Below are 72,089 nucleotides of genomic sequence, written 5' to 3' on the forward strand. Positions count from 1 at the left end.
GTTACAATTTGTTCACTCTCTCGTTCTGTGATATAAAATTGAAAGAGCTTGGTCGAAAAGTGAAACCGAAAAGAAGAGCATAGTTTTGATTTGGAGTCATATTTTTGCATTTGTTATTTGTGCATTCTAGAACCGTTGGTCTTACATGAAAGTAGTAGTGTGCTTGTTTATTTGTTCTAGCTCCCACATGTGAGTAAAAGTGCAATTGTTTATCTATGTCTCTTGAAAGTTTACTGGTTCCACATGTGTGTTGGGTGTATTTTTTATTGATGAAGATTGTTGGTTCCACATGTGAACTCACCGCCAACTCCAACCTTTATTAGTAGAAAGATTGTATTTTTTGAAAAATCAGTAAAAAATGAAACACAAACATGTTTTTATAATCCTGAACAGTTTTTAAAACGCGGAGTGTTTTCTGAATTTGTGATTTTTTTAAACAGTAATAACTATTTGAAATTCCAAACAATATTTGAATATAAAAAATAAAGGAAAATATACTTGAAAACAAAAATAAAATAAAAAGTAACATAAAAAGAGGAAGAAAAGGCTAAAAATCTATTGAAAAAACCGGTTCAGAAACCTTCTGAATGTTCAAAAACCTCATCTTTTTGCACATGTAGGGATCTCATGTGGGCCGGGCCATTTACCTGGTCGCTCGTTGTGCTGTGTACATTTCTCGGCATTCTGCTATCGCAGAGAGAATCAAGTAGGGACTTCCCGCGCGCTCGACATTTGCGTACTTCAACTTCATCTGCAGATCAGATTCTTTACCCATAGGGCATCAGCTAGAACCGACCTTTTCAATCGGGTATCAACCATACAAGAGGCTAACGTGCGCTTCGTCGCGCCGTTCTTCACTGGTGAAATTAACTTTTTATATCTATAGATTATTGTGATCGGTTGTTTTATTGTGATTTTATCTATGTTGGCTTTGTGTTTTTGTTTTTTATTGGTGGTGTTTTTTGTTCGTATATCGTGTTGGGTTGTTGTTGAAGTATATTTTTTTCAAGAGAAGAGAGGAGTTATTTTATGTACGGTTGTGAAGTCTTTGCACATTTTGACCTTAGTGTCAGTCCGGTGGTGATTATTTGAGCCTTTTGGGAGTTCTTATTTCACGCTAAACCCATGAAATTGCTACTGTGATGCTCACATGGGTCAGCACACGAAGCTCTTGCTCGCTCAACTTGGCTCCCTGCTACTCTCGCTTGTTTAGTTTTTTTCGCTCACCCCATTGCTACATCAGAAAAAATCGCCTATCTTTTGTTATTTGAAAAAGTTAGTTAAATTAAATGGTGTTTAAGGAACTTTAAAAATATTACGACTTTTAAAAACCATGAATTTTAGAAACATTCATGAATTTAAAATATATTCATGGTTTTAAAAATGTTCGCAAAATAAAAAGTTTTCAAATTTAAAAAATAACCACAACCTATGAATGACCGTGAACTTTAATAATATCCACAAATTTAATCAATATCAAAGAATTTGATTTTTTTTCTATATTATGTTTTTTAAAGTACACAAATGTTAATAAGTGCTCATGCGTTAAAACATGAAAAAATAAAAAATTAAGAAGAAATAAAACTAAACAACATACACTTACGCGTGGGGCCCTGGTGACCCCCCACAACCCTCGAAACACGAGAGCCTTCAATTCAAGACAAATTTAATCGATATTAACGAATGTGAACAATTTTAAAATATGTTTATGTTTTTTAAAGTACACAGATTTTCTGCTCATGAATCATGAAAAAAACAGAAGAAGTAAAGCTAAATAACACACACTTACGCGTGGGGCCCTAGTGACCCCTACAACCCTCGAAGCATCAGAACGCTCCAATTCGAGGGAGCTTAGTATCTCTATAGATATGCAACAGATAAGAACTGAGCCCAAAAATGCCATTGCAGGCAGCCCGAAATGCAATCCCGAACACCAATCTGCAAAAAAAAAACCCCAAATGGAAAATCTAATGTGTGCAAAACGTTCTACCATTTCGCGAATGAGTTTCTCCATTCGGCTCAAGAATAAAATAAACTGGTTCGTCTCTGGATGGGAGAGTGCCGAGCCCGAAAAATCTCTGGATGAGAGGGGCGTGGCTGCGTGGAGGGCCAGATTTTTTTTTAGAAAAGACGTGGAGGGCCAGATGAGATTGATTTTCTATGCCAACACGATTGTAATGACCATACATGATTATACAGTACAGTATAATCTTTTTCATGCCGATCATGAAAAGGACAGCTCCATATTGCATGATCCGGTTCACGGGTGCCACCAAGGAGTAGGAGTGTGCCGGAAGCGAATCCATTCACGGGATGCGACGCACAGTGGTACTCCTATACACAACTGCTACAGGAGTAGCATTTGCTCAAGATCCAGAGCCCGACCGAGCAAGGACGGCACAAATTCTATGATGCGTCAGAACAAAAGGAAAACATTCCCATCAAAAGAACAAAGAACACAAGGATAACAAGGCGGCCTGCAGGATTCATTCAAGGCCATCGTGACTTTGCCAGAACAGAGGTCTCTGCTTCTCCAGGTCCAGTCCAGGCCTTAGGAATATCAAGCTGATCAAGCAGATTCGAATTCCTGCTAAGGTGCGAATGTTCACATGACGACTAGCAAAGATGTCTCTTGCTACAGGAGAAGTCCGTGCCCATAGGAATATGGCCACTGACGATACTTGTCCAATCTGTAATGCGGCTGTCGACACATGGAGACATGCTCTTATTGAGTGCAATATGTCAAGAGCAGTCTGGGCTTTAGCCGACGATGAGGTGGTTGAGCACCTGATCATGAACCGGACTGATGATGCTCGGTTGTGGATTTTTTGGCTTTTTGACACAATGAAAGAAAACGAACTGGCTACGACACTTGTCACCCTTTGGGCGATTTGGTGGGCAAGAAGAAGAGCTATTCATGATGAAGAATTCCATAATCCTATTTCCACGTTTGGTTTTATCACAAAGTACTTAGAAGAAATTGAGGTGCCCATGAAACAGAAGAGAGCAATGAAACCTGATGCACATGAAGCGAGGCATAGCAGGTTGTGGAGTCCTCTGAAGCCTGGTTGGTGCAAGGTGAGTGTTGATGGAGGATTGTCCAGGGACGGTCGAAGAGGGGCAGCAGCAGCTATTTGTCGTGATGAGCGCGGACATTTTTTGGGTGCTTCCGCTGTTGTTTTGAATGGCCAGACAAATTCAGCATGTCTAGAAGCTATAGCATGCAATGAAGGTTTTGCTCTTGCCCAAGATCTCAATATTAGGAAGATAAAAGTTGCCTCAGACTGCCTGGAAGTTGTCACTAATTTTCAGAAGAAGGCGAAATGCTCATACTCGGTGATTTTGCGAGAAGTGGAGGATAGGGCTAAATTGTTTACTCTAGTGGAGGCGGTGCATGAGTATAGGGAGTTCGTAGTAGATGCTCATAGGTTAGCAAAGGCTGCGTCGTCCTTAGGCGCAGGCCGCTATATTTGGCTGGGTTCTTTACCAGATATCTATAACATACCTCTGAATGTTTCGATTGAGTAAAGAACCTTTTGTCCCTCAAAAAAAAATTTCAAGCTGATCTGTCGTTCTATAGGCATACCCTTCATTTCTGAATGGAAAGGCTGGACGGTGACGGCGCTCTGGTGTCGTAATCTTTCTGAAGGCGCCGCCTTGGAGCACACGGTTCGTCATATGCGGCTTCTTCTCTTCGCGTTGGCGTGTCCGCGGTTGAGGACTCCGGTTGCTCTTGTAGTACTAGGGGTAATGTTGCTGCGTTCAACGCCTATGTATCCAGCCTTGGGTGTGTGCGTGTGTTGTGATGGCGTGCGTTTGTATCTGAGCTGTGGTCGGTCATTGCTTTATATATAAAGCGGGGCGAAAGCCTTTTTCGTTAATGGAAAGGCCGGACTGAATCCTCTTTGTCGTGAAATATTTGTTCTTCGACGGTGTCAGCATCTCTGTGTCTCTCTCGTCACTTGTTCCTATCCTCGTTAAGCCCAGCCCTCTAGCTATCCCATGGTTGGATCCCATGACGGCGATGATTGAGCGTCGCTTCCTTCCTGAAGATATTGCCGTTGAAGAATCTCGCTATCGTGTAGTGTCATGAGATGGTCAGTGCGGGTATGATCATTGTTGTAGTTTGTCGATCACAGATCCGATCGCTTTGGGGTTCTTTTTCCTTTTTCATTGCCTATGAATAGCGTTGACTGAGCCCGGCCCCAGGATATTAGTGTCACGAAAAAAAAATCCTTCGCTCCGGTGCCGCTCCTGGGGGCACCGGGGCGTCAAACCTAGCCGCCAGAGGAGGGCTAGATCTGTGCTTGCCCTGCCACCGGCGTTAGTCGCGGCGGCGGCGGGCTCCTGCCTCAAAGGGGGAGGGGCGCCCATGCGTCGTTCTGGCGGCAGTGTTGGAAACTCGGGACAGCGGCCACGGGGACGGTCGCGAGTTCAGCGCGGTTGTGGGCGGCGGCGGTCCACTTCGGCTGCGTGGGCAGCGACGAGGACGTCGGCTGATGGGTGTACCTGCTGGTTGCTGCGGTGGCGTGAGATGTGCCTTGGCGTGCTCTTCGCCTCAGATTAGATCCGGCAGGGACAGCCTGATAGAGGACTCAGCGGCAGCGTGCTATACATCCGCATGGGATGGGCGGAGCGCCCTGGACTCGGCAGCGTGCTACTGATCTGATGGCCTACCTCTGGTCGGCTTCCTCCATTGTGGTGAGCACATGCGCGTCGGAGCACGTGTTGCTTGACGGCGTCGGCTGTGATGAGGCATCTATGTATCCTGATCTAGCGGTGGCTGGGTTCTGTGGGCGCGCCTCGATGATGCTGATCTGTCTTTTGAGCTCTACCTCCGACAATGTTGACCCAGGGCCAACGAGCATGAGTAGACCTCTTTCCGGCGAGGTGGTAGTCGGCAGTGTTGCGCTCCGCCATCGGTGTTGGTTCTTGATGACCACTCTAGCTTGCGGCGGCGGCCTTGCTGTGGATTATGGCCATCAAAAGGTCTTTGTGACTGTTTCTCTCTTCGGATCCAGTGGTTGACTTCGACGTTGAGATGCAAGCTATGGATGGTGGCTTGATGGAAAGGGTTGGTTGTGCAGCGGCGGCGGTCACACATCGTATGTAGCTGTTGGGATCGTGGAAAAATGGTGGCGACAACACATTTGTGGCTTCGATGGTGTTGTTACTCGAACACCCAGTCTCGAGCTCCGGGGTGAAAACCTAGGTCTTGACGCTAGTTGGTTATACCTGGCAATGGCGATGTTTGTACGTCGTTACCTTGTTGAAGTCATTGCTCAGATATGTTCAGACTGGTTTTAAGGGTGAAAACCTAGATTCTGACCGTGGGTGGTTGGATCCGGTAATGACAGCGCTTGAGTGTCACTCCCTTTCTGAAGGCCTTGCTGTTGAAAACATCGTGGTCTGTGTGATGTCATAAGATGGTCAGTGCGGACAGGTCATTGCTGTAGTTTGCCGATCACAGATCAGATCGCTTTGGGTTTTCTTTTTCCTCACCTACGCATAGCTTTGGTCTTATATGAGGCTTTGGTCTTATATGACTTTGCTATTTTCTTACGTGTTTTTGTGTGCGTGTGTAGATGTTGGTTGTGTTCATCCTAACTATGCAGAGGCCGGGTGTATACTTCTTCTAATTGTATTCTCTTGATGCGCCATTTTAAGGCAATAAAATCCACCCTTTGTCGAGAAAAAAAAGAATAACGTTCGTTTTACATGACTTTGCTATTCGTTGGCGTGTTTTATGTGTGTGCGCACGTGTTGGTGTTTCGGTGTTGGTTTTGTGCGTTCTAACTATGCAGAGCCGGGTGTGTGCTTATTGTGTTTATATGCTCTTGACTCTTCATTTTAAATCAATAAAATTCAGCATTTTTGAAAAAGGCCAAGACCTCTAGCAGCACAAATACTCCCAGTGCAGACACCAAAGGCAGAGCACGGGTAAAGCCAAGTGCCCATCTTGCTGGACGGCAGTCGATCAGGCAGAGCACCAAAACATGCTCGCCTGAGTAAAGCAGCAAGCTTCAGGCGAAGGAATAAGTAAGGAGCACGCGGCCGCGGCCGCCGCGCTGTAACCCGCCAAGGAAGCACGACAGGAATCAGGAACCCCGCTGCTTTATCATTGCAAGGTCAAAAAGCAGAGCGCCTGAGAGGAGAGAAGCGAGCACACGGACAGCATCAGAGCACGCGCCAGCTCCTCCCCTCTGCCATGGACTAAAGCTGAAGCAACGAACATACCAGCCCCACCCCGGAGGAGCAACAGAAAGGAGGAGGAGGTGGTCCCTGCTCTGCTCACCAGCCTAGGTGACAAGCTGGAGTTTGGTCCGGGCATTTGTATTGACCGTCCGGAAGTTATCAATGCCGGCCGCGTAGCTGCATCAGCACGAAACGTTTTCAATGGAAAAGGGAGAAGAAGAGATCCTCTCGTCTAGAGAGCCCTGATGAGTGCCAACAGCTGGACGGGATGGTGGAGCGAGTTGACAAACTTCCTCGTGAGCGAACGAGCGAACGGAAAGATGCCCGGCCAAGGCAGAAAGTGCGTGTAAACTGCCCGAATCAATCATGGATCTCAGCAACTATCTTAAGCACACACATCCATTAACCATGTACCCAGGAGAAAGAGAAACACAGTAAACAGCAGTTGCAAACCAACCTGCACTGCTGCCCTCAATCAAGACGCCAGACATCTCAACTGGCTGGAGTTAATGGAGATCTAACATTTCACATAAGACAGAATGCAGTATTACCAGCCTGTAGATTTACACAGACAGAATTCATAAATAAGTACTACCAGACGTTTTTGCAGTTCAAATTAGTTCAAATCAATTTGAACTGCAAAAATATCTTACATTTAGGAACAGAGGGTGTATAACTGTATATATCAGCACAACTGATCCAACTATCAACAGATAAATTACCCAAAACTAGGAAAGCGGTAGTAGTAGTAGTAACTCTTTGACAATGTTAGAACACGCCTCTCTGAACCTTTGTACAACGCTACAATCAAGAACACTCCCTTTTACACAAGCCACAACTAAAATCAAAAAGATAAATAGCTTTCTTTCTACTCTTATTATCAAGTAGCAACTTCGATTCTGAGGGTTTATCTCTCTGGCATACTGATCATCTTTGATCGCCTTTACACAGCCTCCTTTTGTTTCCCAAATGTACAGTTTATTTTTGACTATATTGTTTCATATCATTTGAATCTATAATTCCTCCGCTGCCCTCGGCAGTCTAGGACTCTAGGTACACCCTGCATTGGATCACCGTACCGCCGAGCCGGAAGCCCGGCACCACCGTGAACCCGACCTTCGGGCGCACCGTCTTCCCGACCTCTTTGCTCGCTGAGAATGCTTTCGGCCGAACAATGCTCTCCATGTACACCGATGAGTACTCTGTGCCCCGGCTAACCTGGAATATGCCGACTGCTGGGTCATACGCCCAGGCCAATCTGTGAAGTGTCCATATGGAGCTTGCCATCGTGATGAACAACTCGTAGAGTGGACCGGCTGTAGCCATCACCGGCAATGCCCTGCAGTCTGGATTCCCAAACAGTGAGGACTCAATGCCTGGATGGATGAGCTGTTTGTACTTCCGATCACAGAATTGCGAGAATTCGCAGTCTGGGCTTGAACTCATGAGCTCCATGGGGTCTGCATCAGAGTGCTCGATGAATTGCTGCAACGATTCATTCCTGCGAACTGCAAGCTCGATTCCTTCCAGGGCTGCGGCATCGCTTGTGCCACCGAACTGGTACGAGTCAAAGCCGTCGAACATGGATAGGCAGACACGGGAGAGGAGAGCGTAGCGGCAGTGGCCATGCTTGGAGTAGGCAATACCGGGGTAGGCAGCTGCCGCAGCGTCGGCCAGGTCCCATCCAGCGCACCGGAGGAGCTCGGCGAGGGCACGGGTGAAGCGGTGGGCGACGCGGAGAGCGTCGCGCAGGACGGAATCGAAGACGCTCGCGGACAGCATGGCGCCCAAGGCGTCGCCGCCGCCCGCACCCGGCTGTGGCGCGAGGGCACGGTCGAGGCGCCCGGCAAGGCGCGCGTTGCCGTCCGCCAGCGCCGCGAGCTCCCAGCGAAGAGAGGCCGCCGCGGCGTCCTTGGCATCGAGCGCGGCCTGGAGGCGGTTCACCACGGCGTCGAACGACCGCAGCAGCGCCTGGTTCTCCCGCACCTGGTCCTCGAGGTGGGCCGTGAGGGAGCCGTCTTCCGCCGCGTCCGACGCGAGCCGCTTTAGCTCCGACAGCCGCCGGAGGTGCGAGACCGCGAGGGCGTCCGCGGCGGCGGCCGCCTCCGGCAGGAACGGCGAGTGCGCCGCCTGCAGGTGCAGGTACGCCGCCTGGAACGACGACGTCGTCGCGAGTGCCGCGGCCACGGCGGCCTCCTCTCCGGACGCCGACCCGGTCCCCCCATCCCCGCCGACGGGGCTACTAGGGTTCTGCGGGTCGGGCTTCAGTACGAGCACCCGCTGGCCAGCGAGCACCCCGCCCTCCCCCGCCGCGGCATCCTCGTCCTCCTCCTCCTCGGCGAAGAACTCGATGGTCTTGGTCTTGAACGCGAGCGCGAACTTCTGGAGCATGGCTGCGCGATTCGCGGGCGCGCCGACCCCCGGACGTCTCCACCGCCGGCGAGGGCGGGGGGTTCACCGGTGCGAATTGCGGATTTGCGGGGCGGGGCAGAGGACGCGGAGCGCGGTGAGAAGAGGAGAGGGGGCGGTGATGGGGGCGGTGGAGTGGAATGGAGCGGAGTTGGGGAGGAGGTGGGGGATCTGGGAGAGGAAAAGCGGCAAGCTTGTCTCCGTCGAGAGGAAAGACTTGGAATTTCTTGGCTCGGCTCAAGGAGGGTGGGTGTTTGTTACAGAAGATGCTTCTACGCTCGTGATTTTGTACTACTTGTCTTTAAAAACCACGAGAAGAATAGTTATAGTTTGCTCCGGTACCTTGATGATTTTCTGTAAAAACTCGTTGACTGCCATGTTCTTGACATTTCCTAGGGCTCTGTAGAAAATAAACTGTTTCATGTGACATTTGTCTTTTAACATGTTTTTTGGGCAGTGCTTAAACATATTTTCTCGAAATAGGGCCCATAAACATGTTTAAAGTCTTCTAGTTGTGGAATTGCATTCTTGCGGAGTTATGCATCATCAATAGCTATTGGAAGTTGTTCTTGGGCCTGAATGGGCCCAATAGGGGGGAATAGCTTATTCAGTCCAACATCTGCTATTGGCGCTAATGACCCATTAGCAAAGGCAGACGTTTCTGCATTATTATTAGGAGGCCCGGTTGAATCGGTGATATTGCTATCAACATCTACCTGTTACAAATTGTCCTCAACCACTTGTACCGCATCTTCTCGAAGCCATCAGATCATTAAGAGCCAAAATTTTCCCATTATGCAATTCCTGATCAATTGGTTGGTTGTTCTGAGGCATATCCTAGTGACTGCATCCATGAAGGTCAACTCCATCTTCCTCATTCACAACTTCCATGTCAACATTCCTATTAGGTGCTAGTGCAAGTTGTAGGTCCAGATGAGGTTCAGGGCTTTGAGCAACTTGTTGATCTTCATGTTCATGATGTTGTAAGGGCCCCAAGAAATGATTATGCTGATTTTGGTGGAAGTAGCTTGATGGAGAATGGGATGAGGGTTCGCATGGGCAGGGATTGGATCTTGATCGGGTGCCTCAACCCCTAACATTTCTTCCTGTTGTATTACTACAAGAACAGTCTAAGATTTAGTCTGAGAATCACCACCTTCCCCAAATACAATACTAGCAAGAATATCCCTGAGTTCCTCTACTTTGACTTTGACCATGACAATGCTCTGGCACTTCTAACTTTGTCCCACATAACAAATTTGCCAAATTTGTTAACTGCATTGTTGATCTCATGAATGCTACGTCTATCAAATGGGAATCCACAGAGAAGGATTAACATGTCTCAAATGTATCTATAATTTTTGATTGTTCCATGCTATTATCATACCACATTTACATACTTTGGCAAAAAAAAATTATTTTTATTTGGACTAACCTATTAATCCAATGCCAAAGGTAAGTTCCTGTTTTCTATTACTTTTTCAGTTTTTAGGTCAAAAATTCATGGAGCCGAAAAGCCATGAAATTTTTGTGAAATCTTTATGGAAAATATTAGATTTTGGGTGAAGGAATCATCGTAAGGTAGTGCATGGAGGCGGCACAAGGCCTCGGGGCGTGGCCTAGGACCCACCTGCGCGAGGGGCTCGTGTGGGGGCTGTGGATGTCGGTTGTAGCTCTTCTTTTACCGCAAGAAAGTTAATTTATGGAGAAAAATTCCCTTACAATTTTAGCCCGATCGGAGGTACGAATCTCTAGATATTTAGGAAATGGTGCTCGGCCACAGAAATAGTACCAAAACAAAGAGGGAAACAGAGAGAAACAAGAGAAGATAGATCCAATCTCGGAGGAGCTACCGCCCTCCGGGAGCCATGGAGGCCAAGAACTAGAGGGGAAAACCTTCTCCCATCAAGGGGAAGGCCAAGAAGAAGAAGAAGGAGGAGGGGGCTCTCTCCCCCTCTCTTCCAGTGGCACCGGAGTACCGCCGAGGGAATCATTTGTCGCGACGATTGTCTCCATCAACTTCATCGTCGTCATCAACATATTTCTCCCTCTCTATGTAGGGGAGCACTCTCCCTCAAACTATTGCAATATCTACTTGAACATGGTGTTTGATGCTATATATTATTATCCAATGATGTGTTGCATCTCTATTATGTTTAAGTAATTTATTTTTGTCTATGGGTTAATTGTGAGATGCTATGGTTGATTTGAGTTGTATGTTATTATGATGTTGTCCTATGGTGTCCACCATTTTGCACACACATGTGGGATCCCCATTGTACGGTGTTGCAATATGTGACTAATTTTCTTATGACGGGTTGCTGGAGTGACTGAAACCAAAACCCCAGTTCATGTGTTGTTGCATATGGGATTAAAGGGGGCCTTAGAACTTAATGCTATGGTTGGGTTTTACCATAACGAATCTTTGGTGTTTGTGGATGCTTACTAGAGTTCCAATCATAAGTGCTTGTTTGTAGTCAATAAATTTTGCTACATGTTAGCATAGGCCTCTCCCGCATAAAATTGTAATAGATGATTATCACTATCGTTTCCTATCCAATTGCCTATGGGCAATCCTTCACTTTATTATTATTTTACAAACCTGCAACTAACTTTTATTTATACTTTCTTTATTATCTTGCAATGTTACCTTTTCATACCCGTCAAGTAGATTTATTTATTGTTTCAAGGAAAAGGAAATGTACGAAGTTCATAGAGTTGCATCAGTGGTTGATAGAACTTGAGAGATTACCAATCCTACCTTTAGCTCCTCGTTGGGTTCGACACTATTACTTGTCAAGAAGGCTACAATAGACCCCCTTGCAGGTTATCAAGGATCCATGCTTCTTTGTTGAGAGTAAGTCTCCTCCAATTCATACATTTATTATGCTTCTGAAAGATAACAACACATCAGTGAAGGGGTGTGGACTATTTCTTACTAGCTCATCTCTATAAAAAAACGTTGTCCAACTTCACATATGCTTGCCCAAAAGGACATTCGAAAATTCTAGAAACCCCGTGTGCTTAACTTCAGCGAGAAAATCAGATAGTACCTCACGAATCGTGTTGAACTGCACATGAAGGTTATGCATCATGATGATGGATGCTATCGCCCAGTCTTCATGAGTGGGTGTGCTACCTCTTGAGCATGCGTTGGTTTTCCCTTGAAGAGGAAAGGGTGATGCAGCAAAGTAGCGTAAGTATTTCCCTCAGTTTTGAGAACCAAGGTATCAATCCAGTAGGAGACAACGCTCAAGTCACCTAGTACCTGCACAAACAATCAAGAACTTGCAACCAACGCGATAAAGGGGTTGTCAATCCCTTCACGGCCACTCGCAAAAGTGAGATCTAATAAAGATAGTAAAGTATTGGTATTTTTGTTGTATAGATTGAAAAGTAAAGATTGCAAAATAAAGGAACGGCAACAGAAATTGGCAAGTTAACGGGAAACTAATATGATGTAAAATAGACCCGGGGGCCATAGGTTTCACTAGTGGCTTCTCTCGAGATAGCATGTATTACGGTGGGTGAACAAATTACTACCGAGCAATTGATAGAAAAGCGCATAGTTATGAGAATATCTAAGGCAATGATCATGAATATAGGCATCACGTCCGTGTCAAGTAGATCGAAACGATTCTGCATCTACTACTATTACTCCACACATCGACCGCTATCCAGCATGCATCTAGAGTATTAAGTTCATAAGAACAGAGTAACGCATTAAGCAAGATGACATGATGTAGAGGGATAAACTCAAGCAATATAACATAAACCCCATCTTTTTATCCTCGATGGCAACAATACCGATAATTCGAAGAGACTTGCAAAGATATCAAAATCATGCATATAAGAATTCAGAGAAGAACCAAATAAAATTCATAGGTAATCTTGTTCATAAATCCATAATTCATCGGATCTCGGCAAACACACCGCAAAAGAGTATTACATCGAATAGATCTCCAAGAACATCGAGGAGAACTGAGAATCAAAGAGAGAGAAGAAGCCATCTAGCTAATAACTATGGACCCGAAGGTCTGTGGTAAACTACTCACGCTCATCGGAGAGGCTATGGTGTTGATGTAGAAGCCCTCCGTGATCTATTCCCCCTCCGACAGATCGCCGGAAAAGGCCCCAAGACAGGATCTCACGGGTACAGAAGGTTGCGGCGGTGGAAAAGTGGTTTCATGACTCCCCCTAATGTTTTTAGGGTATAAGAGTATATATAGGCGAAAGAAGTACGTCGGTGGAGCTACGAGGGGCCCACGAGGGTGGGGGGCGCGCCTACCCCCTGGGCGCACCCTCCTGCCTCGTGGCCACCTCGTGGCGTTCCAGACTTCAACTCCAAGTCTTTTGGTTTGCTTTCGGTCTAAGAAAGATCATCGCGAAGGTTTCATTCCGTTTGGACTCCGTTTGGTATTCCTTTTCTGCGAAACTCTAAAATAGGCAAAAAAAACAGAAACTGGCACTGGGCCTCCGGTTAATAGGTTAGTCCCAAAAATAATATAAAAGAGCATATTAAAGCCCATTAAATATCCAAAACAGATAATATAATAGCATGGAACAATAAAAAATTATAGATACTTTGGAGACGTATCAGGGTGGTACTGCTCCCGCCAGAATACGAACTCTAGCTGCTTGGCCTTCAACGTTACGGCGCTGATGATTGGGGTGTGAATGGAGTCGGATTAAATGGGAATGCACCGTCATCGAGGTTAGTGGAGAGCTGGAGGTCAGTGGTGGGGTGGAGGTATGTGAGCTCGTGAGAGAAGTAGAGGATTGAAGATGTAGAGTTATGGAATTCGAAACGGTATAGTAATGGCGGATCCCAGGATACCAACTTGGGGTGGCATAGTCGAGGAGTTAACTCTATCGCCTTGGTTGGCAGCCGAAATGACGGGCTGATTAGTCACAATCACGGGAACAGTGGAGACTTGCCTACCATTGACGGGAGCCTGGGCGGGCTGAGTTGTGGGTTGGGTGGGTTGATTGGATGGATTGGGCCTCGAGGTGAAGAAGAAGTGAATTCACTCTGACTTGTCAAACAGGCGACGACGGCGTGTTGGTGTTATCCCCTTCTTGAAGGCGTCGTCACGATACTCATTGTTCGTCGCGTTGCTCTGGGGAAACCCATCTTTTCCAAGCCCAAAACTTGATACGATCAGTCCATGCAGGCTGCAAGTGGCCTCACGCCAAGCATCAGATACAAAATGGGCTTCTGTACTGCTGAGAGTTGTGTTGACCGATTTGGATGTCGAGGGCTCCCGCTCCATGATTGGAAACTATCGTGGACCCATGGAGGCGATCACGCACCGATAATGACACATGGTTTGAATTAGTAGCAAGAACAAACAAAGATCTATGAACTGCTTGATCTTGACCATTGTAGATACCAGGGGATTCAAGAGCTTGCAGATATGATTTCTTGGGTGTCTTTGGAAGATGTGGGTCCATTCATCCTCCTTTTCTTGTAGGTACTGGTCAAGTTACCAACAAGAATTTGGGCCACCAGATCCCCGAGTAGGAAATTGACATTGAGTTCAGAAATTGAAATGTTACCTCCATTGATGATAGAGAAACCACTTCTTTGGATGACACAGAAAATCCGATTGGCCAGTTCTGCAGCAATTTGACTTTGGGGATGCCCGTCCACCGAAGCATGATAGAAGAATGGTGGACACGAATTCTTCCGTAAGCCTGATCCTGGATCTTGTAAATTCAGTAACGAGGACGGATTCTTGGAGATCTTTACCTTCTTCAAAGTTGATCGACACTCCCCACCTCCTCCAAACTTCCTCAGCAAATGCTTGCCCTTTGTCCAAGTGGAGATCAGCGAGCGACATAGTGAGATGATCGCTGAGTACGGAATGGCGATGTGGTGGCCGTTGTTACCGGAGTGGTCAACGACGCAGAACGCCGCGGCCACGGTGGCCGGCAACGCCAAATCCGTAAACTCAATTCCCCTCATATGTAAACCAAGCCAAGACATCCATAGGAGTTGTTGAAACATCCCACCTTGGCTAGTTTGTCCAGTCTACTCTATGATAGTTGTTGAAACATACCTCCATGGCTCCATCACGAATTTGTCCAGTTTTTGACTTGAGTGGATAGTTTCTGTTATGTTCTGAATGTAAGTCCAACTGTCACGGGCGTGGCTGTTAGCCGATGATGACAGGGACACGCACCTTGGGTAGGCTCACAATTATGAGCTCCTCCGACGGTCTGACCATGTAGCCGCCCCACTTCACAGTAACACTAACTGCTGATCTCGGTTCTTCTCCTCCCTTTAATGAAGGCTTGTGTGCGTGTGCAAGATGACACTAGCTTGCTCACGGCTTAGGTGTCATATCATTTTCAGCCGCACTGAAGATCACTCTCACCCTTTGTCTTGGTCTGCAACTGCAAATATACTCCTCTTTCTATGTCCGATCCAGTTGCAAGAGGCCAACGAGGTACAGGTCAGTCCAGTTTTTGGAAGCTGAAACTGAAAGGATACCGGAGGCATGCATTATGCAGGGCTAGTGGTTGGCGCTTGGCACCACGCACGCGCCAGCTCCAGTGCTCCACACCTGTGAATCAATCATCATTTGGTGGTAGCAAGATCGGATATGCGGTGCTGCTACTGCTTTTCCCCTGTGTCCAGACGACTTTTGTTACTTGGTGGCGGTTGCTTTTGGATCAAACGTAGGTTATTTTAGTAGTCTCGGTGACAGCCATAATTAAAGATGCTGGGACAGGCCGTTGCATTGGGGGACTGGATAAAACCTAACCCTTTGACTTGGGACATCTCTCTTTAAGGCCGCCCTGCTCCTGCAGAACAAGTTTTTTTTTATGTGTCAAGCCAAACAGAAGAAGAAAAGTGAGCGCCCGTTAGCTAGCTCGGCAGTCCATTGAGATACCGGCAAATGTCCCGGGGCCGGTTTAGATGTGCATTAAACAAAGAGGCGCATCATCTGTAGAGTAATTATTGAACGCATGCAGCAAACTGATCATAACAACACAGGTGCACGCTCGTGTCGTATATGGTCATCTCTGCATCTCACCATATCTGATTCTACCTACGCATGGACACGAAAAAGCGAATAGATTTTCCGATAGTCAATTAAAACATGATATGAAGGCAAGAGCATCATAAGCACGTGTTACAGTTTGTTTGCAAAAAGACAAAAGTATTATAATTGTGTATAGTGAAAGAAAAAAATGTAAATCTCGGCAAGCGTCTTCTGCCGCCGTAGGCCTTGTTCGGTTTAGCCACCAATGGCCGGGAACCCGATGTAGTACAAAGCGTCTTACTCTCACATACACAAACATACATTTAGCTTTACAAAGACACGCATAGCATACACATCCTAGTCGATCAGAATATATTCTCTCATGAAACGAATATTGCCAAAAAGCAAAATGTCAGTGCCGGTGCAAAGTCTAAGACTTAGGGCATCTCCAAAGCGAACCCTCACGTCTCCAAACCACTTTTATCATTCAACAAGGACCCTTATATGTCTAGTACTCCCTCTGTAAACTAATATAAGAGCGTTTAAATCACTATTTTAGTATTCTAAACGCTCTTATATTAGTTTACGGAGGGAGTACCTCTCATCAAATGAAAATCGAGACACGTCCAACAACTTGCATTAAATGTGGAAGCATGTATCGACCATAGACCAACGCAGGTCTATAATTCCGAACCATCGAGCGCTCATTAAGCTGGACCAATAGCTCGTACCTCGTGAGCTTAATGAGCGCTCGATAGTTCAGCTCGTTAAGCTCACGGCTAGCTTCTTCATGAACAGAGACAATCATCGATTTTAGCTCGTTAAGTTTAACGAACGAGCTAATGAGTAGCTCGTTAAGATCACTAGTGGTTGGGGCGCCACCCGGTGGCGCCTCCTGAGAGAAAACTTGTGCGGTGCCAGATAGGCCGCGGCCCTTTCCATTGGATTGTAGCTATGATTGATAACACGCATGCATGTACAGCTGATGCATTACATATGATGGTTGTCCAAAAGTGAAATTCAGCAAATAAACAAGCAATCTTAACACTATGTATATCTACCAGATGTTTCTCTTCATCAAGTTGTCGTATTGCAGCGCCAAGACTTGTGTTGCATTCATCCACCTTCATGTCCACCCCGGCATCCCCATCACCCTCGGCGACCCCACCGAGCTGAAGTCATCATTACCTGCTCGAGCGCCGGGGGGGGGGGGGGGGGGGGGGGGAGGGCGCTTGTTGCTTTGTTCTGGGAAGACTAAGAACTTTTATTAGTTCTCGGTAAACTGGAACATGCCAAACCGTTAGACAGTTAACTTTACAAATCAGTTCTCCTATAGAAGTTAACTTTGCAAAGCAACGGACTTTTTTTGCAGGAGCCAAAGCAATGGACATTATGGGCTAGTAAATTCCAAAGAATCAAAAGTGAATATTTCTTTATAAGTCACCAAATTGGCATAACTAGTTAGTAACTAAAATATAAATACCCCGGCACCAGCTTAATGTAAGTAGACTGATGAACTAACAATAGTTTTACATTGGTGCACTTAAATATCCGACCCTGCAGTCACAATCAGGTTATGACTCAATGTTGTTTTTCAAAGCAAAGAAACCATGGAAATCCTATCAGAGAATTATGGACCAGAAAAAAAATCACATCTTTTGCGTACCAGACACAAATGATAACCGTACGTTATGTATGTAAATAAAAGATGACATTAGATATTGGTCGATGAATAGAAACCAAAGCATGACTCGACACTTAACATAAATCCACTCATAGCTTCTGATGCCAACAATAATGGTTACCATATAAACAACAAAGCATGAATCTCATGAATATAGCTAGCACATACCAAACTATCGACATGTTGCATTGGTAGTGGTTAAAAAAAGCGGAAAACATCAACATCCATATTTACCAAAAAAACGAAATAATAAACTTCTGAATCTCATGAACGAAGATAGCAAATAGTAAGAAGCAATGCCCTAGCTCCTTTCAGTCCGTCCTATTCACTTCAGTTCAAAGGTGGCAGTTCTGTTCAAATTTCAAAAGGTACAATAAAAAAGAAACAACTTGTAGCTAGATTTCAGGAAAATACCCCTCTCGTGAATTGGAAAACAATTACAAACCACACCGATCCAAAACCAAATAAATCACAACGTGTATGCATCAACTGACATTTTAGCGATCTCAATCACTATAATATAACATAAAATTTTGACGGCCCTAGCATCATATATTATTGCTGCCCTAGGTGGATTGAGATGTCAGACCATGATGACCTACCCTGCTAAAGCAATGATGGAAGGAACAGATCTATTACTTCCCAATGGCACAACACACAACACAGCAGAACACCTGCATAGGTGGAAAGTAATAAGAGTCTATACCCGATTAGTCTCAAGTGAAGGTATATAGTTGTTTCTGTTGTAGGGTGGAACCCTAGATGGAGATCTTTCATGAATTGGAGGGAAAATCCCCAAGAACAAAAAGAACACAATGGGGGAAAACAAGAGGAACACTCAAATTGACTTGATCCAATCATACATGTGTTAGATCCAATCACACCAAGAGAGATACAAAGGTCCAAATCCAACACAAGAAGATACAAGAGGTAGCTAGTTCATCCCAATCCTATGAGGAGAGAGGTCTTGATGATCCTATGATGGGGATCCTTCTCCAAGAGGGGGTCTTGATATCCACAAGAGGATCTTCTCCAAGAGGAGGCCTTGATCTCCAAGAGGAGCCTCTCGAAGAGGAGGTCTAGATCTCCAAGAGGAGAAAGATGAGCAAAGCTCTCTTTTGTCTATCCAATACTTTGCTATCCCCTCTAATGAGCTAGGGAAGGGCTATATATAGTCTAGGGACGAAATAGAGGGAGAGAGGGATACAAAGGTCCAAAATGACCCTGAAAACGCAGGCACTCTCGGAGGGGTCCGGGCACCCGGTGTGCGGAGGACCGGGCACCCGGTCCGGTCAGAGGGGCCGCGACCTGGTGGCAGAGGGGGGTGGGCACCCGGGGGTTGAGGGCCCGGGCACCCGGGGGGCAGGGGCAGCGCCCAGGTGGGAGGCCGGGCACCCGGGGTGTCCAGGGGCCACACACATGGGCCGGCCGAAGGCCCGGGCACCCGGGGGTGGAGAAGGCCGGGCACCCGGGGGTCCAGAACCTCCGTGGCTTTGTGCTTCTGGCGTCCTTCTTCCATCCCTTCCTTCCCCATGGTCACTTGTATCTCCGTCCTAGCATCTTCATGATCAACTCCTTGGTACCTAACAAGGCACAACGTTTCTATTTGAGGTAGGACCAGATTCTCATGTGAATTTGAATGGAGCTCGATGAGGAAGGAGTTCACCTCATTCTCGATGGCGCGTGCGCAAGCTCTGGTCGTAGGTCCTCTCCGTGCTTGCGGTGGCGGTGTGACGTCCATGGGGGTGGTCGAGGGATGCTCCGCATCATCTCCCCCTGGGAGAGATTCGTCCACGGATCATGATCTTCATCACCATGGTAAAGAGAGGGCGTCGCCGTGTACAACTGGACGACCACCAAGCACTCATCACGTTGAAGCTCGAAATGGGCACTCTCCAATGTCGCACCGTCTTGTGATTCCTTCGAAAGTAGCAAGTACAACAAACACTTGGAAAAACAAATGTGGTTAGCGTTAGTGCAAAACCAAGCATTCAAGAGGTGATTCACCAAACAAGTGTCGTCATCAAGCATAGCATATGGTGTGACAAGGGAGTGTGACATGTCATGTAAGCACATAAATGGAGCAAAATCAAGGACATCATGGAAACAAGCATGTAAATATGAGGTAGCAATGCAAATATGTGTGTCAAGAGAATAAGCATCTACCATAATGTCATAACAAGCATGCATAAGACTCTCAATGAACGGTCTATGGTAGGCATAAGAGTCATTCACAACACCAAATGAAATGAAATGGCTAAACACATGGGGCAAGTGCATGACAATCCAAGCATAATGTGCATATGGTGTAGTGAAAATCGTGTGGCACTCAACACAACAGAAAGAGCAATTGTTCATCATGTGTGAGGCAATCAAATCAATCATGTGAGAAGCAAAGGGACATTGCATATGTGAAGTAATGACATTGTTGCAACCAAACATATGATAGGAGCAAGTAATTCAAGAATTGGATGCAACATGAGAAAGCATAGAAATCAAGTCGTGCAAACTAGTGGAGCGAAGATGCAACACACTACAAGAAATCATGGCAATCATGTCATGTGAGCAAATAATAGATATAGGTAATGCACATGACATATCACAAGCACGACTACAAAGCAAGATCAATGTATCATCATAGAAATGGATCATAATTGAAACATGGCAAGAACAGGCAATATCTCCACCAAGCTTGCAAAGACACATACCCGTAGTAGAATCAATCATCATGTGTAATGCAAAGCATGGGTCACAAATGCATGGAAAAGGCATATGAATAAGCATGTCATGCAAAGTGAACATGGCAATATGGGCATATAATATGTAATGGACAATAACCCATAGCCAAGTGAGGGCCATGTAGAAGAAATGCGCGAAGTCTTTGCGCGAAGAGAGTGGTGGGAAAGACCATCCATGGGATCCCAAGTCGTCATTGCTCTCTAGAGCTCGTTTTGTCAACTCGTGGGATTGCGAGGTTGACAAGTATTCATGGGTACCTACACAAAACAAATACAAAGGAAAAATTATGTGTGCGTGATAGATGTACACATCATCCATTATGATGCACACGTGCATGTGTTGGTTAGCACGAAATATCCAATGCTCAGATAAATGAGATGCGTGATATAGAAACATGTCATCCATCATGATGGGTTTGTTGTTATGTATAGCATAATGGAGACTCAAATTGTTTAATGCATCACGAGAAATATGTAGAGCATTGTTATTCAGGGAATGCATATGGGGCACGCAATCATGGGAATCATGGAAAGTATGGAATGCATCAAAATCTCCTAGTATGTATGAGGAAACTATATGGGGGTCTCCGCATGAGAAATGGTGGAAACATCATATGGAGAAAATGGAGAACATCTAAAACAATGCATATCCGAAGCTAGGTGGTCACGGCATGGCTTATGAGATAAATGATGCAAAGCGAGCATATCAATATCATCACAAGAAAAACAAATGCCAATAACCATGGGCTTGTCATCTATGCCATATGTGCAAATTGGGTTTATGTTGATGGCATATGCATAGTCACCACGATGAGATTGCAAATATGACATATTGTTAATCTCATGCATAGCATATGACAAGTCAAGCGGATTGTCGAACAGGATGTGACCGAGAGAATTATCACAAGAAATCATATGTAACATGGTATCACAACTAATAGACTTCACATGGCAATCATCAAACTCATCACAAACGGGTAAATCATCGCATGGGGAAGTCGAACTAGCATGAAGCATGACAATAGGTGGATCAACATCATGCAAGCAACCAATGTCAAGAATGTCCACTAGTGGGACTAGATCATCACCTTCACCTATTTTACCATTCTCATTCCACTCATGTGGTGTAGGTGAGGTGGCAAAGACCAAATGGTGGTCATCATCATCAACTTGATGGAACCATGTGGGGGTGCATCATATTCCACCATGGCCATCATCTTTTCCAAAGGGAGGACGAAGTCGTCGCGAATCGGCTCGTCATCATATATGGGACCTATCACCAAATGAGAAGACACAATAGAGGTAGAGGTTAAGTTGTTAGAAATCGAAATGACCTTGCTCTCTCTATGTGGTGGTGGCTCACTCACTCCCTCAAGGTAGGTGCACTCAATGTCACATATGGTGGAGTCACTCAAATCACACAAGTGGTGGTGGTGGTGGCTCTCCTCACATGAGAATCGGGGCAACTCATCATATATGGGGCTAGTGGTGAAGGCACTCTCACTCTCAATATGGTGGCATAAGTCACTCAAGTCATCATACGTAGCCGTGGTCGAAGGGAAAATCCCATGCTCAACCATATCGTCGTTGTCGCCGTGGATGAAGGCCGAAGATGGCACATCATCACTCTCCTCCATGACCGAAGGGAAAATCCCATGCTCGATCATCTCGTCACCATCACCGTGGATAAAGGCCGATGTAGGCGTACTCGTCGGAGGTAGGCGAAGATGCCGTATGTCCGAAGGCGAAGATGCCTTGATAACACTTGGCGAAGATGCCAAAGTGGTGGTAGTAGTCATAGCTCCGTCTTGTTGGTGCTTGTCTCGCGGTCTTCTCTTGTGCTCATGAAGGTTTTCTTGACGGTGCCGCGTGGTACTTGCATCTTGTGGCCATTCCGAAGACTTGCGACTTGAGCGTCTCTGCCTTGAAGATGACGAAGAGGAAGAAGACTTGTAGTTGGCCCACACGTGTCGGATGTCATCCAATTGTGCATCCAACTTGGTGTCGATGTAGTCCCTTGTCTGTGCTTTGCTTTGGTGAATGTCGAGGGTGAGTCGCTCAATGCCTCGCATTGCTCGTTGTAGTTCGAAGATGGACGTTTTGGTGATGTAGTTGTTCGCGCCGTCATTGTCGTGGAAGACCGAAGATGAAATGCCTTGCCTATCCATCACAAGACTCGAGCAAATGTGAGTGGAAGAAAGGAAAGAACTAGACCAAATGTACCTTTCCGATGTTGAAGATGGATCAATGATCACTCAATAATGTATCAAGGAAATAGCACAATTGGTACCGGATCTTGTCAATTCTCACACCTACACAAGTAAGGCTTATGGTGGAGCTCGGTGAGCATAGTGGCACACAAATTTGATGCAAAATGTTAGCAAGAGTCAATAATGTTGGAAAAGATTCACAAATTCGCAAGTGAAACAAGTAGACCAATAGCAATGGGTGGCACACGGAAACACACTCAGATAGATAAATGGGGTCATGCAACCAAGGAATGAGCACAAAATGTGGAATCCACGGAAAACGCTCGTGTTGCACAACTCAAGAGAGACGCTAGCACGATTGCTCAATAGGCGGATACGACACTTGTGCACAACCTATAAGATGCAAACTGTATGAGCTTTATATCCCAAGTATGCTATGTGTATGATGTTCCCGGTGTTTCGCACACGATGATCCAAGATGATCAATATGGTAGTATGATATGCAATGTGGCGATGCTATGGCTATTTCTTACAAGCTTATTTGCTCTCTTTTTTCTTAAAAGCTTATTCTTTTTTCCTTTTTTTTGATATGACCACTTATACGAAATGCACAAACCAAGATAGCAATTGTGTATATCCGGGAACAACCTTGTGACACAAGGGATGATATGATGATACCAAGATGATACCAATATGATATGGTATGTATGCAATGGAAGGTACGATCACTAATGTGCACAAGTAACGTTACCGGCAATACTCAAATGGCTAGTCTCGATAGGCAAGTGACGCAAAATGGGCTAAGGGGCTAACAATGTAATGGCAAGAATGTACAATGATGGGATACCACGATACCAAGATGATACAGAGGTTACCGTTCTTGCTTACGGTTAGGGTGTCAAAATGGTGAAGTGGTCGATGACGAATCCTTGACGAAGGTGAGCGGCGGTGTTGTCGATGTCGAACCGTTCCTAGTTAGCCGAAACACCCTAGGAAACGGAAAAACCGCGAACTCAAAATCTCAAAGGAAAAGGTCAAATGGTGGTAGCGGAATGCCTTGGTGGTTCCGGAGTTATCAATGAGGAAGTGGTGGTGGTAGTTGATGAAGAAACAACTGTCCTTAAGTAGCCGAAACACCTTAGACTCAAGTCACCACTCAAGCGACCACAAATGCTAAATGGAGCAAAATGGGTGGATGCCTAGGCAAATATGCCAAATGCCAAAAAAATATGGAGTCAAATGGTGTTGGAACCTATCTAGATGGACGTGGGATGTCAACAGCTACTCAACAAGCTAAAGAGCGTCAAAATCGGACTCCGGGAGCAAAAGTTATGGCTGAAACGATTTTTGTTGGTGGGCTGATTCGGGGGGGTGCGGGTGCCCGGTGGTCGGGGGTGCGGGCACCCGAGGTGGTCCGTGGCAAACAGCCCGAGGGTGCGGGTGCCCGGGGGTTCGGGGTGCGGGCACCCGGGGTGGTCAACGGGGATGCACGGGGGGTCTGGGTGCCCGGGGTTTGAGATCCGGGTGCCCGGGGGTCACGGATTTGGGCGGGAATTCGTGGGAAGATGGAAGAAATTTGTGGGTTTCGTGGTGGGGAAGGTGGAGATGGATGATACGTCCATTTTGCATCATGCTTTTATATCGATATTTATTGCATTATGGGCTGTTATTACACATTATGTCACAATACTTATGCCTATTCTCTCTTATTTTACAAGGTTTACATAAGGAGGGAGAATGCCGGCAGCTGGAATTCTGGGCTGGAAAAGGAGCAAATATTAGAGACCTATTCTGCACAACTCCAAAAGTCCTGAAACTCCACGAAAGTTCTTTTTGGAAATAATAAAAAATACTGAGTGGAAGAAATACCAGAGGGGGCCCACACCCTGGCCACGAGGGTGGGGGCGCGCCCTACCCCCCTGGGCGCGCCCCTGCCTCGTGGGCCCCCTGTTGGTCCTCCGGTGCCCATCTTCTGCTATATGAAGTCTTTCGTCCGAAGAAAAATCATAAGCAAGCTTTCGGGACGAGACTCCGCCGCCACGAGGCGGAACCTTGGCGGAACCAATCTAGGGCTCCGGCAGAGCTATTCTGCCGGGGACACTTCCCTCCGGGAGGGGGAAATCATCGCCATCGTCATCACCAATGCTCCTCTCATCGGGAGAGGGCAATCTGCATCAACATCTTCACCAGCACCATCTCCTCTCAAACCCTAGTTCATCTCTTGTATCCAATTCTTGTCTCCAAGTCTGGGATTGGTACCTGTAGGTTGCTAGTAGTGTTGATTACTCCTTGTAGTTGATGCTAGTTGGTTTATTTGGTGGAAGATCATATGTTCAGATCCTTTATGCATATTAATAGTCCTCTAATTATGAACATGAATATGCTTTGTGAGTAGTTACGTTTGTTCCTGAGGACATGGGAGAAGTCTTGCTATTAGTAGTCATGTGAATTTGGTATTCGTTCGATATTTTGATGAGATGTATGTTGTCTCTCCTCTAGTGGTGTTATGTGAACGTCGACTACATGACACTTCACCATTATTTGGGCCTAGAGGAAGGCATTGGGAAGTAATAAGTAGATGATGGGTTGCTAGAGTGACAGAAGCTTAAACCCTAGTTTATGCGCTGATTTGGATCCATATGTTTCATGCTATGGTTAGGTTTACCTTAATACTTCTTTTGTAGTTGCAGATGCTTGCAATAGGGGTTAATAATAAGTGAGATGCTTGTCCAATTAAGGACAGCACCCAAGCACCGGTCCACCCACATATTAAATTATCAAAGTACCGAACGCGAATCATATGAACGTGATGAAAGCTAGCTTGACGATAATTCCCATGTGTCCTCGGGAGCGCTTTTCTTTATATAAGAGTTTGTCCAGGCTTGTCCTTTGCTACAAAAAGGATTGGGCCACCTTGCTGCACTTTATTTACTTTTTTTACTTGTTGCTCGTTTCAAATTATCTTATCACAAAACTATCTGTTACCTATAATTTCAGTGCTTGCAGAGAATACCTTGCTGAAAACCGCTTATCATTTCCTTCTGCTCCTCGTTGGGTTCGACACTCTTACTTATCGAAAGGACTACGATAGATCCCCTATACTTGTGGGTCATCAAGACTCTTTTCTGGCGCCGTTGCCGGGGAGTGAAGCGCCTTTGGGTAGGTGGAATTTGGTAAGGAAAAATTTATATAGTGTGCTGAAATTTATTGTCACTTGTTACTATGGAAAGTAATCCTCTGAGGGGCTTGTTCGGGGTATCTTCACCACGACCAGTAGAGCAAAGAGTTGCTCCTCAACCTATTGAACCTACTGAAAATGAAAATGTCTACTTTGAAATTCCTTCGGGTATGATAGAAAAACTGCTAGCTAATCCTTTTGCAGGAGACGGAACAATGCATCCTGATGAGCACCTAATATATGTGGATGAAGTTTGTGGATTATTTAAGCTTGCAGGTATGCCCGATGATGTTATTAAGTAGAAGGTCTTCCCTTTATCTTTGAAGGGAGATGCATTTACATGGTATAGGCTATGTGATGATATGGGATCATGGAACTACAAACGATTGAAATTGGAATTTCATCAGAAGTTTTATCCTATGCATCTTGTTCATCGTGATCGCAATTATATATATAATTTTTGGCCTCACGAAGGAGAAAGCATCGCTCAAGCTTGGGGGAGGCTTAAATCAATGTTATATTCATGCCCCAATCATGAGCTCCCAAGAGAAATAATTATTCAAAAATTTTATGCTCGGCTTTCTGATAACAATCGCACCATGCTCGATACTTCTTGTGTTGGCTCTTTCATGATGAAGACTATTGAATTGAAATGGGATTTATTGGAAAGAATTAAACGCAACTCTGAAGATTGGAACCTCGACGAAGGTAAGGAGTCAGGTATGACACCTAAGTTTGATTGTGTTAAATCTTTTATGGATACCGATGTTTTTCGTAAATTTAGCACTAAATATGGACTTGACTCTGAGATAGTAGCTCCTTTCTGTGAATGCTTTGCTACTCATGTTGATCTCCCTAAGGAAAAGTGGTTTAAATATCATCCTCCCATAGAAGTAAAAGTAGCTGCACCTATTAAAGTTGAAGAAATTACTATCACTTATAATGATCCTATTGTTCCCACTGCTTATGTTGAGAAACCACCTTTTCCTGTTAGGATAAAAGATCATGCTAAAGCTTCAACTGTGGTTCGTAAGAGCAATATTAGAACGTATACACCTCCTGAGCAAGTTAAGTTGAACCTAATAGTGCTATTGTTAAAGATCTCTTGTCTGATAATATTGATGGGCATGTCATTTATTTCTGTGATGAAACTGCTAGATTGCTAAACCTTGTGCTAAAGATAAACATAGACCTGTGGTAGGCATGCCTGTTATTTCTGTTAAAATAGGAGATCATTGTTATCATGGCTTATGTGATATGGGTGCTAGTGCTAGTGCAATACCTCATGACTTATACAAAGAAATTATGCATGATATTGAACCTGCTGAGTTAGAAGATATTGATGTCACAATTAAACTTGCTAATAGAGATACTATATCACCAATTGGAATAGTTAGAGATGTTGAAGTCTTGTGTGGGAAAACTAAGTATCCTGCTAATTTTCTTGTTCTTGGTTCCCCACAAGATAGCTTTTGCCCCATCATATTTGGTAGACCCTTCTTGAACACTGTTAATGCTAAGATAGACTACGAAAAGGATGTTGTTACTATTGGTTTGGGTGATATGTCTCATGAGTTTAATTTCTCTAAATTTCGTAGACAACACCATGAAGAGGAATTGCATAGTAAGGATGAAATTATTGGTCTTGCTTCTATTGCCGTACCTCCTAGTGATCCTTTAGAACAATATTTGCTAGACCATGAAAATGATATGTTTATGAATGAAAGAAGGGAAATAGATGAAGTAATCTTTAAACAGGAACCCATCCTGAAACACAATTTTCCTGTTGAAATCCTAGGGGATCCTCCTCCACCCAAGGGTGATCCCGTGTTTGAGCTTAAACCGTTACCTGACACTCTTAAATATGCTTATCTTGATGAGAAAAAGATATATCCTGTTATTATTAGTGCTAACCTTTCAGAGCATGAAGAAGAGAGATTATTAAAAACTCTGAAGAAGCACCGCGCTGCTATTGGATATACTCTTGATGATCTTAAGGGCATTAGTCCCATTCTATGCCAACACAAAATAAATTTGGAGAAAGATGCCAAACCAGTTCGTGATCACCAACGATGGCTGAATCCTAAGATGAAAGAAGTGGTAAGAAAGGAAATACTAAAGCTCCTTGAGGCAGGTATTATTTATCCCATTGCTGATAGTCAATGGGTAAGTCCTGTCTGAGGGAGTCCTGGATTAGGGGGTCCTCGGACAGCCGGACTGTTGGACTATGAAGATACAAGATTGAAGACTTCGTCCCGTGTCCGGATGGGACTCTCCTTGGCGTGGAAGGCAAGCTTGGCAATACAGATATGTAGATCTGCTCCCTTGTAACCGACTCTGTGCAACCCTAGCCCCCTCCGGTGTCTATATAAACCAGAGGGCTTAGTCCGTAGGACAACAACAATCATACCATAGGCTAGCTTCTAGGGTTTAGCCTCTACGATCTCGTGGTAGATCAACTCTTGTAATACTCATATCATCAAGATCAATCAAGCAGGAAGTAGGGTATTACCTCCATCGAGAGGGCCCAAACCTGGGTAAACATTGTGTCCCCCGCCTCCTGTTACCATCCGCCTTAGACGCACAGTTCGGGACCCCCTACCCAAGATCCGCCGGTTTTGACACCGACACTATCCATTGTGTCCCTAAAAAGGGAGGTATTACCGTCGTTCCTAATGATAAAGATGAATTGATTCTGCAAAGAATTATTATAGGATATAGGATGGTAATTGATTTCTGCAAATTAAATAAGGCTTCTAAAAAAGATCATTACCCCTTACCTTTTATCGGTCAAATGCTAGAAAGATTATCCAAACATACACATTTTTGCTTTCTAGATGGTTATTCTGGTTTCTCTCAAATACCTGTGTCAGCCGATGATCAATCAAAGACCACTTTTACTTGCCCTTTCGGTACATTTGCTTATAGACGTATGCCTTTCGGTTTATGTAATGCACCTGCTACCTTTCAAACATGCATGATGGCTATATTCTCTGACTTTTGTGAAAAGATTTGTGAGGTTTTCATGGACGATTTCTCCGTCTATGGATCCTCTTTTGATGATTGCTTGAGCAACCTTGATCGAGTTTTGCAGAGATGTGAAGAAACTAATCTTGTCTTGAACTGGGAGAAGTGCCACTTTATGGTTAATGAAGGTATTGTCTTGGGGCATAAAATTTCTGAAAGGGGCATTGAAGTTGACAAAGCTAAGGTTGATGCTATTGAAAAGATGCCATGTCCCAAGGACATCAAAGGTATAAGAAGTTTCCTTGGTCATGCCGGTTTTTATAGGAGGTTCATTAAGAACTTCTAAAAAATTTCTCGGCCTCTGACTAATTTATTACAAAAAGATATACCATTTGTCTTCGATGATGATTGTGTAGAAGCATTTGAAATACTTAAGAAAGCATTGATCTCTGCACCTATTGTTCAGCCACCTGATTGGAATTTACCCTTTGAAATTATGTGTGATGCTAGTGATTATGTTGTAGGTGCTGTTCTAGGGCAAAGAGTTGATAAGAAATTAAATGTTATTCAATATGCTAGTAAAACTCTAGACAATGCTCAGAGAAATTATGCTACTACTGAAAAAGAATTCTTAGCAGTTGTATTTGCTTGTGATAAGTTCTGACCTTATATTGTTGATTCTAAAGTAACTATTCACACTGATCATGCTGCTATTAAATACCTTATGGAAAACAAAGATGCTAAACCTAGACTTATTAGATGGGTTCTCCTGCTACAAGAATTTGATTTGCATATTATTGATAGAAAGGGAGCTGAGAACCCCGTTGCAGACAACTTGTCTAGGTTAGAAAATGTTCTTGATGACCCACTACCTATTGATGATAGCTTTCCTGATGAACAATTAAATGTCATAAATGCTTCTCGTACTACTCCATGGTATGCTGATTATGCTAATTACATTGTTGCTAAATTCATACCACCTAGTTTCACATACCAGCAGAAGAAAAAGTTTTTCTATGATTTGAGACATTACTTTTGGGATGACCCACATCTTTATAAAGAAGGAGTAGATGGTGTTATTAGACGTTGTGTACCTGAGCATGAACAGGAACAGATCCTACGCAAGTGTCACTCCGAGGCTTATGGAGGACACCACGCTGGAGATAGAACTGCATATAAGGTATTGCAATCCGGTTTTTATTGGCCTACTCTCTTCAAGGATGCCCGTAAGTTTGTCCTATCTTGTGATGAATGTCAAAGAATTGGTAATATTAGTAGACATCAAGAAATGCCTATGAATTATTCACTTGTTATTGAACCATTTGATGTTTGGGGCTTTGATTATATGGGACCGTTTCCTGCCTCTAATGGATATACACATATTTTAGTTGCTGTTGATTACGTTACTAAGTGGGTAGAAGCTATTCCAACTAGTAGTGCTGATCATAACACCTCTATTAAGATGCTTAAAGAAGTTATTTTTCCGAGGTTTGGAGTCCCTAGATATTTAATGACTGATGGTGGTTCACATTTTATTCATGGTGCTTTCCGTAAAATGCTTGCTAAGTATGATGTTAATCATAGAATTGCATCTCCTTATCACCCACAGTCTAGTGGTCAAGTAGAATTGAGTAATAGAGAACTCAAATTAATTTTGCAAAAGACTGTTAATAGATCTAGAAAGAATTGGTCCAAGAAACTTGATGATGCATTATGGGCCTATAGAACTGCATATAAAAATCCTATGGGAATGTCTCTGTATAAAATGGTTTATGGAAAAGCATGTCACTTACCTCTCGAACTAGAACATAAGGCTTATTGGGCTATTAAAGAGCTCAATTATGATTTCAAACTTGCCGGTGAGAAGAGGTTATTTGACATTAGCTCACTTGATGAATGGAGAGCCCAAGCCTATGAGAATTCCAAGTTGTTTAAAGAAAAAGTCAAAAGATGGCATGACAAAAGGATACAAAAGCGTGAGTTTAATGTAGGTGATTATGTATTGCTATACAACTCTCGTTTAAGATTTTTTGCAGGAAAACTTCTCTCTAAATGGGAAGGTCCTTACGTTATCGAGGAGGTCTATCGTTCCGGTGCCATAAAAATCAACAACTTCGAAGGCACAAATCCGAAGGTGGTGAACGGTCAAAGAATCAAACATTATATCTCAGGTAATCCCATAAATGTTGAAACCAATATTATTGAGACCGTAACCCTGGAGGAATACATAAGGGACACTTTCCAGAACGTTCCAGACTCCGAAAAGGAATAGGTATGTGGTACGGTAAGTAAACCGACTCCAAAACTGTTCTAATGGCAATTTTTCTCTGTTTTGGAATATTTAGAAAAATAGAAAAATAAGAAGCAGTCCGGGAAGGACACGAGGCCTCCACGAGGGTGGAGGGCGCGCCCTACCCCCCTTGGGTGCGGCCCCTGCCTCGTGGGCACCCCGTGCGCTCTCCGGGCTCCGTTTTCTTGCACGATACGTATTTTGGTCGTTAAAAATTCATTATATAATCTCCCGAAGGTTTTGACTCCTGTATCACGCAATTGTCCTCTGTTCTTGTTTTGAGTTGTTGCTGCTGCAGATTAGAGCAAGATGTCTTCTCAAGAGTCAGTCGGGGAGAGCCGGGTGTCTCATCCGGCATCGAGATCAAGGACAAACAGCGATGCTGACCACTTTGGGCCAGCAACGGAGGCAGAGATGGAGGCTGATTTGAAGAGGATATATGCCGTGGAGGAGGATCAAGAAGTCACTTCTCGCTTCCGAGCTGGATTCACGATGGGGGAACTATAGAGCTCGGCTATTCCAAACTCGGTTATCCCTTCCAATGTTAGATTTCTTTCTTATGAAAATATGAAGAAGAGTGTCACTTGTTCTCCCGCAGCTATGCAACACCCTTGGGTGCAAAGCTTTAGCCGTTACAGGAAAGCTTCATAAGGAAATAATGGACCTCAAGCAGCAAGTCAATCAGCTTGAGGAGGAGAATCGTACCCTGAGGGGCATCATCGCCAAGAATATCGCACAATCACCTCCGAAGAAGGAGATATAATCACATGGGTATGGGCACTCCCCTTGGCAAATGCCAAGCTTGGGGGAGGTGCCCCGGTATCGTATCACCACCACACTCCTATCTTTACCGTTTTTCTTAGTTCGATCCTTTTAGTAATATCTTGATCTAGTAGAATAAAGTTTTAGTATGGTCTAGTTTTGAGTTTTGCTTTATGATCCCTTTATGTAACCGAGTCTGTGAGCTATATAATAAAGATGAGTGTTGAGTCAAGGGCTTGATTATTTTTCCATGATCTTGAGGGAATAAAAGAAAAGAGAAAAGAATAAAAAGAAACAAAGAGATCATATTGATCTTATGGAGAGTAATGATTTCACATAGAAAGAGTATGATGATTAAAAATTGTTGAGAGTTGACAAACATAGCTTTGGTCATCGTTGCAATTAATAGGAAGTAATAAAGAAAGAGAGGTTTCACATATAAATATACTATCTTGGACATCTTTTATGATTGGGAGCACTCATTAAAATATGACATGCTAAAGAGTTGACGTTGGACAAGGAAGACAACGTAATGGGTTATGTTTTCTTATATCTGAGATAAAGTATATTGTCATGGATCATCCAACATGTTGAGCTTGCCTTTCCCCCTCATGCTAGCCAAATTCTTTGCACCAAGTAGAGATACTACTTGTGCTTCTAAATACCCTTAAACCAGTTTTGCCATGAGAGTCCAGCATATCTACCTATGGATTGAGTAAGATCCTTCAAGTAAATTGTCATCGGTGCAAGCAATAAAAATTGCTCTCTAAATATGTATAATTGATTGGTGTGGAGGAAATAAGCTTTATACGATCTTGTGATGTGGATGAAATAAAAGCGACGGACTGCATAATAAAGGTCCATATCACAAGTGGCAATATAAAGTGATGTTCTTTCGCATTAAGATTTTGTGCATCCAACCCTGAAAGCGCATGGCAACCTCTGCTTCCCTCTGCGAAGGGCCTATCTTTTACTTTTACCCTTTACCTTATGCAAGAGTCATGGTGATCTTCACCTTTCTTTTTTACATTTTATCCTTTGGCAAGCACAGGATGTTGGAAAGATTTTGATATATATATCTAATTGGATGTGGGTTAGCATGAACTATTATTGTTGACATTACCCTTGAGGTAAAAGGTTGGGAAGCGAAACTATCAGCCCCTATCTTTCTCTGTGTCTGATTAAAACTCCGTAACCACAAGTATTGCGTGAGTGTTAGCAATTATGAAAGACTAAATGATAGTTGAGTATGTGGACTTGCTGAAAAGCTCTAACATAGACTCTTTCTGATGTTATGATAAATTGCAATTGCTTCAATGACTGAGATTATAGTTTGCTGGTTCTCAATAAAGTTTTTGATTCATACTTTGCATTGTGAATAGGTTATTACTTAAGCATAAGAAATCATATGACATTATCCATATATGTTGCTGTTATGAGAATAATCATGATGCCCTCATGTCCGTATTTTATTTTATCGACACCTCTACCTCTAAACATGTGGACATATTTATCGTTATCGGCTTCCGCTTGAGGACAAGCGAGGTCTAAGCTTGGGGGACTTGATACGTCCATTTTGCATCATGCTTTTATAATGATATTTATTGCATTATGGGCTGTTATTACACATTATGTCACAATACTTATGCCTATTCTCTCTTATTTTACAAGGTTTACATAAGGAGGGAGAATGCCGGCAGCTAGAATTCTGGGCTGGAAAAGGAGCAAATATTAGAGACCTATTCTGCACAACTCCAAAAGTCCTGAAACTCCACGAAAGTTATTTTCGGAAATAATAAAAAATACTGAGCGGAAGAAATACCAGAGGGGGCCCACACCCTGGCCACAAGGGTGGGGGGTGCGCCCTACCCCCTGGGCGCGCCCCCTTCCTCGTGGGCCCCCTGTTGGCCCCCCGGTGCCCATCTTCTGCTATATGAAGTCTTTCGTCCGAAGAAAAATCATAAGCAAGCTTTCGGGACGAGACTCCGCCGCCACGAGGCGGAACCTTGGCGGAACCAATCTAGGGCTCCGGCAGAGCTGTTCTGCCGGGGACACTTCCCTCCGGGAGGGGGAAATCATCGCCATCGTCATCACCAATGCTCCTCTCATCGGGAGAGGGCAATCTGCATCAACATCTTCACCAGCACCATCTCCTCTCAAACCCTAGTTCATCTCTTGTATCCAATTCTTGTCTCCAAGTCTGGGATTGGTACCTGTAGGTTGCTAGTAGTGTTGATTACTCCTTGTAGTTGATGCTAGTTGGTTTATTTGGTGGAAGATCATATGTTCAGATCCTTTATGCATATTAATACTCCTCTGATTATGAACATGAATATGCTTTGTGAGTAGTTACGTTTGTTCCTGAGGACATGGGAGAAGTCTTGCTATTAGTAGTCATGTGAATTTGGTATTCGTTCGGTATTTTGATGAGATGTATGTTGTCTCTCCTCTAGTGGTGTTATGTGAACGTCGACAACATGACACTTCACCATTATTTGGGCCTAGAGGAAGGCATTGGGAAGTAATAAGTAGATGATGGGTTGCTAGAGTGACAGAAGCTTAAACCCTAGTTTATGCGTTGCTTCGTAAGGGGCTGATTTGGATCCATATGTTTCATGCTATGGTTAGGTTTACCTTAATACTTCTTTTGTAGTTGCGGATGCTTGCAATAGGGGTTAATCATAAGTGGGATGCTTGTCCAAGTAAGGACAGCACCCAAGCACCGGCCCACCCACATATCAAATTACCAAAGTACCAAACGCGAATCATATGAACGTGATGAAAGCTAGCTTGACGATAATTCTCATGTGTCCTCGGGAGCGCTTTTCTTTATATAAGAGTTTGTCCAGGCTTGTCCTTTGCTACAAAAAGGATTGGGCCACCTTGCTGCACTTTATTTACTTTTGTTACTTGTTGCTCGTTACAAATTATTTTATCACAAAACTATCTGTTACCTATAATTTCAGTGCTTGCAGAGAATACCTTGCTGAAAACCGCTTATCATTTCCTTTTGCTCCTCGTTGGGTTCGACACTCTTACTTATCGAAAGGACTACGATTGATCCCCTATACTTGTGGGTCATCAATGGAAGGGGGAAGGCTAGATCCACTTGAAACCAAGCAAATCCATGGATCAAATCCAACAAAACCTCATCAAACCAACAAATCACAAAAAAAATTGGGGCTATTTTTGGTGGGGAATTTTCAAAATTGGGGAAGAACACAACAAAATTAGGCTAGAGACCAAGAAGGGGGGCTCCAATTTCGTGAGAAACCATGGCTCATGATACCAAGATGTTGTAGGGTGGAACCCTAGATGGAGATCTTTCACGAATTGGAGGGGAAATCCCCAAGAACAAGAAGAACACAAAGGGGGAAAACAATAGGAACACTCAAATTGACTTGATCCAATCACACATGTGCTAGATCCAATCACACTAAGAGAGATACAAAGGTCCAAATCCAACACAAGAAGATACAAGAGGTAACTAGTTCATCCCAATCCTATGAGGAGAGAGGTCTTAATGATCCTATGATGGGGATCCTTCTCCAAGTGGGGTCTTGATATCCACAAGAGGAGGCCTTGATCTCCAAGAGGAGCCTCTCCAAGAGGAGGTCTAGATCTCCAAGAGGAGGAAGATGAGCAAAGCTCTCTCTTTGTCTATCCAATACTTTTCTATCCCCTCTAATGAGCTAGGGAAGGGGTATATATAGTCTAGGGACAGAATAGAGGGAGAGAGGGATACAAAGGTCCAAAATGACCCTGAAAACACAGACACTCTTGGAGGGGTCCGGGCACCTGGGGTGCGGAGGACCGAGCACCCGGTCCGGTCAGAGGGGCCGCGGCCTGGTGGCAGAGGGGGCCGGGCACCCGGGGGGCAGGGGCAGCGCCTAGGAAGGAGGCCGGGCACCCGGGGTGTCCAGGGGCCACGCCCATGGGCCGACCGAAGGCCCGGGCACCCGGGGGTCCAGAACCTCCGTGGCTTCGTGCTTCTGGCGTCCTTCTTCCATCCCTTCCTTCCCCATGGTCGCTTGTATCTCCTTCCTAGCATCTTCATGATCAACTCATTGGTATCTAACAAGGCACACCGTTTCTATTTGAGGTAGGACCCGACTCTCGTGTGAATTTGAATGGAGCTCGAAGAGGAAGGAGTTCACCTCATTCTCGATGGCTCGTGCGCGAGCTCTCGTCGTAGGTCTTCTCCGTGCTTGCGGTGGCAGTGTGACGTCCATGGGGGTGGTCGAGGGATGCTCCGCATCATCTTCTCTGCTAGAACAAATGCTTTCATCCATGTAAATCAATTCTACAAAGAACACAAACAAATTGAAGTAAGCAATAGATAGAAGAATGGATAAACAAAAAAATAGCAGAAGCATGTTGTAACGTCCCGGATGTAACATTCCATAATTGTACCTCCAACTCTTGCCATTTTCGGCATTGCTATATTAAATCATCCGTGGTTGGGTTTTCTCGTTTTGCATTTTTTTTCATATCATGCATTTCATCTCATGTCATCTTGCATTCCATCCTCATCATGTGCATGGTGTGTTTTCATACATGTTATGTTGTTGCATGTTTCATGCATGAATCTTGCATCATCACCCCTCCCTTCCTCCTTCCTTTTTATTTGCATGTGCCACTTTTCCCTCTCCATTAATGTTCATCCCCCCCCAATGTTCTAGCACCATGGCCTAAGCCTCTTTGGCAAATTTCAGCTCATTTACAGTTGTTTTGGTTAGGTTAAAAAATGCCTAAATTTTAGCTCACTTGTTTTATTTTTCTACCTCAAAAATTGTCCAAACCAATTTATTAAAATAGGGCATATATCCAGGATCATGTCGATATTTTTATATTTCTCTAACTCCTCTCCTAGCCCCCTGGCCTTTTCCTTTTCTCCAGTTGTTTATTTAATTAAACAGAATTAGAAAGAAAAGAGAAGGAACTTACCTGGGCCGGCCTCCCAGCGCAGCAGCCCAGCTAGCGTGGCCCAGCCAGGCGCCCCGCAGACCACCTGGCGCCCGAGAGAGCTCCTGTCTCTCCTTTTCTCACCCGCACACTCACTCGCCCCCGCTGCTGCACCGCCTCGTGGCCAAGGCAGGCCCACTTGTCAGCGACCCTGTCTACACCCCTCACCCACCTTCTTCCTCCTCGCCCCCCTCGAGAGCACGCACAAGGCGTGGCCGAGCGCGATGGTGTGCTCTACCTGCTCACCCTAGCCCCTTTTAAACCCCCTCACCTTGTCCTCTGCCTCCTCTAGGGTTTTCCCTTCCCTCTCGCCGCCGTCGCTAGGCAAATCAGGCACCAGATCCGCCACCTGCAGCCATCCCGAGCGCATCCGAGAGCACGGCCTTGTCGCCGTCGTGCTCACCATCGTCCTCCGCCTCGCCGACCGTGTCCCTCTTCTTCCTCGACGTCCACTACTTCCACGAAGTCGACTATGGGAGCTGAAACCCGTCGCTGCATCGTCTTCTTCCTCGTCTTTGACTCCGGCTGCCGAAGCTGTTCGATCGCTATCTCCGTCGACTCCGTCCACCTCCCAGCCAGCCGAGCGCATCCACGTGCTCGTGGTGAGCACCTGATCCTCCCCGTGCTCTTTCCCCCCTCATTTGCATGCCCTATCATTGCCATGTTCGCCGAGCCCGCTACCGTCGGACCTCGTCTACGGCGAGTGCTCCGGCCTTCATAGCTCCGCTGCGTGTGTCCGTTGCGTTCACCGCGTCTCGTAGGCCAGATCCGCGAGCTCAGCCGGTAGGTTAGGCCACCGCTGCGTCACGTTCCTATCCGCCATCGCCGCCTCTATCCCTTCGTCGCCGGCGTCACGTTCGTCGTCGTTCGGGAGCGAGCGTGCCATGCGAGTGTGCGGGATCTTCCCGCGGTTGTGTTGCGCCCCTCCGCCGCTCCATTAGGCACCGGAGGCAACTCCGGCGAGCCTTGCTGCCGTGCCGCGTCGCCGCCGTCAGCTCCCTTGCTTCCCCTATTTTGGAGGCCGCCGTGAGTTGCTGCCATGTGGGCCACAGCAGGACCCACTCGTCAGCCACACAGGGGACTAGGTCCCACATGTCAGCCTATCCCTCTCTTTTCTTTTATTCCAATTCTAGGGAATATTCCATTTCGGGCGATGGAATCTTTCCATTTCGGGCCAATCCAGATCTGGACATTTCCCTTTTAGGAAGTTTCCAATTCTGTCATATCCATTTAGGGCAGTATTTCACTTAATACATTTGTGACCATTTTCCTACAGTAACCCCTACATATTATATGTGTTTTTGGGCTACAAAAATCCACTCATTCCATTGGTGGCATCCATGTCTTCATTTGAGCAAGTTTGCACACATGCCATTTTTACATTACATTGCTGTTTTGTCATCGATGTGGCTAATTATGCAAAAGTTATATGTGATAACTTTGTTCATGAACATGCTCTTTTACATGCAATCTTCATGCTAGATTTTACTCCATGCCATAAAGTGCACTGTAATGAGTGCCACAAGCTTGCTAACATGAGTACATGAATATGTTTCTGCCATGTCATGCTTATTTTTGCCAAGTCTAAAATTGTTATATTATGATGCCATGTTTACTTGATGCTACCATCAAATCTATGTGTTGGGGATATTACCACTGGGTGTAGACCGGCTAGGAGAGGCCGGGTTAACCCCATAAGTAGTTCATCTGTATCTGAAGCCCATGAAGACAGACGGTGACGCCTCATGAAGGCCCAGGGCCCAAAGCCGGTTTAAGGCCTGTAGACACAAACCGACATTGATATATAAACTTGTGTTGTAAGATAGAGGTAGCAGAGACCGAGCCGAACACGATTATGAGCCGGCCTCGGGATTCTGTAAACCGGTGGGCATCAACCCATGTATATAAGGGGACGACCCGGCGGCGGTTCAGGGACTACAGACAACAACTCGAGACTCAGGCAAAGCGTATTCGCTCCCTGGTCATCGAAACCCCTTCAATTCCATCACAACTAGACGTAGGCTTTTACCTTCATCGAAGGGGCCGAACTAGTATAAAACTCTCTTTCGTCCCTTGTCCGCTTTAACCCCTTTAAGCTAACCCGTAGCGATGGCTCCACGACTAAGTCCTTTCTCTAGGACATCTGCCGTGACAAAACCACGACAGTTGGCGCCCACCGTGGGCCTATCGCACAATGGTTTCAAGTTCTTGGAGGGCAACTTCGAAGGACTCAAGGGTTACGCTGTGGGCCGGATGACCAAGAGTCGTCGCGGCAAGCTCTACATCGACGATGCAGGCTGGGGCCCCGAGGCCGGCTCAATCGAGTATGGGTACCGGCTCCCCTTTGGTGGCATACACGTTTTCATTGGCAAGATCGGCGAACCGGGCCCTGAGCCGGACATCTGCACCGACCTCGTCGAAACGTCTCAACGTGCGAGATCTGCCCGGGTCAAGCCTGTCATGAAGCGTGCCTTTGTGGGAGTTATCCATGGAGGGGAATCTGAGGATAGATCGGAATCTGGTGGTGAGACCATCGTTTATTCCGGCGACGAGTCATCGACCGGAGAGACCGAGTCATTATATCAGTTACAAGATGGCCGGATTGGGGGCTGTTCCGATGGCGACAGTATTCTGGACCCCTTTAATCTGCCAAACCGGGTTGCGATCTTCATGGCCGGCACGCAACCGGCGCTCCACTCTTCGACCGCAGCGGCAATGATTTCCGGATCAGCAGCGGCGGCAGCGGCCGGGGCAGGAGGCCCTGTGCGACCGCCAGCTCAGGTTCTATCTGATTTGTTTGACGCGTTGGCAATGCTGATGGCGGAGGTTAACCCGGCGGATCAGGATGCACACAATGCGGAAATCGCAAAAGTGAAAGATCAAATCACCCAGGCCAAAGCCGACTTAGCAGCTGAGGATACCAGGATAGTCGCGGAGCGGGCCGCTTTGGATGGACAAGCTTACCGGATTATGCTGGATCAGAGTGCGTCGAACAAAGTCCTGAAGAGGAGGCACCGATCTCGCCTACCGCCGGTTTATGACGCTAGAAATCTCTTTAACACCCCAGGAGCAGGGACCAGTAATCCGCCGGTGGTAAACCGGGCGGAGGCACCTAGAGCAGGCGCACCGGTTCAGCTATGTTTGGTGGATCCGCCTCGTCAGAACAACATTGTGGCACCGCATGTCCCCACGCCACCGGGTCACTATTCTAACCCGATGGACAACATTGTCATTGCCGCTTCACGGCTGGCGGCCATCCCGATCGAAGGCGATTCTCCAGCGGCGATCGAGACGCGTCGGGTTAAGGAGCTTCTTTAGACAGCCTTGATTCAACAGGAGGCTTATTCATATAGTCGCGATCGGATTCATTCCACTCCCCGTCCAAGCCGGAGTTATAGCAGGCGTATGGATGAACCGGCAGTGTCAAGCAATGCGCGGAACCGTGATCCGTCCCGTGGCAATAACCCGGCGGGTGGTGCTGGTGATGCTCAGGAGGTGGTGGACCGGGCTCGGGCACGCAGAGAGGCCGAGTTAGCGGCGCAGCATGAAGCCCGTCAGCTTACTCCGGTTCATCCAACCACATCGGTGGAGCCAGGAGTTACCTCTAGTTCTTTGGGAGTGCCATGTCTTGTCCCAGCGTTACGCAATGTGCGCCTGCCCAAGGATTTCAAGGGCCCGCGTAAGGTGCCGAATTACACCGCCGATTTACTCCCCGGAAACATGGGTCGAAAGCTATGAGATGGCCATGGAGATGCTGGACGTGGATGATGCGGCATGTGCGAAGTACTTCACCATGATGCTAGAAGGGACGGCCCGCACTTGGCTAAAGAGCTTACCAGCTAATTCTATCAGGTCATGGGCCGAGTTGAGAGCCCGGTTTATTCAGAACTTCAAGGATACATGCAAGCAGCCCATGTCAATTGTGGACTTAGCTGCCTGTGTCCAGGAGGAAGGAGAGTCAACAACCCATTGGGTGCGCCAGGTTTCGGAGATTTTGCATTCATCAGACCGCATCAATGCCGGTTTGAACCCCTGAAGTTGAAGTTGGGACGGCTCAAACGTCATTGTAATGACATGGGAACCCTCATGGCTGCACTGGTGAAGTATGCCGACTCTTATAGTACCAAGGATCCCGAGTCTGACGATGATAAAACAGGGAAGGGAAAGAAGAGCGGCAACGCCGAGGGGCGGCACCACAACCCGGCTGGCCATGGAAACGGCGGCAAGCGTAAAGCGGACCACGGTTTAGACTTTGTGGCTAACACTAATACACAGGACAAGGGCCAGCAGCGTAAGGGTAAACCGCCCCAGTGCGGTGGAAGGCCAAGTCCTAATCCGGACCGTTTGTCTTATCTGTTGAATCAGCCCTGTCCAAAGCATGGGACGAAGGAGGAACCGTCCACGGACCTCTGGAAAGATTGTTACATCATGTAGGAGTTCAAAAATTCCGATTCTTTCCGGTATGATCATGGACCAGGAGGCGGTTCGGGCCCCGGGTCTCATTGGCCGGGTTATGGTGGAGGAAATTCCGGTTCAGGCTTCCACGGTAATCAGGGTGGACATAACAATCAAGGTAATCAGGGTAACCAAGGCGGCTATAATCATCAGGGCAATCAACAGCAGCAGCAACAGTCGGGTTACCAGAGCAACCCGAAGCAGTTGAATAGCGGACAGTATCATGTCTTCACCACTAGCTTGGACAAGCGTGATCAGAAGCTTCATAAAAGGGCGGTGAATGCCGTTGAACCGGCGGTGCCCCGTTATTTGCGCTGGTCCGAGCAGCCAATTGTGTGGAGTAGAGAAGATCATCCGCCCCGGGTTGACAATCCGGGTCATCTGGCTCTGGTGGTGGCACCTCAGGTGGGAGGTTATAAGTTCACTATGGTACTTATGGATGGAGGGAGTAGTATCAATATCCTTTATTATGAAACTTTCTGTCGCATGGGGTTAACAGACAAAAATCTTAAACCGTCCAATACGGTCTTCCATGGTGTGGTGCCTGGTAAGTCGGCATATCCTGTTGGTAAGATAGCTCTGGAGGTGGCTTTTGGAGATGAGCATGATTCAAGATCAGAGACCTTGACCTTTGAAGTAGTGAAAATCAGAAGCCCGTATCATGCCCTATTTGGACGGCCAGCTTATGCTAAGTTTATGGCACGGCCTTGTTATGCTATCTGCAGCTCAAGATGCCGGGTCACAAGGGAACTATAACCGTGCACGGGAGCCGCAAGATTGCTCTGGAGTGTGAAGAAGGTGATGCGGCTTATGCTGAGTCTGTTTGTGCAACAGAAGAGTTGAAGTTTTACAAGGACAATGTTGACCCGGCAGATATGACTTCGTTGAAGAAACCAACTACAGAGCATGATCCGTCCCTGAAGTTTAAATCGGCTGATGAAACTAAGCTTGTTGACTCCGTGCCTGGCGATTCATCCAAGCAGTTCAGCATCAGTGCTAACTTGGATCCGAAATAGGAAAGCGCGCTCATCGAGTTCATCCGTGAGAATCGGGACATCTTTGCATGGAAGCCTTCTGACATGCCAGGTGTATCGAGAGAACTCGCTGAGCACACTCTCAATGTTGATCCCAAGTATAAACCGGTCAAGCAGTTTCTCCGCCGGTTCAATGAAGAAAGACGCAAAGCTATTGGAGAAGAAGTAGACAGGCTCTTGGCGGCTGGATTTATTGTTGAAGTATTCCATCCTGAGTGGTTGGCTAATCCGGTGCTGGTCCTCAAGAAGAATGACACTTGGCATATGTGTGTGGACTACACAGATCTCAACAAAGCTTGTCCAACAGATCTTTTTGCCCTTCCTCGTATTGAGCAAATTATTGATGCTACGGCGGGTTGTGAGTGTTTAAGTTTTTTGGATGCATATTCTGGTTATCATCAGATCAAAATGGCAGTTAAGGACCAGGAGAAGACAGCCTTCATAACTCCCTTTGGAGCCTTCTGCTATGTGTCCATGCCCTTTGGGCTCAAGAGTGCCCAGGCGACTTATCAAAGGTGTGTACAGATTTGTCTGCACAAACAGATCGGCCGCAATGTTCACGCCTATGTGGATGATATTGTGGTAAAATCAAGGAAGAAGGAGACATTGATTAATGACTTGAAGGAAACCTTTGATAACCTGCGGGTTTATAAAATGATGCTTAATCCGGCCAAGTGTGTCTTTGGTGTACCTGCAGGCAAGCTCTTGGGTTTTTTGGTGTCTAACAGGGGCATTGAAGCTAATCTGAAAAAATCAAAGCCATCACGTCCTTGGCTAAACCGAAGTGTATCAACAATGTTCAACGCCTGGCAGGCCGGATTGCCGCATTGAGCCGGTTTGTCAGTCGCCTTGGCGAGAAGGCCATCCCTTTATATCAGATGTTGAAAAAAATGGATAACTTCGTCTGGAGTGACGCTGCTAATGAAGCATTTGAGGACTTAAAGCGGCAGCTGGCTAACCCGCCGATTCTCGCTACTCCAGTGGACAAAGAACCATTGTTGCTACATGTGGCAGCTAATGCTCGGGCTGTTAGTGTGGCTATTGTGGTGGAGCGCAAGGAGGCAGGAAAGGAATATCCGGTTCAGCGGCCGGTTTACTATATCAGTGAGGTACTTATTGAGTCTAAGCAGAGGTACCCGCACAAAAATTGGTATATGGGGTTTTCATGGCAAGCCGAAAGCTTAAGCAGTATTTCCAAGGTCACCCCATCACGGTGGTCAGCTCTGCTCCTTTGGGGGATATAATCCAGAACAGGGAAGCAACTGGTCGGATTGCTAAGTGGGCTATCGAGCTCGGGCCTCAGGGGTTGAAATACATACCCCGAACGGCGATCAAATCTCAGGCACTTGTGGATTTCATCAATGATTGGACAGAATTACAAGCGCCAGAGGAGAAGCCGGATCACACTTATTGGACTATTCATTTTGATGGGTCCAGGCAATTGGAGGGCTCGGGGGCTGGAGTCGTATTAACTTCCCCACGAGGTGATAAGTTTTGTTATGTTCTCCGTTTAATGTTCCCTTGCACTAACAATGCAGCTGAATATGAGGCTTTACTCCATGGTCTTCGGATGGCTAAGGAGATGAACCTGAGCCGAGTTAAGTGCTTCGGTGACTCGGATCTGGTGGCTCAACAAGTGTCCGGCACTTGGGATTCCAAGGACCCACTAATGGCACCATATCGTCGTGAGGTGGATATTGTTGCAGGTCACTTTAAAGGTTATCAGGTGGATCACGTGGACCGGCAGAAGAATGAAGCGGCGGACGCTTTAAGCCGCCTGGGTTCCCAACGTAAACCGGTTCCACCTAATGTCTTCCTGGATGTTTTGCATAATCCGTCCGTCAAGCTCCCTGGTGAAGAGGATTTGGCTGTTCCTGATCCGGAGGCCCAGTTGGTGGCGGCTCTTCATGTTATCCCGGATTGGACGGTTCCATATCTGGCGTATATAAACCGGGGCGAGTTACCAGAGGATGAATCTTTGGCCAGGCAGATAACCCGGCGGTCCAAGTCCATGACTATTATCAATGGAGAGTTACATCATTGCAGTGTAATAGGGGCGTTTCAACGCTGTGTGTCTCCTGAGGAAGGCCGTGAAATTTTGCAAGAGATCCATGAAGGAGATTGTGCTCACCACGCCGGTTCAAAATCTTTGGTGGCCAAGGCGTTTCGTCACGGTCTCTAGTGGTTGACAGCTCATGCTGATGCCGAGGACTTGGTCAAAAGATGTGATGGCTGTCAGAAATTCTCAAGGCGCGCTCATGTACCGGCTCAAGAATTGAGGATGATTCCAATCACCTGGCCGTTTGCAACTTGGGGGCTGGATATGGTTGGGCCTTTCAAGAGGTCCAAGGACAAGAAGAGCCACCTTTTGGTGGCGGTTGATAAGTTCACAAAGTGGGTGGAGGCAGAGCCAGTTAGTAAGTGTGACGCAGCCACGGCGGTTCAATTCATCAAAAAGATGATCTTCCGATTTGGCTTTCCACACAGCATTATAACAGACAATGGTACCAATCTGTCAAAGGGTGCCATGAAGGAGTTCTGTCAACGTGAGCACATCCGGCTTGACGTGTCATCAGTGGCTCACCCCCAGTCCAATGGTCAAGCGGAGAGGGCCAATCAAGAGATCTTGAGAGGCATCAAACCCCGGCTTATGGTTCCTTTGCAACGGACGCCGGGTTGTTGGGTTGAGGAGCTACCTTCAGTGTTATGGAGCATCAATACCACACCCAACAGATCGACAGGATATACACCGTTCTTCATGGTTTATGGAGCGGAAGCGGTTCTTCCTTGTGACATCCGTCATGACTCACCTCGTGTAGAGGCATACGTTGAAGCTGACAACGAGAAGGCACGGCAGGAAGCTCTTGACCTGTTAGATGAGGAGCGTGACATGGTGGCAGCCCGTTCGGCGATTTATCAGCAAGATCTGCGTCGTTATCATAGCCGTCGGGTTAGAACCAGAACCTTTCAAGAAGGAGATTTGGTGCTTCGACTCATCCAGGATCAGACGGATATGCACAAGCTATCCCCCCCTTGGGAAGGACCTTTTGTGGTCAGCAAGAATCTGCACAACGGGTCATACTACCTAATCATTGTTCGAGACCGCAAAGACTCACGTAAATCGGAGGAGGAGACCAACCGGCCGTGGAATATTGCTCATCTTCGGCCCTACTATACTTGAGCTACAGGCTCTGCTTATGTACATATTATGACATTGTATATATTATGATCAATATAATAAACCGGAACCTCAGCTAAAGCGGGGTATCTATTGTTTTCTTACATCATGTGTGGTTACATGGAGCTTACAAAGCGGCGTCCGGTTTACCCCTTGATTTAGCTTCTCAAAGCTTGATATTAGATCACTTGGGGGCTTGGTCGAACCCGGACCATAGCTACACCTCTTGATCGGCGCAATGCCACAGCATCACTTGGGGGCTTGGTCGAACCCAAACCATAGCTACACCTCTTGATCGCGCAATGCCACAGCATCACTTGGGGGCTTGGTCGAACCCGAACCATAGCTACACCTCTTGATCGGCGTAATGCCACAGCATCACTTGGGGGCTTGGTCGAACCCGAACCATAGCTACACCTCTTGATCAGCGTAATGCCACATCATCACTTGGGGGCTTGGTCGTATCCGAACCATAGCTACACCTCTTGATCGGCGTAATGCCATAGCATCACTTGGGGGCTTGGTCGAACCCGAACCATAGCTACACCTCTTGATCAAATTTGGGGCCTGGTAGCCCGTGAAAAGCCTCGACTACAACGGTTTTTATTTGCCTTTTGCTGAGTTTTCTTTGTTTTCATAAGATTTGTGACATTTTCAAACCAGTGTTTATCAACCCGGTTAGACTGTCAACTACAAGTTGTCAGTACATGATCAAGTTATAATCCGGAGACTATCAGCCCGGTCTGGTTTTGGCTCATAGTCATCAGTATGGAGTAAACCGGTGTTTATCACAACCCGGAACGGTTTTATTGTAAACCGGCATCATATAACAGGAGTTACTTTTACTCCGGATTAGGGTTATTACCCTCATTACAAGGTTGGTCAGCCAACACTATGCCTAAAGGTAACAAGTATCATGTATTTCCATATTTGGTTATCTTTTACAACCTTGGTTATAAACCTTGGTCATATATATATTTGGGTATCATGACCCGCCCGGTTGTAAACCGCCAGGGCGCTTTTAACTTCTTATCTGCAGGAACAGCTTGAATAAATAGCTATGGATTATGAACATCATATCTTAAGCATGGCGGATTAACATGCATCAGTCGCAGATAAATATGCTTGAAGGCATAACAGACCAAGTGTTTTAACTAGCCTATTACAAGGCGTTTCAGTGCCTAAAGGGATAATTGTTTCTCAATAAGCATTGCAGCAAGTGGAAGACTAAACCGGCCCCCGGATTATGATTGCTTATCAGCTTGACCTGACGGCTGCGGATCATCTTGCACCGGTTCATCTTCTTCGTCTCTACCCAGCGGCTGGAAGTCAACAGTTGTCTAGTCGATTCCAGTTAAAGCTTGGAACACAGCTTCGTCGCTTATAAGGGTTGACGGTTCAATATCAGGGGCATAAGTGTGCTTACGGATTGGAGGGATCAGATTTTGCGCTTCTGGAACTGGCGCCGCAACCCGTCTGTTCTTATCATCATAACTTGCCTGATAGTGTGAGAGATCAACTTCTTCAGCCAATTGACAAGCCAGTGGACGTACTTCCCGGTTTATGGCGCGGAGATCCTCCTGGCCAAATTCTGATCCGTCTTCTTTTAAGCTTGGGAAGCCTTTAGCCACGTCCACCGGATCAAGATTAGGCACCCACGCCTTTGCCCGGGTTAGAGCGGTCAGAGCGCCAGCCCTTGCAGTAGACCTCTTTAGCTCTTCTACTCGGGCAGGCAGCATAGATGGCCTGTCTAAGGTATCCTTGATTAACGTCGGGGGCGGCTTATTGTGAGAAGCGGTGCAGATAATTCGTTGAGCGCCGGTATACAGTTGTTCTATCAGCGTGTAGGCAGCCTTCAGCTTCTTCTGAACATCAGAGCCCAGATGACTAATGTGAGTTCCTGCATCATTGCAAACATTTGTAAACCGGCAACGCATGGGAAGATATGTTGAAAGTATTAAGGAAAAGATGCTTACCAAACATAGCAGCGGTCATCGCATGTACTTGCCGCTTTACACCAGTCAGTTCGTCTACCACCGGTTTGAGAGCTGCTTCTGCGTCTTCAGCTCTTTTCCGCAAAGCGGATTTCTCCGTGTTCCAATCCGCCCGCTCCTTGGCAAAGCTCTCCTTTAGCTTTTCCATAGCAGCTAAAGCGCTCGTCAGCTCATCTTTTGCTTTTGAAGTTTCGGCCTGTTGGGACTTGATGTTCTCTTGCAGATCAGCGGTTTGGCTTTCCTTCTTGCTCAGTTCAGCCTATAAAGAGACAGATACACAATGAGTTGACAGTACATATTTGAAGTACCAAGCACATAACAAGTTATCCCCTTGATACTTGGGGGCTAATGCATATTTGCTCCTTATCAGAAATTTCTACAAGTCCCAAGCACAATAAAAGTATTAATCTTGGCACTTGGGGCTAATGTGTGTTTGCTCAAAAACTGTTGGTATGGGAATTCTTCTACAGTCCCGGTTCATCTTTGTAAAGTTAACCCGGCCCTTGGGGGCTATACCGGTGAAAGAGCAGTATGGCAAATTTTAAGGAACCGGTTCATCTTAAAAAGGTAATCCGGTCCCTGGAGGCTAAATATGCAAAGTTAAGTTATCACAAAAGTCCCGGTTTAGATTGGTATCATAAACCGTCACTTGGGGGCTACTAGGAGTTGATAAACTGCAATTGGACAAAAGAGAAAAATAGTAGTTACCTCATATCGCTCCTTCATCAAGTTTACCAAACTAGCTTCATAGTCACGGCTTGTATATAGACGGTTCAAGAAGCTAGAGTGAATGTCTTGAGCATTGAGATTGGCGTAGCTTGATAAATCGGCATTCCATTTGCCTTTGCCGATACCAGAGAGCTCGTCCTTGGCAGTATGCTTTGACAAAGCGACAGGGTTGCCAGGAGTGGTGTGGCCAGTGCCAGTAATCATAACGTCATCATCTTGATCATCAGTAGCCTTCGATGGAGTTGGCGGTTTGTCAGTATCCTTAACCGGACTCGCCGGTTTGTCATCAGTTTGGACAGGGCTGGTTGGCCGGTCTGCATGGCTTGTAATGTCAACTTGCACTTGTTCAGCAAGGAAGTCATGGTCTTGAGGCGGCGGATCATTAAGCATGTCGTCAGCGTCGGTTTCTTCCGGATTTGGAGTTGTCTCCGGTTCAGCAGCTACATTATCATCAGCCGGTTTGGTTAACCGAGCCTTCTTGCTGGGTCTTGGCTTGGCGCTGAGAAAAGATAAGACATAAGGATCAATACAGTATGTAAATATAACACATCAAGAATAAAGACACGTGCATAGCTCACCCAGGAACTATTTTGAGAGGTGGAAGCTGCGTGGCCGATGACTCGCCAGAGGATGAGTGAGAAGTACCCTGATAATTTGAATCGGACGGGTTAAGAGGCTGGCAGAAACAACATGCTTTTGGGCATGAAGTATCAATGGGATAAGAGACCTTTGATCGGCGTTTCCGAACCGGACTGTTCGGTAAACCGGCGGAGGTAACTACCTGGCCACTGTGCCGGGTTGTACGGCGAGCTTTTTGCTGTTGCGTCTTCAAAAGAAAGTTTGGGTCCAAGTAAGCAAGAGGGTGAGAAAAGTTTACTTTCCGGTTTGCTTGACGGATTTTCGATGTTGGCAGAGGATCTGAATCGGAGGAAAGAATAGTTACCTCTACCTCCTCAGCATGACTGCCTTCAGCGTCGTCCTGATAATAATCATTGTCAATGAGATGTACGAAAAATGAACCAAGAGAGTCAAGTTCTACCTCTGGTTCCGGGTTACCCACATCGTCATCAGCTGGTGGATCGGAGGATGCAGTGGTCCTTCTCTTGGCAGGTATTTTAACAACCTTGGTCTTTGGACGAACCGGCTTGACCGGTTTATCTTGCGGCTTCGCCGGTTTGTCTTGGGATGGTTTCTTGTTCCAGAATGGATCATCACCCTTTTAGAAAATAATCACACTTTCAGAGAATATTTGGACAGAAGCAACTTCAGATAAAAAGATTATATGATTCTTACAGCTGGCGGTTTGTTGGAGGTGCAGAAAGGGAGTAGTCTGGTTTGGGCACAGACAGCCTTTGGTTCGTTCAGTATCTTCTTTGCAGCTTCAGTGACTTTTGCATCTGTAAGCTGAATGTCAATGTGCCGCCGAGCATCCTTCAAGCTCCCCATGTACTCACACATCAAACCGGGGCGTCGGCTTAAGGGCAGAATACTCCAGCTTATCCAGCAACGAGCAAGATCAACTCCTGTTAAACCGTTCGCTATGAAGGCTCTAAGCTTTGATAATTGGGGAGCATAGTTGGCCCTTTCTCTTGTTGTCAACCTCTGAGGAAAAGGATGTGTGTTGCTAAGACGTTCAAGGCGGTAACCCGACAAAGGATTTTCATCAGATGGAGATGTATCAATGCAGTAAAACCAAGTCTGGTTCCACTCTTTGGGGTGACTGTGGAGTTTGGGGTGAGGGAAGGTGACTTCCTTCCTTTTCTGAACCGCCATTCTGCCCAGCTCTGTATTGGGTCCGTCTGAGAACTCTGTGCGACGGTTTAAGTGAAAGAAATCCCTAAACAGTTCGACTAAAGGTTCCTCTTGCAGATAAACCTCACAAAAGACTTGGAAGTGGCAGATGTTGGTCATAGAATTGGGACCGATGTCTTGAGGGCGCAGCTGAAAATTGGCCAGTACATCCCGGAATTTTTTTGAACCGGGAGGGCTAAAACCTCGTCTGAGATGATCAGCAAACACGAATACCTCTCCGTCCTGGGGTGTAGGAGGATTTTCCGGGCTAGGGACCCTCCAGTGGATGACATCTTTCTTGGCTAAAGCGCCCGTTTTAACAAGATTGTTTAATTGTTCCTCGGTTACTCGAGAAGGAGCCCAATTGCATTCATACACTTGCTTGGCCATGGCAATGGAAGTCTGAAACATGATTATTGCCGGTTTAAGATTTACAGTGGACAACTATACAACAGTATAAGGATACAAGCATATTGATAAATCGGAATTGGTTATTCGTAAACCGGAGTCTGACAATGGAAACAGTACAATGATGAAAGCATTGGTGGTTCAACAGGGGACTAATGGTATCTACTGGGTCATCATTTTGTATGTGAAGTTAAACCGCCCAATCTGGTATTAAAGATGTATAAGTGAAGGGAAAAGCAGGTTTCACAAGTTGGCATTGTAATTTTGGATCTAACGCATGTCAGAAAATGAAAATATATTCAGACCTAAATATTGGTACCGAAGCAGTTGATGAAGGTTCAGATGGGATTTTCTACTTAAACGAGATGAGTTGAATATCAAACAGGTGCTAAAACTACTACCGCGCGAGATCTATGTGGTTTTTGGATCTAATCCATGGATATAAGTAAGGATAAAGAAGGGCGGCGAAGAACACTGACAAATGACAGAAACCCTAAGTGCAGATCTATGGTAAGAGAAAGGGGAGAGTTACGGAGGCTGTCGAGCAACAGCGGCGCGCGGAGGAGCTCTGGTACGTTCAGGTCGATGCAGCGGCCAAGGTTGGTGCAGCAGTCAAAGGTTGACGGTGGCGGCTGAGGTCGAAGGCTCGGGCGTCACAAGGATGACGATGACGCGAAGAGGCACGAGGGGGGAAATGGAAAGACCCCCTGGCCCTATTTATAAGGGAGATAACCGACAGGCGCGAAAATCGAGGAGCCGAATTTTTGGATATGAGGTGGAGCTGCCGCCTCGATTGTCGGAGGCTCGTTAATGACAGGTGACGTCACGACGGTTTACCATGATCCTAGAAGATGGTGTCACGGCGGTTTACAAGATTGTATGAAGATGTTGAAGAAGAAATTTTCTGAAGTATTGAGGATTGACATGAACCAGTTCAAATCAATCTGGGGCCTAATGTTGGGGATATTACCACTTGGTGTAAACCGGCCAGGAGAGGCCGGGTTAACCCCATAAGTAGTTCATCTATATTTGAAACCCATGAAGACAGACGGTGACGCCTCATGAAGGCCCAGGGCCCAAAGCCGGTTTAAGGCCTGTAGACACAAACCGGCATTGATATATAAACTTGTGTTGTAAGATAGAGGTAGCAGAGACCGAGCCGGACACGATTATGAGCCGGCCTCGGGATTCTGTAAACCGGCGGGCGTCAACCCATATATATAAGGGGACGACCCGACGGCGGTTCAGGGACAACAGACAACAACTCGAGACTCAGGCAAAGCGTATTCGCTCCCTGGTCATTGAAACCCCTTCAATTCCATCACAACTAGACGTAGGATTTTACCTTCATCGTAAGGGGACGAACTAGTATAAAACTCTCTTGCCTCCCTTGTCCGCTTTAACCCCTTTAAGCTAACCCGTAGCGATGGCTCCACGACTAAGTCCTTTCTCTAGGACATCTGCCGTGACAAAACCACGACGCTATGCATATTTTGGATATGTCCAGTAAGCATGTTTCGAATATCATGTTACGATCTATACATACATGCCCTGTTTTGCAATTATAGCCTATTGTAGCTTGTTCTTTCCATGCTCTCAAGTTGCTTGAAAATATAACTGTCAGCCTATTAAAAGGAAGATCAATTTTGCAAAGTGCTTAGTTAATGTTCTGTGCATCCTATGACCATGTTCTTGACATGAGTAGTTGCACAAACATGTCATCTTACTATTTGTTGTATTTGCATGCCATGAAATGCTTAACCAAGGTTGCAAACATGCCTACTTAATTCTGTTTCTGCCATGTCCAGTAATTTCCACCAAGTCTGTAAACCTGTTATCTTTTGCAATCTTGCCATGCTTTTTTAAGCATGTTATAGTGGTATCTAGCAGTACTTCAGTGATCATGTTTTGTAGTTTTTGTCATGTACTTCACAACCATGCCTTTTGTTTTCATGTTGGAGTGTTGTAGCATATTTAAATGTTGCATCTTAAGTGCCATGTTGCTGTTATTGTCAGTTTGCATCGATTATTGTTTTGCTCAACGTTTGAGTTGTGTGCATCCGTTCCTCGTGTTCTTATATCGATTTCAACCGAAATCTTCCAATCTATCCAGTGGCATGCTTGGATTACCAAGATAGTGTCATGTTCATTGTTTCCCCTTCCGTCTCGATTGCACCCCTTCCGGAGCACCCATATGCATTGCACATCATATCTTGCATTCCAAGACATGTCTTGCATCATGTTGCTCGCGCATTGCACCGTGATTGATTCTTGTTCTGATGTTTGTGTTATTGCTTTGGGTAGAGCCGGGAGACGAGTTCGTGCCTAAGGACCCTGTCGAGTACGTTCACGAGGAGCAAGCTTTCGTTCCCACTTAGGACATTTCAGGCAAGATGATTATTACCGCTGATATCACTTCTATCTTTGCCTGTTAGTTGTTCGTTCTATCGCTATGTCGTGCTACCTACCACTTGTTTATATAACCTCCCAAATTGCCATGTCAAGCCTCTAACCCACCTTCCTAGCAAACCGTTGTTTGGCTAGGTTACCACTTTTGCTCAGCCCCTCTTATAGTGTTGCTAGTTGAAGGTGCAGTGCAGGTTGTTCCATGTTGGGACATGGATATGTTGGGATATCACAATATCTCTTATTTAATTAATGAATCTATATACTTGGTAAAGGGTGGAAGGCTTGGCCTTTTGCTCGGTGTTTTGTTCCACTCTTGCCGCCTTAGTTTCAGTCATACCGGTGTTATGTTCCTTGAATTTTGTATTCCTAACACGGTCGGGGTTTATGGGCCCCCCTTGTCTCTTCTCCTAAAGTAAAGCTTTCCCGAGGAGATACAACATTGGTTTTACCATTTGCCTAATAACAACTAAAATTTGCATAGGGATGATGACCCACAAGTATAGGGGATCTATCGTAGTCCTTTCGATAAGTAAGAGTGTCGAACCCAACGAGGAGCAGAAGGAAATGATAAGCGGTTTTCAGCAAGGTGTTCTCTACAAGCACTGAAATTATAGGTAACCGATAGTTTTGTTATAAGATAATTTGTAACGAGCAACAAGTAACAAAAGTAAGTAAAGTGCAGCAAGGTGGCCCAATCCCTTTTGTAGCAAAGGACAAGCCTGGACAAACTCTTATATGGAGAAAAGCGCTCCCGAGGACACATGGGAGTTATCGTCAAGCTAGTTTTCATCACGTTCATATGATTCGCGTTCGGTACTTTGATAATTTGATATGTGGGTGGACCGGTGCTTGGGTGCTGCCCTTACTTGGACAAGCATCCCACTTATGATTAACCTCTATTGCAAGCATCCGCAACTACAACAAAAGTATTAAGGTAAACCGAACCATAGCATGAAACATATGGATCCAAATCAGCCCTTACGAAGCAACGCATAAACAAGGGTTTAAGATTCTGTCACTCTAGCAACCCATCATCTACTTATTACTTCCCAATGCCTTCCTCTAGGCCCAAATAATGGTGAAGTGTCATGTAGTCAACGTTCACATAACACCACTAGAGGATAGACAACATACATCTCATCAAAATATCGAACGAATACCAAATTCACATGACTACTAATAGCAAGACTTCTCCCATGTCCTCAGGAACAAACGTAACTACTCACAAAGCATATTCATGTTCATAATCAGAGGAGTATTAATATGCATATAGGATCTGAACATATGATCTTCCACCAAATAAACCAACTAGCATAACCTACAAGGAGTAATCAACACTACTAGCAACCTATTGGTACCAATCCCAGACTATGAGACAAGAATTGGATACAAGAGATGAACTAGGGTTTGAGAGGAGATGGTGCTGGTGAGCATGTTGATGGAGATTGCCCTCTCCCGATGAGAGGAGCGTTGGTGATGACGATGGCGATGATTTCCCCCTCCCGGAGGGAAGTGTCCCCGGCAGAACAGCTCTGCCGGAGCCCTAGATTGGTTCCGCCAAGGTTCCGCCTCGTGGCGGCGGAGTCTCGTCCCGAAAGCTTGCTTATGATTTTTCTTCGGATGAAAGACTTCATATAGCAGAAGATGGGCACCGGAGGGCCAATAGGGGGCCCACGAGGCAGGGGGCGCGCCCAGGGGGGTAGGGCGCGCTCCCCACCCTCGTGGACAGGTGGAGGCCCCCCTGACGTATTTTTTCCGCTCATTATTTTTTACTATTTCCAAAAATAACTTTCGTGGAGTTTCAGGACTTTTGGAGTTGTGCAGACTAGGTCTCTAATATTTGCTCCTTTTCCAGCCCAGAATTCCAGCTACCGGCATTCTCCCTCCTTATGTAAACCTTGTGAAATAAGAGAGAATAGGCATAAGTATTGTGACATAATGTGTAATAACAACCCATAATGCAATAAATATCGATATAAAAGCATGATGCAAAATGGACGTATCAAGGGAGTAATTAACCCGAGGTCTCTTAATCAACCCCCCGGGCCAGAGCTCAACATGAGTGTTGGTCCACCTACCTAGCAGTCAGCGGTGCCGCCTCGGGGCAACTCGAGGTCTTTTGTCTGTCATCCACTTCGCATAGACGGATGAGTCCGTAGATAGAGACCTCACAGCTCTGGACACGGATCTGACTCGCCCGAGTGATCTCATTGGGATAGTTTTCCTTTCTTCAAAGAGCTTGTGCACCGAGATTCCGAGAATACTCGGGGTGTCCCGCGATGGAGGATTGTCTCCGCGGATCATGAGCTTGTCATGGGCTAAGTTGGGACACCCCTGCAGGGTTTAAACTTTCGAGAGTTGTGCCCGTGGTTATGTGGCAGATGGGAGTTTTTAATCCGGTTGTAGTGAACTTGAAGCTAATCTCATTAAAACACACCAACCGCGTGCATAACCGTGATGGTGTCTTTTCGACGAGGTGTGGGAAGAGAACATGGTGGGGTTATGTTTTAACGTAAGCAATTCAGGATCACTTCTTGATCATTAGTAGATTGCGACCGTTTGCGTAGCTTCTCACCTTGTTCTTGTATTCGTAAGTTAGCCACCATACAAATGCTTAGTGCTTGCTGCAACTTCACCACTTAACCATGGCTTACCCATTTAAGCTTTGATAATCTTGATACCGAGGGTGGTATGATTGCTGAGTCCCCATGGCTCACAGAATACTGCATACACAGTTGCAGGTACCGTTGAGTCTGATGCAGGAGATGCCACTGAGCTCCAGTGGGAGTTTGACGAAGACCATGGTCGTTTCTATGTTACTTATCCGGACGATCAGTAGAGGACCTAGTCGGAGTATCCGGGGATAGTAGCAGGGTGGTGTTTTCTTTTATCTAGTACGTAGTCGGACTTTACTATATGTATGGATGATTGTATGCTATTTTGGGGCAAGTGTTGTCTGGATCTCGTATTCTATCTTTTCACTTGGTTGTATGAATTTGTATGCCACCTTGCTACGTGTCCAAAATGCGATTGTGCCCCAATCATGAGTTCATCACGTGATTGGGGTAGAATCGCACCTTGGGCATTACACATGCCTAAGCTAATAAACAATCTGGAAGTTAAGCAAGCTCTATTAAGGGAGTGAAAAAAGTTGGATGCCGAAACTGGAACTTCAGAACTGAGTAACTTAAAATTTTGTGTAACCAATGGCTGGTATATTAACAAGTCTGTAGGGTATAGTAGTCAAGAAAATCTGAAGTTCCAGTGCCTATGAGCATGGCGATACCACTCAGCATACTCATTGATGTCACACAATCAAAAATCCTGCGAGCATGGTAGGTCAGAATGATTGGCTGTTCAATACCAACCGAGGTGACACCAACATAGATAAAGCATGTGTTTGTATAGAGCATATCGCAGAGAGATCATCAATCTTCAGTTGCTGGGGTAAACCTTTAATAATTTCCTGATAAAAAACTTGCAATCAAACATTGCTCTAAGTGTGTTCAGTACAAAATCTTATCTCCCAATTGACAACAGAGCATATAACTGTATTCCTTCACAAGTTAAGAAAAAGGGTTTCCCCCCGCTTTATATTATAAAGCATACCACCAAGCATCCAAAGTCACAAGGTCAAGTATTCCTCCACAAGTTCAGCAATTGTTAGAAAAATATCTAAGAAAAAGCATGATGAAGATACCAATCTCTGTTGTTTCATGTGGCAAGCAACAAAAAACAGGCGCAACATCTGGAAAATTTGGCAGGCCCTGCAATATTAAAAGATGATCAACATATGTGAACACAAATTCATATACAGAAATGTGCTACTGTGAAAGGTTCGGCTAATTCTTGATGTGCAGGAGTTAGCATTAAAAAATCAAGTCCAAATCATAAGCCATACTAACTTTGTAAAGTGTTCACTTAAGTTGACCAGACCCCCGACCACTTCTTTGATGTTATGAATTTCTATGCCAACATTTTCACCCACTGCCCCTCTCATGACCAAGCAAAAGAGTTCAGGGCATGTTAGTATAATTCACATTTATTGCTAGGAAGTGAAAAAACAAATAGATTGTGTAATTGGAAAATAAATCCTAAAGTTAGTATTGGATAATTCAATATAGGTGTGAAAATGAAAGCTTTCAATACTAAATGAATCCTAAATTTAGTATCTCCAACCTGCAACATCTACAACTATTATAGTTATCAAATATATCTTGGAATTCACCGAATATGAAGCAACAGAAAAGGATAAAAAAGAGAGACCGTCATTGAATTGTTAGGAATTGTGGTGCAGACTCAAACTGAAGTTTCCTAATTGAACTAACAAATCACAACAAATGGCAAGCTGCACTGAACCAATCAAACAAGTATTCTCCTTAACTTTCAGTGCCCAAGAAACAATACATGTATATGGCACTCGCAGGAAATCAAGGCATCCCATCTTGAATGAGGATGAATCCTTGTCGGCCATGAGGATATCACTCAACTCTAAGCTATGGCTGACCCTCCTTGAGTGTCATTCCCACAGAAAGTCCCATGGACCTTTTGCCATTTAAATGAGGCAGATTAATAATGCAAACCTGAAAAAGGACTAATGAACATCCTTTGAGAACAGAGAAACAAGAAGCATGAGAGGTAAAACGAGAGGGAGAGGGCTCACCGAGAGGGTCTTCTCATTGTCGCATCGACGACATCCGCTCAGCCACATGTCGCCAGAATTGCCAAACCGTATTCTTCCACCACACCACCTCCTATTGACAAGTAGAGAAGCTAAAATAATCTCCCAGATTGTCACGTAAGCAGAACAACATCATCAAATAAGCTCTCAGATTGTCACATGAGCAGAACAACATCATCAAGTATAGGTCATGTCATTTTTCTTGATGCTAAAGGTCCATTTTTTAACTAACCAAGGAAATTACCAATCTATACAATCCTCTGCTCCAATTACTACTGCAACTCTAGGCAACAAGTCACCAACAAGCACATGCTGAACATGAAGCTACACATCCACCTACAGGAACACCAAACATACTCCTGTATATACAGGAAATGGAACAAGCATATTACCCTAAACACCGGCTGTTTGGCGCTCCTCTCCTCATGGTGGTTGATAACCCACAAGTATAGGGGATCAATTGTAGCCTCTTTCGATAAGTAAGAGTGTCGAACCCAACGAGGAGCTAAAGGTAGAACAAATATTCCCTCAAGTTCTATCGACCACCAATACAACTCTACGCACGCTTAACGTTCGCTTTACCTAAAACAAGTATGAAACTAGAAGTACTTTGTAGGTGTTGCTGGATAGGTTTGCAAGAACATAAAGAGCACGTAAAAAAAACTAGGGGCTTTTTAGGTAAAGAAACAATAAAGTTAGTATAGCGAGTGTGGAAAAGTGGTGGTAGGAGTTGCAAAATTGTCCCTAAGCAATTGACTACTTTACTAGACCGATAGCATGTTTTATGTGGGAGAGACCACTGCTAGCATGTCATCCCTGACTTGGAATTCTATGCACTTATGATTGGAACTATTAGCAAGCATCCGCAACTACTAACGTTCATTAAGGTAAAACCCAACCATAGCATTAAGATATATTGGTCCCCCTTCAATCCCGTATGTATCAATTTCTATGCTAGGTTGAAGCTTCTGTCACTCTTGCCCTCCAATACATAGTCCTATCAACATACAACTAACCCTATGGTGTGATCCACGCGCGCGCTCATATGATGGGCACCAAAGGACAGCAACATAACCACAAGCAAATTAAACCAATCATAGCAATTCACCAATTACCGATAGGACAACGAAAATCTACTCAGACATCATAGGATGGCAACACATCATTGGATAATAATATGAAGCATAAAGCACCATGTTCAAGTAGAGGGTACAGTGGGTTGCGGGAGAGTGGACCACTGTAGATAGATGGGGGGAAGGTGATGAAGATGCTGGTGAAGATGACAGAGGTGTTGGTGTAGATTGCGGTGATGATGATGGCCCCGGCGGCGTTCCGACGCCACCGGGAGAGAGGGGGAGAGAGCCCCCCTTCTTCTTCTTCTTCTTCTTCCTTGACCTTCTCCCTAGATGGGAGAAGGGTTTCCCCTCTGGTCCTTGGCTTCCATGGCATGGGAGGGGTGAGAGCCCCTCCGAGATTGGATCTGTCTCTCTGTCTCTCTTTGTTTCTGCGTTCCCTGATTCTGCCCTTTCACCGATTCTTATATTCCCGGAGATCCGTAACTCCGATTGGGCTGAAATTTGGACATGATTTTTATCCGGATATTGGCTTTCTTGCGGCGAAAGAAGGGCACCAACCACCTTACGGGGTGGCCACGAGGGTTAGGGGCACACCCACCCCCCTGTGGCGCGCCCCCTGCCTCGTGGCCCCCTCGTGCATCGTCTCGCCTTGATTCTTCTTCCCAAAAATCACATATATTCCAAAAAAATCTCCGTAAGTTTTTATCCCGTTTGGACTCCGTTTGATATGGATTTTCTGCGAAACAAAAAACATGCAACAAATATGAACTGGTACTGGGCACTGGATCAATATGTTAGTCCCAAAAATAGTATAAAAAGTTTCCAAAAGTAAATGAAAGTTGTATAATATTGGCATGGAACAATAAAAAATTATAGATACGACGGAGACGTATCAGCATCCCCAAGCTTTATTCCCGCTCGTCCTCGAGTAGGTAAATGATAAAAAATAATAATTTTTGATGTGGAATGCTACCTAGCATAATCTTGATCATGTAATCTAATCATGGTATGAATATTAAGACACGAGTGATTCAAAGCATTAGTCTATCATTTGACATTAAGACAATAATACTTCAAGCATACTAATAAAGTAATCATGTCTTCTCAAAATAACATGGCCAAAGAAAGTTCATCCCTACAAAATCATATAGTTTGGCTATGCTCCATCTTCGTCACACAAAATGTTCAAATCATGCACAACCCCGATGACAAGCAAAGCAATTGTTTCATACTTTTGACGTTCTCAAACCTTTTCAACCTTCATGCAATACGTGAGCGTGAGCCATGGACATAACACTATAGGTGGAATAGAATATGATGATGGAGGTTGTGTGGAGAAGACAAAAAAGGGAGAAAGTCTCACATCGACGCAGCTAATCAATGGGCTATGGAGATGCCCATCAATTGATGTCAATGCGAGGAGTAGGGATTGCCATGCAACGGATGCACTAGAGCTATAAGTGTATGAAAGCTCAAACTGAAACTAAGTGGGTGTGCATCCAACTTGCTTGCTCATGAAGACCTAGGGCATTTGAGGAAGCCCATCATTGGAATATACAAGGCAAGTTCTATAATGAAAATTCCCACTAGTATATGAAAGTGATAACTCAAGAGACTCTCTATATGAAGAACATGGTGCTACTCTGAAGCACAAGTGTGGTAAAAGGATAGTAACATTGTCCCTTCTCTCTTTTCTCTCATTTTTAAGGCTTCTTTGGCCTCTCTCTTCTTTTTTTGGGCTTCTTTGGCCACTTTTATTTTGATAACCTCACATGGGAAAATGTTCTAATAATGATGATCATCACACTTTTATTTACTTACAACTCGATACTAGAACAAAGATATGACTCTATATGAATGTCTCCGGCGGTGTACCGGGATGTGTAATGATCTAGAGTAGCAATGACATCAAAAAGCAGACAAGCCATGAAAACATCATGCTAGCTATCTTACGATCATGCAAAGCAATATGACAATAAATGCTCAAGTCATGTATATGATGATGATGGAAGTTGCATGGCAATATATATCGAAATGGCTATGGAAATGCCATGATAGGTAGGTATGGTGTCTGTTTTGAGGAAGATATAAGGAGGCTTATGTGTGATAGAGCGTATCATATCACGGGGTTTGGATGCACCGGCGAAGTTTGCACCAACTCTCGAGGTGAGAAAGGGCAATGCACGGTACCGAAGAGGCTAGCAATGATGGAAGGGTGAGAGTGCGTATAATCCATGGACTCAACATTAGTCATAAAGAACTCACATACTTATTGCAAAAATATACAAGTCATCAAAACCAAGCACTACGCACATGCTCCTAGGGGGGGGGGGGTAGATTGGTAGGAAAATACCATCGCTCGTCCCCGACCGCCACTCATAAGGAAGACAATCAAAGAAACACCTCATGCTTCAAATTTGTTATACAACGGTTACCATACGTGCATGCTACGGGACTTGTAAACCTCAACACAAGTATTTCTTAAATTCACAATTACACACTAGCATGACTCTAATATCACCATCTTTATATCACAAAACTATTGCAAGGAATCAAACATATCATATCCAGTGATCTACAAGTTTTATGTAGGATTTTATGACTAACCATGTGAATGACCAATTCCTGTCGTCTCTCTAAATAGATATAAGTGAAGCAAGAGAGTTTAATTCTTTCTACAAAATATATGCCCACGCTCTAACAAATATAAGTGAAGCAAAAGAGCATTCTAGAAATGGCGGTTTTCTATGTGAAGAGAAACAGGCAATCCAAACTTCAAATGATATAAGTGAAGCACATGAAGCATTCTATAAAGCCATACTCAAAAGATATAAGTGAAGTGCAAAGAGCATTCTATGATTCAACCATGGACTATCTCATACTAGCATGGTGCATAAAATAAAAGTGAAAACTAAATGCAAAAGACGCTCCAAGATTTGCACATATCGCATGAACGAAACGAATCCGAAAACATACCGATACTTGTTGAAGAAAGATGGGATGCCTTCCGGGGCATCCCCAAGCTTAGATACTTGAGTATCCTTAAATATTTACTTGGGGTGCCTTGTGCATCCCCAAGCTTGAGCTCTTGCCTCTGCTCCTTCTCCTCACATCGAGACATCCTCGATCTTCGAACACTTCATCCACACAACACTACAAAAAAAAGACACATTCGTGACATTTTGGGCCAGACGAATTTTTTTTCTGTCATACTTATGACACTTCTATGACAATAATTATGACAAAACGCGGTATCATCATAGATGTGGTGGGGTCCTACTTCTATGACAAAAAATCATGACAGAAAATGGGCTTTTCGTCATGGGCGGGCCGGAGACGCAGCTGCATGGCATTCTTTGGGCCGTCCATGACAGAAAAAACCGTGGTAGAAGCGAGGGCGCATAAAATATCAGGGAGTCCCCGGTTACGGTGGGTGGTCGGGGGCCGAGCGATGCGCGTTTCTCTCGTACGTATGCGCGTGTGTGCGAGGCATTGGGCTCTAAATGAACCCGAGCGAGGCGTTGGGCTCTAACTGAACCCGATCGATTGCACTGCAGGCTACGCGTTACTGAACCCGAGCGATCGATCGATGGCTGTTAACTGAACCCGATCGAGCGATTCCTTCGCTACTGCTGCTAACTGAAGCCGATCGATGCTGCCTCTAGATGAACAGTGAGCGTTGCTGGGGGGGGGGTTGGATGAACAGTTCCCGGTGGGGGTGGATGAACAGGACCCCGTGGTGTTGCCTCTGGATGAACAGGACCCCGATCGATCGAGCCGGTTGGGGCTGGATGAACAGGACTCCGTGGAGGGCAGGACGAACAGGACCACCCCGTGGAGGGCAGGATGAACAGTAGACGGTGGAGGGCTAGATGAATAGTAGCCCATGGAGGGGTGGTTGAACAGGAGCCCGTGGAGAGGGCTGGTTGAACAGTAGCCGGTGGAGTAGCGCGCTGTGGAGGCTGGATGAACAGGAGCCCGTGGATGAATAGTCGCAGGTGGAGGCTGGAGGAGGTCGACAGTGGATGAATAGTAGCCCGTGGAGGATGGAGGGGGTCAACGATGGAGATGAACAGTATCCTGTGGAGTCCCGTTTTGCAGTACGCCACACCCCTCCCGATGAACAGGACCCCCGTTTCGACCGTAGCGCTCCAACACAAGTCCGTTTCCTCCGTTTTGCGGTATGCCACACCCCTCCCGATCAACAGGACCCCCGTTTCGATTATAGGAGGTCTGTTTCCTCCGTTTTGCGGTACACCAGACCCCTCCTGATGAACAGGATCCCGTTTCAAATGTGGCCGGTCGAACACAAGGCCGTTTCCTCCGTTCTGCGGTACGCCAGGCCTCGTTTCCATCGGCTGTTCCGTCCAAGCCCTCCCGATGAACACGACGACGCATTCCGTTCCGACCAAGCCGGTTGGCCCCCCATGAACACGATGACGACGCTGTTTCTCCGTTCCGACCCAGCCATGTACATGAGCCCTGGCCGTACGTACGCGCGAGTAGGCGTTCGAGACCCCGCCCGTATGTACCTGCGTGGCCGTATTTACTTTCTTGCACCCTAGCCGCTGTACGTACGTGTACATGCTACGTGCGCGCCTCTACTACGACACGTGCGCGCCTCTACATCGACCAGTATGTAGTTACACGTTCACGACCAGAATGACAACGCAACGTATGCTTCGACCAGGTGGGTCCCGACTATCAGGCACTTCCTTGCCTGCGAAGATGCTGCTGGTGGGTCCCAGCAGTCAGGGGGGCGAATCGTTTTTTTTCCCAGACGCACTTCCTTGCGTGCGAAGATGTAGCTGGTGGGTACGAGCAGTCAGGGGGAAACGTTTTTTTCACGAAATACGGTGGCCCGTCCGGTGGGTCCCCGCTGTCAGGTGGAGGAATAATTATTTTGCACGTAATAAGGACGCACTTCCTTGCTGCGGCCGTGGACCCAGCTGTCAGCCTCTCCACGTACAGTCCACGTCCGATGGAAGCCGTTCCTTGACCACGTTGACCATGCCGCGCCGAGAGCACCAGGGTGGTGGACGACGACGAGGCCTAGGAAGGGGACGACGCGGAGCCGGGGAAGACACGGTAGTGGAAGACCACGCGAAGAGGAGTACGAGGGTTCACTGGTTCGGCTGCGGTGTGAGGCTGCCGTCGCCGTAGGGCCTGGCCAGCGGTGGGAATAGTAGGGGGCGGTGAGGCCTCCGCGGCAGCACAGCCGGCCACAGGAGACAGGAGCATGCGGCACGACCGGCGCTGCTTTGGGCAGCTGGAGCAACAAGACCAGAGGTTGAAGAAGCACTACGGCCGTTGGATGGACATCGTACGGTCACTGGAGCTAGAATCGTTCATATTGACTAAGTTGACAAAGCACTCCGTCCCCGTCAACTTAGTAGGCCCACAAGTCAGCCTCCCACCAAGGTGTGTCCCAACTAGCAGGGGAGTATTCATTTTTTCGTGTGTAATAAGGAGGCACTTCCGGTGGGTCTGAGCTGACAGCGAGGCGAACATTTTTTTTTAGCAAAATACGGTGGCCCGTCCGGTGGGTCCCAGCAGTCAGGGGGGAAACATTTTTTTCGCCAAATACGGTGGCCCGTCCGGTGGGTCCCTGCTGTCAGGTGGAGGAATAATTATTTTCCGCGTAATAAGGAGGCACTTCCTTGCGGTTGCCGTGGACCCAGCTATCAGCCTCTCCACGGCAGTACTCTTCCGATGGAAGTCATTCCTTGACCACGTTGACCACGCCGCGCCGAGAGCACCAGGGCGGTGGACGACGGCGAGGCCTAGGAAGGGGACGACGTGGAGCCGGAGAAGACGCGGCAGTGGATGCCCACGCAGAGAGGAGTACGAGGGTTCACTGGTTCGACTGCGGTGTGAGGCTGCCGTCGCCACAGAATAACAGGGGGTGTGGGTGAGTAGAGGGATGCCCTGGCCAGTAGTGGGAGTAGTAGGGGGCGGTGAGGCCTGCACGGGAGGCGGGAGCAGGCGGTCCCGCCGGCGTTGGATTTGGCGGCTGGAGCAAGAAGATCAGAGATTGAAGAAACACGACGGCCGTTGGATTGACATCCAACTGTTACGTCTGCTAGAATCATTTGTTGACGTATATAATAACTAAAAAAATCTTGCATACGCGTCAACTTAATAGGCCCATAAGTTAGACCATTCCCTCTTTTTTTAATAATTTGTATATAGCTCATTGCGACTTCTTATGAAATTTATTGTAGTTCATTTTTTTGGTTGGCCAGGGCCAATTTTGCATATTTCTGTGGGTTCCAAACTATTTTTAATACCGAAATGTCGAGCCAGATTTCTAGTACTTTGAAGATATATTTAAATTAGGTTAATGCCCAGTGAAATAGGAATCTGAAAATGTAAAAAAATTCAGAAATTATAAAGTAATTGCCAATTTGTCATCTGTTTTTATATTTACAACCCATTTCATATTACTTTCAAGATTTGCAGGCGTCTTGAAAGAGTTGCAGCCCATCAGGGCATAGAAAAATAAGTAGGCCTGGATTGGGTATTCTTCAGAAAAAATAAACTGGGCTCATTTTCACAAAGAAAAAATAGTTGGGCTGGTCACATGGTGAACATAAAATATAAACCTGGGCTAGACGGGCCATAGCCCAGTTCAAACCCTGCTCTGTCTCAACAATAACAAAATAAAATACTACTCGAGCTGCTACGTCCTAGGTGTCAGCCGATCTTGTGTTGTTCTCTTGTCTATTGACTATATACGCTCACAATGTCGTGGGTCCCAGATGTCAGGAAAACACTAGGAGGAAGCATTTTATTTTTCCATACGCTGACATGGTGGGCCCTAATGTCATCCTCTCCACGTACTTCTGCCGATTCCTGTTGTTTGTTGACCATGTTGACAATGCAAGAGGGCGGCGCCGCGACAAGCGCACCAAAGCGCGCGGAGGACGACGGCGAGGCCTCAGACGTCGGCGTTAACGATTTAGGAGACGGTGGGGCGGCGATGCGTGCGCTGAGGCGCAACCAGCCATGGGAGGCGGAAGTCGGCGGCCCCGCCGGCGCTGGTTTGGTTTTGGCAGCTGGAGGAAGACAGGACTGAAGAAACACGACAGACTGTAAAAGCAGCAGGAGTACTTAACAACCTTAACTGAAACCAGCAGGGGCACTTAACAACCATAGCTGAAAGCAGTATGAGTACTTATACAGGTTCAACCGTACAAAGCACGCCTCGAACAGTGCTACTTTGCCTACAGTTAACCAAGGGTGAGGCCGCCAAGCCCCAGGACAAGGCCCAGGTGCCACCCCGCGCATCCACAACCTTCTGAAAGCGGCTTCATCTCGCAATGTGGTCAATAAACAGGATATTCGCTTTAGATCCATGGAAAAGCAGGAACATAATCTTCTGTCCTATTCTCCAAGATGGACGGGCCTTCATTATTTGAGACCACCCATGAATAAGTATCTTTTCACCTCCAAGGGGAATGGAGTAGGTCGACATAAACATCATGTTGTGACCAAGCGCAAGTCTGACCCGACCATGGTCAGGCATCTGTATAGGAACAATAGAACTGGGCAGTTTCTGTTTCAAGAAGATCACAGCTGTAAAACTGAGTATAAGCAATAGTTTATGAACAACATATATAACAGAAAATAGCTCGTACCATAAGTTTCTCGACACAGTTGGACCTGTTCAACGAGTGCAGCAGTGGCACACATATCCCACGTGGCCTTCCACCATTGAAATGCCCCACAAGGACCTCAAGACGATCAATAAAGTGTAGGAACTTGTGGATGTCGTCCCAGTCAACTTAAGTGCCATCAGTAATAGCCGAGTTGTTACAGAATAACAAACGAGCAGCCTGCTTAACTCTGAAAAAACCTACACGTGCCACCAATTATAAGAAAATATTAGTTAGAAGTAGCATCTTCGTGAGAGATTCGTTGCTACTTCTAAAGTTAAATTGTGATCCGTTAGACAGAATAGGTGGATTAAGAAGTAATCGAGGCAACAAGCAAGAACCAGATACAAAACTAACATGGATGAACAATTGGAACGACGTCGGGGTGGAAGATCGCAGTGAAGATGAGACCAGGTTCTGCTATTTCCATCAACATTCGTGCGCCAACTTTCAGTCCGTAACACTTGAGAAAGTTTATCCAAGTTCGGCCATAAAAAAAGCAGCGATCTTCTTGGTTCATGAACCCAACTCGAAACTTATATCCATGGCTTGTCTTCACTTTTACCATTAAACCGGTGTATTCAGTTATGGCAAGGCCGAGCATCTTGAGTACATGTGTTCTGGCAGAGCAAGGAATGCACTGCAGGAAAAATAATATGAGAACACAATGTATTCCCTATATCCAAATCTAGAAATACTTTCCTCCTTCACGTCAGTGTTGACCATGGTACTAGTACCTTCTATCCAAATATAGCAATCCAAATTTCCAAATTAGTCGACATCATGTTCAAAAAACCCCACCCTCCCGGATAGAAAAGAGGATTCTAGGAACATACTGTGCACGCTTCAAAATTCTGTGTTAGGATGAGAAGGAACAAGTGTGGCGTCTCGCCGAGGGCGCAGAAACCTGTAGGGTCCTCGCACTTTGGGCACTGCAAATGAAACACACTAGATTCAGTAGGAAGAAAAATGCATCAACGGCGGCGGCTGCCATCCTAGGAGTACCCGCGACCAAGGGACTTGGACTTATCGGGGATGGATGAAGAATTCGTACCAGGTTCTCCATGAGAAAACCCTATGCAATCGCCGAGCGGGGGTTTTCTCTGAACAAGCAGACAAGGGAGAAGGGATTCTGGCCGAGTGAAATATTGCCGCTTCGTTCGTCCATCTTACTGCTAACGCTGGAAAGGTGGGGGTTTTGTGATTTGACGGCTCACTGGGCATTAATGCGGCGCTACGACCGGGGTGTGTCTATCGTGCAGTTGTGCACTCTAATTTGGTGCATATGGCATGTGGACCCCGTTGCCGGATGCCCCACATATCAGCGCAAGGAAGTAGAAAGACAGGAGTAACTAGTTATTACACATAAATATATTTTTGACAAAGAGATATTCCCTCTGTAAAGAAATATAAAGATCTTTTATATCACAACTTTATACATAAGAAAAATCAAGGGGAATATATATAACATATATAATTAGAAAAAACAGAGTTTTTTTAACACGGTATAGACGAGTTGGTGATGATGGTGTGCCTGTCATCCTGCAATATAAGCTGTCCGATTTATATCTGACGGATAGGAAGGAAACTATGGCAATTTTGCAAAAAGGTACCCACTCACCTCTCAGCATTTGCAAATAAGGCCTTCCCTCGTTCATCCTTTTCTCTCACAATATAAAATACTCATACAAATGCATCTTGATGTTACGTGCAACGCACGGGCATTATGGGGGTTCAGCTGAGAAATACTCAGACAGGCTCACGGTTCTGGGCTTTGAGCCATAGGCCGGTGGGCCTGCATGTTTGGGGGCCCATGTGTTCTACCTCAGCGCTTTTCATATTGCAAGTGGTCGGTACGGCGTTGGTTTTAGATGCTGTCGCAAAGCGAATACACAAAATTGAATAAAGCACAACAACTGTTGGAATGAAATAAAACGACAGTTCCTAACCAGCATTCAGAGTTGCAATTCTATCAATGATACTGTCATACTACTTATACACACAGGACACTTGTTTCACCATGCCAGAGTATTACATCAAAATCTCTCAGCGGATAGATCAGTTCGGCAGTACTGAAGAATTTCAAAGTTGATTTGGACCAGCTCTCCTTGCCGAGAAAGTTCGATTTCGACATCATCCCCTACCGCAAGATATGATTTAGATTTGAACCTTGACCATCCTTTAGCATCAATCATCATGTGACCATCCTTTGTACTTACGATATATTGAGGAGGTTCATTCACACCAAGGCTGCGCATGGTAAGAGAAACTTGGCCGCTGTCGCCCGGATTGATGAACGACTCCCTTGTTGCTCTAGGAATTCTCTGTTTGCAAACAAGAAGACATACCCAAACAGTTAGATCAACACAGTGAATCATGCGAAACAACATGGAAATAAAAAAGAACGAAACACTTGGGCGGCCAATGCTTACCAAGAAGGTGGACATGCTGGTTTTTGTAAGGACTTTGATATATGAAGTGCGAACGACAGCCCAGTCTGTTGCCGGTGCAACTGCTCGTTCGGTTGCCACTGCATGGGCCGGAGCAGATGCAAGTGCAAGTGTTGGTGCAGGTGCCGAAGCCGCCGCTGCTGCCGGAGATGGTGCTCCTTGTAGAGCTGGTGCCGGTGCCGGAGCAGGTGCCGGTGTCGATGCCCGATCCTCCGGTAGATCAGCCTGATCCGCTGACGCGGTCGGTGCCCAATCCTCACCTAGATCAGACTGAGCTGCTGCCGTTGTCAGTGCTAGAGCAATTGCCGGTGCTAGATCCGTTGCTGAAGGTGGTACCGATGTGCGAGACAACGGCGATCGTGTATGGTCTGCTATGATCAGCTTTCTAACTTGACTAGGCTTCGTTACAGTGATCCAGTTTTTTTCTTCATTTCTTTTAAACGTGAGAAGGACTAATTGTGGCGTTTTTGTTAAACCAAACTGCAGTTCATCATAGGGATTGAGCTTGTACTCAGACAACAGACTGGTCCAATTTTTTCCAGTAATATAAGTGATGGACAGTGCCTTCATTACTGACACGACATAAGAAGTGAAACCTGCAAAAATAGCCATCGTAGAGCAAACCAAATGGTTTATTCTGTGATGAATGTCACATGGCAAAACCTGCATCGTAAAATTGCAGGAAAAGAAAGAAAACATGACATTAAATCAATAAGATTTAGACAGTAAATCAATAAGATTTACTTGATGTGACACGAGTGAATCCTTACCAGGAAATCACTATGTTGAAGTACTGAACAGAAGATTGATCGTCCAACTACGGGTGGCATGCAGGAGCCCCGCCTACTCCCACAAGCAGGACAGTCCAAAGGTCGTGACAAATCGTATGGACCGAACATCCATGGGACTGGAAATCCTGGTGGGTGCGATAAACCCTGCAATGCATACACATATTTGAGTGTAACCATAATTGATATACCGTCCTCCCAAAAAAGATGATCTGGATACTTCAAAATATACAGACTGAATTGAGTGGACAGACATTAACATAGACTGTTCTCAGGACTGACCACACACCAAAAGCGGTAGTACTAATAAACAATACAGGGTTCACAAACACAAATCAAGTACTGAACAATAGTACTTAGTACAGACAAGCAAAGTTGCACTAATTAAACTCTGCGGACTATTTCTTGCCACCGACCTACGGGATGAACCCCGCATAACTGACTAGGTCATGGACTACGTGAGAGATGTCTACATGCACCATCACCATCTTGTCAACCTTGGAGAACCTAACAGAGTGGTCTTTCCACTCATAAACATGATCATGCAGACAAGCCGCATCAGATTTTTTGGGAAGCTTTACAAGAACCACACCCTTCGTAATCGAAGGCACAGTCTGGAAATTGTTGTGGTCAAGTACAGCCTTGAGAACATGCCTGACAACAATGCTACAGGAAAACACTAGTTCAGGACACATGGCGACAAGGACATAGCAGCTGGATAGTTTAGCAGTAGAACTCGTCCTCAGGTCTTCCAGTTCACACGTCATGACTTTGAGAACTTCATCTCCACCGCGGACCTGGTTCCAATTCAAACAAAAACCATATTTTATTACTACCTCCGTTTAGAAATATAAGATGATTTTTGATATTATACTCCATATCTGATTACATATACGCATAGAAATGAGTGAACAAAGACACTAGAACATGTCTTCAAAGGCATGAGAGCAGAGGGATTACTTGCAATATCCATAACACAAGTTACTGAGGCAAATATACCCTCTTCAAAGGTAGCATTGATGTTCATAAAGTACTCCCTCCATCCCAAAATTCTTGTCTTAGATTTGTCTAGATATGGATGTATCAAGTCACATTTTAGTATTAGATACATCTGTATCTAGACAAATCTAAGACAAGAAATTTGGGACAGAGGGAGTAGTTGAAAGTAATCTATAAGAAATCAGTGTCAACCTCTCGCATGTTTTGGTCAAAAGAGGAATTTAGAACCGTCATTTGGCACACAAAAATCACATGCAAGATCACCCAGACAGTTGTACTACTAGTACTAGTACTGCGTGTTAGATGAAAAAACACGATCAAGATCGAGAAAAAGATCATCAAGAAGAGATATTACCTGGACTGGCTTAACGAGGGATCCCGGAGAGGGGGGCTTGGATAGGGCGATGGCTTTGAGCTTGTCTGCGGTAGTCTCGGCGGGGTGCTTGCGCTTCTTCGTACCATGAGCCTCGACGGTTTTGGCCAGAGCCATAGACATCACTTCGGCCGGTGCTCCAGCGTCCATCAAGAAACTGCCAAATAGAAATAAAAGAAAAGAAACCATAATCACAAACCCAAAAGAAGAAAAGAGAGGGAGTTATAGGATCAGTCTCGGGGTTGCAAGACCGGGCCTTGGCCAGAATCAACACCATTGATGCACTCACCTTTCCTTCTTTGGGAGAGAAGAACAATGGCAGAAGCAGGTCGGGGTTTTCTTGAAGAAACGAGGAACAAGATGAGGGAGAAGCGAGGGATGGGTAGAGAGGAAGCTGAGAGAGAAGAGTGAAATGATGGTTGCTTCGTCCGTCCAACTTACTGCTGGAAAGGAGGGGGTTTTGTGATTTGATGGCTCATTGGGCATTACTGCGGCGCTTCGATCGGGGTAGTCTACCGTCACTCTACTATGGAGTAATTTAGTGCATGGCTGGTGGACCCCGATGCTGGCTGTCCCACACGTCGGCGAAAGTGAGTAATTTAGTGCATGGCTGGAGGAGGTTCCGCACGGTAGAGTGTGTCCACTGCTTTTCTGAAGAAGAAAAAAATGATTACAGCAAGCGTTTCCACTCTTACGACGGAGGAGTGCGAAACACGGCAACCACTTGAACATACACAATGCTCCTACTACTAGGCATGTGCAGTGGTTCATACGTCAGTATTACATAATCTTGTTGCTAGTGTAGTAAGATATGACGACAACAAATGATGTTGTGTGCATGCCAACTATATGAACAGTAATGTAGTAACATAGTACTGCTTTCTCGACTGTCCGGTCGAGAATGAATAGTGAGATCAATGTTAACATAAGTAGGTCTACAGCGCACGGAGAGTACGGTGCTACAGTACTCCACGAAACATGAACCATATGAAGCACGAATAGTGTTAGGCAGGGTGTATGAAGGGTGCACGGGATGGGAGCAAAAGTTCCCTTCTCGACCCAGTTTTGGGTGTTTGGTAGAGTGCATGAAGGGTGCATGAGTCCACACTAGTACTTTAACACAAATACACGAAGAGGAAAAAACTACTCCATCTAGGTGTCTAAGTCATCTTACATTGTGCACTGCGACCAAGGCGGAGAGGAAAACGAGAAAACTTAATGTCTTTTTGCTAATTAATAGCATTGCATGCAATGAACTAACCACTGCATGTCATGTTTATTAGTCTCAAGTCATTGAAAGCATGCACGGCCCATGTCTCTTATTGGTTGATATGTCACAAAACAAGAAACGGGGAGGGAGTTAATGTACCGTGCCTAAGTGTTTTGGGATTATTTGGTTTCGTAAGGTGACTTACACACTATATTGAGACGAGAATGCAACCAAACACACCCACACGCTTTGTGCTACAGTGACTGATCTGCACCGTCTTGAGTTTAATCCAACGGTCATGTTGCGCCGAGACATGGACATGCCCATGCAGAGGGCGCCTAAACACCACCGAAGTCCCTCTGCTTCTCGATGCGCACGACGATGGTGATGCAGGGGGTGAAACGACTGAAAGGCAATGCAATCTACGGGAAGGCGGAGGGGGCCAGCCGAGGAGCGGGGAATCTTT

General features: G+C 45.8%; 2 protein-coding genes and 1 long non-coding RNA gene across 3 annotated transcripts; 1 reads left to right on the forward strand and 2 right to left on the reverse strand.

Annotated features, from left to right (window-relative positions):
* The first annotated feature begins 2,625 nt into the window (after nucleotides 1-2,625).
* LOC141028127 (uncharacterized) lies at nucleotides 2,626-3,528 on the forward strand. The gene has a single exon (XM_073506024.1). It carries the CDS (start codon nucleotides 2,626-2,628, stop codon nucleotides 3,526-3,528), a length of 903 nt encoding a protein of 300 aa, XP_073362125.1.
* Nucleotides 3,529-6,866: 3,338 nt separating this feature from the next.
* Nucleotides 6,867-8,875, reverse strand: LOC109764528 (protein GRAVITROPIC IN THE LIGHT 1). The gene has a single exon (XM_020323329.4). It carries the CDS (start codon nucleotides 8,584-8,586, stop codon nucleotides 7,237-7,239), a length of 1,350 nt encoding a protein of 449 aa, XP_020178918.1. The 5' UTR covers nucleotides 8,587-8,875; the 3' UTR covers nucleotides 6,867-7,236.
* An 8,216-nt stretch (nucleotides 8,876-17,091) lies between these two features.
* LOC141042963 (uncharacterized) lies at nucleotides 17,092-56,816 on the reverse strand. The gene is made up of 2 exons (XR_012205852.1): nucleotides 55,675-56,816; nucleotides 17,092-17,954 (listed from the first exon to the last, which is right to left on the reverse strand). It is a non-coding gene; the product is annotated as an uncharacterized lncRNA (long non-coding RNA).
* Between the last annotated feature and the right edge of the window lie 15,273 nt (nucleotides 56,817-72,089).

This window comes from Aegilops tauschii, chromosome 1 (genome assembly GCF_002575655.3).
Source record: "Aegilops tauschii subsp. strangulata cultivar AL8/78 chromosome 1, Aet v6.0, whole genome shotgun sequence".
Classification (NCBI taxonomy): domain Eukaryota; kingdom Viridiplantae; phylum Streptophyta; class Magnoliopsida; order Poales; family Poaceae; genus Aegilops; species Aegilops tauschii.

Excerpts from the sequence above, each read along its gene's own strand:
- LOC141028127 (XM_073506024.1), top strand. The coding sequence starts at position 2,626 with ATGTCTCTTGCTACAGGAGAAGTCCGTGCCCATAGGAATATGGCCACT.
- LOC109764528 (XM_020323329.4), bottom strand. The coding sequence starts at position 8,586 with ATGCTCCAGAAGTTCGCGCTCGCGTTCAAGACCAAGACCATCGAGTTC.